Below are 72,089 nucleotides of genomic sequence, written 5' to 3'. Positions count from 1 at the left end.
CGAACCTGCCGAGTCAGCAGGTAAATAAACTGGCCCGGCCCGCCAGGGTGCTTACCCTGGCGAGCCGCATGCCGAACGTTGCCAACCCCTGGTCTAAAAAGATTCCATGAGAGGCAAAATGTCATAAATAGGCTGAAAGCATGAAGAACATCTCTGCTGAATAGGGTTCTTATTTCTTCTCATGTCAACATGAGTCTTTAATACAAATCTAATATTATATAATCTATCAATCTATCTATGAATAACAAAGATTGCCAACATAAAACTTTAAAATGTGTTTTTCCACGGTGGAAAAATTAATACATTATAAAAGCACTGAAAATGCTGTTCATATTAAAAATGGGATAAGTAGATATTTCTGAAATCATAATTTTCAGATTTTGAGCATTATATATTTTGTGCCAAGTTTTTCATTCAATTTTTTTCAGTAACCTCTCACCAAAATATCTGTCAAACCAAATTTGGCTCTCTTCAGTTTTGCAATTTAGGATTTAGGGTTTTTTTACAATTTTGGAGGCAGTATAATTGATGTAACCTCATAATTCCAGGTTTACATGCACTGATATAGTGACAACATGAAATGCTCATGCACAGGTCAGGAAGCCTGTGTGAATACTTCCTTCAACTCCTTAAAGGAATAGCATATGGCATTGTAGTATTGAATATCTGTTCTGTGTCTAAAGATTCATGTTACTTAGGTGTCCTTATATTGCTGAATATATTGTGTAGGTGTTAACAAATGTATCTGGAAAGCCTGTGTTGTTGTAATTTGTATTATAGCAGTACCTAGAGGCCACAACCAAAATTATGGCTCCATTGTGCTAGGCAGTCTTCATACACAAAGTAAAATACAGTCCCTGCCCCAAGGAGCTTCCAGTTGGAACATAGAAGACAAAGGAATGCACAGAGAGATGAAGTGACTTGCCTAATATCCACAAGAGAAGAATGGCTGAACCCAGATCTCCTGATTCCCAAGCTAGTGCCCTATCTACTAGATCACACTACCTCTTTGCATGTTCAATATGCTATTTTTTTTCTATACATATTATCTTAAACATGCCTGCCTCTACCCAACGGGTGTTTCCTTCTTGAACCACATACAGTATGGCTTTCTTCCCCATCATTATTAATTTATGGCCAGATTCTCAAATTTTAAGGTCCATTTTTTTTCATATAAAGCAGTACATTAATATATACACTACAATCAAGTGCATGCAAAGCAGGTAACTGCATGTGCAATTGGGTAGGGCAGTATGTCTTTAGCCTCTTGCACATACATTTACCTGATTTGTGCACACAAAACCAGGTATAGAATTCCCCAAGCAGCCTAAATAAATTCTAATATTTCCTAGAGCAAGTATTTGGGGTCGGGAAGGAATTTTCCTCCAGGGTAGATTGGCAGAGGCCCTGGAGGTTTTTCACCTTCCTCCGCAGCATGGGGCAGGGGTCGCTTGCTGGAGGATTCTCTGCGACTTGAAGTCTTTAAATCATGATTTGGGGACTTCAACAGCTGAGTCAAGGGAGAGAATTATTCCAGGAGTGGGTGGGTCAGATTTTGTGGCCTGCATCATGCGGGAGGTCAGACTAGATGATCATAATGGTCCCTTCTGACCTTAAAGTCTATGAGTCTATGAGTCTAAGTAGAAATCAGAGACACTCACTGTAAGCAATGTACCACATGAATAGACTCATACCCATGAATCTTTGAGGTGCTACTTTGTCTGCTGATATCTCCATCAGATAAACAAGTTGTATCATTTTTGAGGACGGCATAAGGTAACTTACACTGGAGGATGAGCTTCACATAGGTGATTTCCTTTTTCCCAATTTGGCACTTTGCTTTACTTAACTTGATATGGGGTTTTTATCATATTTGCTGCAACACCTGATGTAGCCTTTCACTGTTCTAAAAACCTTGGCTGACATCTAGAACTGATTTTTTTTTTTTTGCCTTGGGTATTCTGGAAATAATATCATCTATAGCTCTCACTGGGCACAGCTTACATCAGATTGCTCTGTTTGTGTCTTCAGGATACATTCCTTAGCATATATATGCCATCAGAGGGCTGTTAGATTCTATATAAATATGGTGAGATCCCTTTTATATAACCTGGTCTGTGAAAAACAACTCCATATTCACTGAGTATGTCAGATACATTACCTCACCCTCCCTGATGTCTTTTTTTCTTTTTTTGCATTCTTACACATGTGATGAGTCTTAGCACTTGAAAAAAACATTCAGGCCCATGACTCAAACTCTGCATACTTGTACTGTGCTTTATACTGACAGGCCAATGCACTTTTCCTGTACTGATTCATTTTATAATCCTCAGAAGCACACTTTTTTCCATTATCTGAATAGGGAAACCAATCACAGTTTTTAATGCAGCTTTTGAAATGATGCTAGACTATTTAAAAATGATACATGTGAGTTATTAATGATAAATAAGTCACAGTCCATGCTTTGATTGTCACCTTTTTATTTTGTCTGTCAGAGCACCAACAAAGAATTTTACATTGATCTGTGATCTACATCGTTGTCTTGTTCTAGTTAGTCCTTTTATGTACGCCGATATAATCTGCTGGCTGCAGTGCCCTGCACTTTTCACCCTTCGAATGACATAGTTTGCAAGATGATTAGGTTTTGCTTGCTCTATTTGTGCTGGACACTTGCTTTTTCTATGTCAGCTGCCAAGCCTAGTACAGATTACTGAATATATGCAGACTTTTGTGCTTTGTTTAACTTGTTTGTATCTGCTGCTTTGCATTGGATTTCATTGCATATCCTGTCAGCTCATTCCAGACCTTTGAGCTGTGCCATGCTTGCTGCTTTAGGTGTGCCAGTATCAACTTCTTGGGGTAGCATGTTCTCCAAGTAGCTTTGCACTTACTTTTTCAAATTAATTATCCTCCAATAATTCTGTCTCTAATTAAACTGTCTGCAAGCTGTTCACATTTAACTCCACTGCACAGGGATCAGTTGATCACCCATTTCCTTTCCATTAAATTTTCCCTGTGTGGAAAAATGTTACTGCAGTATTGCTGATACTTGTCAGTGACATTTATCATATCAATGTATATCTGAATTTATCTTGTTATCTCCCTGATCTTACTGCAAGGAATTAGGAAATTGTAGCACTGCTGAGGTATCTGATTTTTGAATGAGTCTACTAGGATAGAAAAAACTGTCAAAGCTTTGCAGTCCATACTTTCAAGTTTTCAGACACATTCCCTTCAATATTAAGCGTTCGGGGTGGCTTTAATTAATTGTAATTTGTTTACATTACTCATGAAAGAATTGTAACAACTCTTTTACTACTTAGACTTTACTGGGACAAACGGGGTTAGTTCAGAGCAAAATGTGACCTAGTGTTGGTTTGAACTTGTTAACTGGGATAAGGAATCTATGTTTTTGCTTCTAGCTGAAGGTTTCACACTTAGGCCCCAAATGTAAACTTTGATGCCTAGAGTGAGAGGCACCCTTATCCATGGGTCAGCAATTCGAACCCTGCCAATGCAGGCAGAGCTGTACTACTGCAGCTGTGCCCCTATCAGTTCTCCTGCGTAGCTGCTCTATGCCAGCGGGAGAGAGCTCTCCCATTGGCATAATTAAAGCACCACCAATGAGCCGCGGAAGCTATGTCAGTGGGAGAGTGTCTCCCGCCGACATAGCACTGTCCACATCGGCGCTTTTGTCGGTGAAACTTATGTCAGTCAGGAGTGTGTTTTTTCACACTCCTGAACGACAAAAGATTTGCCGACAAATGTGCTAGTGTAGACAAAGTCTAAGTCACCTGTAGACTAGACTACTGTAGACTTTGTGTCTGCACACAGTCTGAGGACTTGTCTTAACAAATACTTAGGGCGTGGCAAGCCAGGGTGTGAATGTACAGCACATTAGCCACATGAACACTAAATTAATGTAAGGACCCTGCTACTGAACACTAAAAGTTCTGTAGTGCAGTAGTTCTCAACCAGAGGTCTGGGGCCCCCTGGGGGGGGGGGGGGGGGCTGTGGACAGGTTTCAGGGGGTCCGCCAAGCATGGCCGGTGTTAGACTTGCTAGGGCCCTGGGCAGAAAGCCAAAGCCCCACTGTGCAGGACTACAACCTGGGTCCCCGAGCCCAATCATCCGGAGCGGAAGCTGAAGCCTGAGCAACTTAGCTTCACGATGCCCCCTGTGGCATGGGGCCAGAGGCATTGCCCTGCTTGCTAGCCCTTAATGCTGGCCCTGGCTTTTATATGCAGGAAAACACTTGTGGCATAGCTGGGCCATGGAGTTTTTATAGCATGTTGTGGGGGCATCAGAAAGAAAAAGGTTGAGAACCTGTGCTGTAGTGCACTTTGACATACAACTGTTTCAAACCGCAGTGTGGATGTACTTACTGAATCTGTAGACAAGCCCTCACACTGCTGCAGAATGTGGCTGCCGGCCTGGTAGGAAATGTATAACAGCAACAATCCAAGAGCGGAACTGTTTGCCAGTGAGTTTCTGGGTGGGGTTTCAGGTACTAGTTTAATCTATAAAGCCTTAAGTGTTTTGGGTCCTAGTTACCTGAGGACCCACCTGTCTCCCTGTGACACACTGCCACAGGTAAGATCAGAGGAGGTATTTAGAGCATAAAGGATCCTTGATTTGGGAATTTTCTTCTTTCCTTGCTCCATCAGAATCCAGATTTGTTAACCTTCTGAAGATGCTGCAAAGTCCACCATTTCTTTTTTTCTTCTCACTCAAGAATATAGTTAGGCTACTGGACTATACATGGAGATAAATGGGTGAGTTAGGTGAATTCATGAGCTATGGTTGTGCAGAACAGCTTTAGCACCTGTAGAAAAATAAATGGAAAATTTGTATGTGAAAAAAATGCTGAACTACAGTTGTATAGCGAAACATTGTGATTTCTTTATTGCCTTGTGGTATCTATTTTCAGAGGTATCTATTGCTCTGCATTGTCAAAAAGCTGAATTAATCCATGGACTAACTTTCAGAGGTCCTGAGGAAAAATAGCCCCCATTGACTTAAATTGACTTAAATCAGAAGGTAGTAAAAGAAGCTTTGTTTCTGGCACCATCACATATTTGGCTTTAAAATATGACCATGCCAAAATGGTGACATTAACTAGTCAGCTCAAACTAGCAGTACCATTTAATATGAGAATGGTGACATAAGCCTCATAAAGCAAAGAAATATTTATATATCATCACAATTACTTGACACATTTGCAGAAAGATTCTTGATTTAATACCAACTTGCACTATCCATGATTCTGGGGTATCTCAAGTTTCTTCTTCACAATATGCTGGATTACCTCTGATATTTCTTGTTCTATTAGCTTACTTTTTCCTCCAGCTCAGTTCCAAACTTTGGTTCTTGCCTAATATACTTATTTTTTTTCTTCCTTTCTCAGTGAATATACATAGTTTCACCATAGTTAATCCTTCTGAGGCCATCTTTTAGCTCTTTTCACTGCATTTATGTTTTATAATTCCACAATAATTTGACAGTTTAATTTTCCACATTCTGTAAATTGTCCTAGATATTTCCTTTTATTCTGACAGTAGGTGTGAAACTGATTTCAAGTCTAAAAACAAAAAGGTTTTGTGACGTTGTTTTAAACTTGAAATCAGTTTCACATCTTTTTCACACCTACTGTCAGAATACAGTATTCTGAATACAGAATATTGCTGGCTACAAAAGTCCCATGTGAATGCCTGTTTTCACTTTCTGGTGACATTGTGAATAAGAAGCGGGCAGCATTATCTCCCGTAAATGTAAACAGACTTGTTTGTCTTAATGATTGTACTTAATGAAGTAGGACTGAGGGGACTTGTAGACTCTAAAGTTTTGCATTGTTTTGTTTTTGAGTGCAGTTATGTAACAAAAAAAATCTACATTTGTAAATTGCACTTTCACGATGAAGAAATTGCACTACAGTACTTGTATGAGGTGAATAGAAAAATACTGAGTATTTTTGTTTATTATTATTACAGTGCAAATATTTGTAATAAAAAATAATAATATAAAGTGAACAGTGTTCACTTTGTATTCTGTGTTGTATTATCAATATATTTGAAAATGTAGAAAAAATATTTAACACATTTCAATTGATATTCTATTGTTTAACAGTGTGATTAAAACTGTGATTAATCATGATTAATTTTTTTAAAATTATGATTCATTTTTTGAGTTAATCGTGGGCACTAACTGTGATTAATTGGCAGCTCTTAATTTCATTAAGCAATTATTCTAGGTATAAATTAGTCCATTAGGAATCCTGGAACTTGCAGGTATAAGTGGGAGGGAAAAAATTGCTCTAGCTATTGCAGTAAGTGATCACAAACTTAAAATTAAAATTAAGATTCTTAAAATATACCATTAATTTTGCATGTAATTTCCATTAACTTTACCAAGCAGAATATATATATATAAATGTATAATTCAAAATAAAGAGAAAGCTCAGTTGTTTGATGGAATAAATAGACTGGGAAGTGGAAAGAGTAAATCTGGTCTTGAAAAACAGACCCAGATTAAAATTAGGTTATAAAGGGAATAATGTAACTGACTTCAAATATAGCATAGATTAGTCAATTAAAAAAAAATTAATCTACAAGTGCTAAGTTTATAAGTACAATATAAAACGTGGCAGAGAATATTCTTTTGTTACTTTGGTGGTAGCTCAAACTGTAATGCTTTGGAAAGGTAATGAGTTTAAGTATATTTTTGTTTGAAAACTCCATACTAAGAACATGTGAGATCAGATTTTGGCAAGCTTGGGAGGCTGGACAGCTTGTCACTAATGAGTAAGTTAAATAAAATCTTCCCTCAGCAGTAACAGCTTCTAATAACTATTTCACAGTAAATCCGAGTTTCACTCTAAAGTTATGTGATAAATCACTCAGTAAACCATTAAGTATGATAATAAATACTCCATAAAATCCTTAATATTACATGATACATCATTAAAATTCACAATAAAATAGCACAATAAGTTCCAATGTGTTGCCTAGTAAATCTAGGAGTTTCACGAGTTATATAATAAACTATGTTATATCTGCTGTTTTAATGGGGTACCTGTCAGTTCAGGATAACAACAAGTGAATGTCCCTCCTTCCCTCTCATAGATTCCACCATAGCAAGGAGTGATTACTGCTATTTCATGTTTCCTTTTGGAAAACATCAACACTTAGAAGATAATGTAATACACAGTTAATCAAATTGCACCTCTGTAGCATCATTCATGATACAAGTAATAGTGCTTTACACAAGATCAAACTAGTTACTTTTAAAAGTTAGCAAAAGGCAACCTAACTGAACTTCAAAGGCTGTGAGGAAAGCAAATTCCTGACAGGCCAAATAAGGAAAAAATTGCACTAGGTCCTCAGATCTGTCAGCTATGTTAGAACAGGTGAAGCAGCTCCCACACATTTTGTGGACTGAGGCAATGGGATATGAATATCTTTTGTACACACGGTAATCTTAAAATCAAAACTCAGCTTCCAGTAAAGCAGCGGCATTCTTTCAGAAGGAATAATGGACTCCGTGATCTCCCATGAGTAGTATGAAATTGTAGGGCTTCTTCCACAATTGTACATAATGAAAGAAAATAGTCAGGACTGAGCAGGTTAGATTACAGTTCGCTACCATAATATGGCAGGGTTGTAAAAGTTATTGCTACTAGGATGGCAGGATAATGTCTTGCCAGTATTGGTTATGACATTTTAAACAAAGCTTGGTTTGTTTAAATGAGCTGATGTTTGCAAGCAATAAACTAATACCAAGGGAAATATATGAGGACAGAGATTTCCAGACACTGGGGCTGGACGGAACTGTCTGTAAGGCTGGTCATCTAGTCCAGTCCTTGCACAATTTCATAAGTTCACTACATGTTCTATCTACACTGGTAATGAAAAAAATCTATTGATGCTACCTCAGTGACTCTTCTACTTAACTGCCATTTACAGTTAATTCTTTGCTAATACCTAATAAGTTTTTCCTAGTTCAGATTTCTAGTTTTAGACTGGCACACTTAAGATCGCATAAGACTATCCATATATTTTCCATATCACATCTCAGTCATTTATAGATCATTATCACATCTCCTCTTTGCTACCACTTTTCAAAGATGTGTATATTTAGTTCCTTCTGTTTTCTTTCAAATGATACACTTTTCATCTCTAAAAGTGCCCAGGGCATGGACACAGCGAATGCAACATTTGAGAATCACAACACTAGAGCTGAGATACTCCAGGTGCAGATTTGTCAGGGTTATCAGAAGACAAACTTAAGGAGGAATCCTATTGTATCTCAAGGAAAGAAAGAAAAGAAGGAAAGTTAATGTGAATAGTTCTAGGAACATCAAAGAAGGTCATCTTTGTCTTCAGAAGATGACAGTTTTCTTCCAAGCCAATTTTTGATATGACTTAAATCTATAATAATATCTATTAAACAGTGGAGAAATTCAATTTGGAAATAAAATTTTGTCCCACTTGATCAGAACAATTGATAAATCTATGCAAGGAGAAATTTTCACCTGAGTTTTACAAGAGATGGCCTAGTTTTAGTAACAGCATTTGTCTTATCAAGTTTCTTATTTGACTTTCAAACCATAATAAAAGAGAGGTAATCATGCACCCAGTGAGAGTAATTGCAGGGTGTAGAGAAACCAGCAGATATACTTTGGTGTCATCTGCCTCTACATGATACAGGAGAGTAAGTATTAATGTATATTAATGCAGGAGAGAATTAATCTCAAGTGAGCACCCTAGTATGCTAAAATTCCTAAACCTGGATTAGAAATATGGGAAACACAAAGACATGAATGGTTTAGTCTGAGAGATATTCAACATCTTTATTAATTATCTGGATGATGGGATGGATTACACCCTCAGCAAGTTCGCAGATGGCACTAAGCTGTGGGGGAGAGGTAGATATGGTGGAGGGTAGGGATAGGGTCCAGAGTGACCTAGACAAATTGGAGGATTGGGCCAAAAGAAATCCGATGAGGTTCAACAAGGAAAAGTGCAGAGTCCTGCACTTAGGACGGAAGAATCCCATGCACCGCTACAGGCTGGGGACTGACTGGCTAAGCAGCAGTTCTGCAGAAAAGAGGATTACAGTGGGGATTACAGTGGATGAGAAGCTGGATATGAGTCAGCAGTGTGCTCTTGTTGCCAAGAAGGCTAATGGTATATTGGGCTGCATTAGTAGGAGCATTGCCAGCAGATAGAGGGAAGTGATTATTCCCCTCTATTCGGCACTGGTGAGGCCACATCTGGAGTATTGCATCCAGTTTTGGATCCCCCACTACAGAAAGGATGTGGACAAATTGGACAGAGTCCAGCGGAGGATTACAAAAATGATCAGGGGGCTAGGGCACATGATTTATGAGGAGAGGCTGAGGGATCTGGGCTTGTTTAGTCTGCAGAAGAGAAGAGTGAGGGGGGATTTGATAGCAGCCTTCAACTACCTGAAGGGGGGTTCCAAAGAGGATGGAGCTCAGCTGTTCTCAGTGGTGTCAGATGACAGAACAAGGAGAAATGGTCTCAAGTTGCAGTGGGAGAGGTCTAGGTTGGATATTAGGAAACACCATTTCACTAGGAGGGTGGTGAAGCATTGGAATGGGTTACCTAGGGAGGTGGTGGAATCTCCATCCTTAGAGGTTTTTAAGGCCCGGCCTGACAAAGCCCTGGATGGGATGAATTATTTGGTGTTGGTCCTGCTTTGAGCAGGGCGTTGGACTAGATGACCTCCTGAGGTCTCTTCCAACCCTAATTGTCTATGATTCTATGATTTTGTTGTATTTGTAATGCCTAATTTGTCATGGTTTATAACTGAATTAAGTAAAACCTTTTTAACGTAGGAAAAAATGGTTTTAGTATTTTATTCAAAAAGTTATAGCATGTTGAATAATTCAGCAGAAATATAGGTATTTTATAGCACTGAAATATCTACAAATACATAAAAGGAGACATTTTCATATAGGACCCCATCTGTTAAATACTGTACCCTTAAGTTTAGTTTTGATTGTGAACTGAGATTTTGTGGTTTATAGACTTTTTTTCTTATTTTGTTGTCTATTTTTGGAAAAGCATGTTTTCCACTGTCTTGGATGATGCATCACATTACATTGTTCTGTCACATCCATTCAAACAATAGCCTATGACAGCTGCAACCTGATGTGACTTATAACAAAGCAGGGACTAAAAAGTTTAGAAAAAAATAGTTTTGTGTTAAACACAGTTTTGGGAAATAGTTTCACATGATTTAATGTCTTAGCAGTGCTAGTTGTGCTACAGACCAAGGGCTAAATTTTGTTTTCAATTACATTATAGTAAAAAAGAACAGAACCTTTTCCCAGAAGTGAGCTAACAGGTGTAAGGTGTAAAATCCTGCCCCTACTGAAGTCAATGGGAGTTTTCCTATTGAATTAATAGGACCAGGATTTTTGCCATGGAGTTTAAGAGTTCCAGAGATGAAGGCTCTCTGAAGATCTAGGAATAATCACTACAGGGACTCCAGCATGGTTAGAATTACCAAAAGGAAATGTAAAAGGAGTACTTGCAGGGCTTATTCAACTGCTACAGGGGTTCTTGAGGAAACTTTCCCTTTACTTAGAACTTCTAGCTTTCAAATTACTATAGGTAAGTTGTGATGGGCACGCTCACCTCTCGTGAGCACCTTCTGTCAGCTGTTGTTCTTGTTAGGTGGATCTTCTGTGGCTCAACCCGCCAGCCATGTCACACACAGTCAAACTCATAAAGGAACCCCTTCCAGGGTAACACAGTCCAACAAATGGTTGTCCCTCTTTGGAGTCTTCAGTCCTGTCTCTAAGCCTGTTTAAATTTTAGCTCTTTTCTTGGGCTTTTAGTAATGAGCCTTATTACCTTCTTGGGGCTTATGACATTTCCCCAGTGACCAGTGGGGGTACCCGGGCCTGCCCACCACTCTGGGACACTACAAATATCAGCCACATGCTGCTTTATTTAATAGTTACTGCTGCTGCATTCCCTGGGCTGCTTCCCACTCTGTCCCATCATCTTCTTGGATTCTCTGTCTGTTCCCTGTTTGAGCAGGGCATCTCCCATGCCTCCTTGTGTGGAGAGTTTCTCCATTTCTTTCCTGACTTCTCATGGTCTTCTCTTAGGCCTTTTTGCCACAAGAGTTTGTAACAGTCTCTGTCCACAATTCTCTCTCCCAGGCCTCTGTGCTTGGAGAACTTCCCAGTCCTATCCCTGCTTGAGCAGAGTTTCTCCCGAGTCTCTTTACCTATGGAGTTTCATAGAATCATAGAATCATAGAATATCAGGGTTGGAAGGGACCTCAGGAGGTCATCTAGTCCAACCCCCTGCTTAAAGCAGGACCAATTCCCAACTAAATCATCCCAGCCAGGGCTTTGTCAAGCCGGGCCTTAAAAACCTCCAAGGAAGGAGATTCCACCACCTCCCTAGGTAAAGCATTCCAGTGCTTCACCACCCTCCTAGTGAAATAGTGTTTCCTAATATACAACCTAGACCTCCCGCACGGCAACTTCAGACCATTGCTCCTTGTTCTGTCATCTGCCACCACTGAGAACAGCCGAGCTCCATCCTCTTTGGAACCCCCCCTCAGGTAGTTGAAAGCTGCTATCAAATCCCCCCTCATTCTTCTCTTCTGGAGACTAAACAATCCCAGTTCCCACAGCCTCTCCTCATAAGTTATGTGCTCCAGACCCCTAATCATTTTTGTTGCCCTCCGCTGGACTCTTTCCAATATTTCCACATCCTTCTTGTAGTGTGGGGCCCAAAACTGGACAAAGTACTCCAGATGAGGCCTCACCAATGTCGCATAAAGGGGAACGATCACGTCCCTAGATCTGCTGGCAATGCCCCTACTTATACAGCCCAAAATGCCATTAGCCTTCTTGGCAACAAGAGTACACTGTTGACTCATATCCAGCTTCTCATCCACTGTGACCCCTAGGTCCTTTTCTGCAGAACTGCTACCTAGCCATTCGGTCCCTAGTCTGTAGCAGTGCATAGGATTCTTCCGTCCTAAGTGCAGGACTCTGCACTTGTCCTTTTTGAACCTCATCAGGTTTCGTTTGGCCCAATCCTCCAATTTGTCTAGGTCCCTCTTTATCTGTTCCCTACCCTCCAGCATATCTACCACGCATCCCAGTTTAGTGTCATCTGCAAACTTGCTGAGAGTGCAGTCCACACCATCCTCCAGATCATTAATAAAGATATTAAACAAAACCGGCCCCAGGACTGACCCTTGGGGCACTCCGCTTGAAACCGGCTGCCAACTAGACATGGAGCCATTGATCACTACCCGTTGAGCCCGATGATCTAGCCAGCTTTCTATCCACCTTACAGTCCATTCATCCAGCCCATACTTCTTTAACTTGGCGGCAAGAATACTGTGGGAGACCGTATCAAAAGCTTTGCTAAAGTCAAGGAATAACACATCCACTGCTTTCCCCTCATCCACAGAGCCAGTTATCTCCTCATAGAAGGCAATTAGGTTAGTCAGGCACGAATTCCCCTTGGTGAATCCATGCTGACTGTTCCTGATCACTTTCCTCTCCTCTAAGTGTTTCATAATTGATTCCTTGAGGACCTGCTCCATGATTTTTCCAGGGACTGAGGTGAGGCTGACTGGCCTGTAATTCCCCGGATCCTCCTTCTTCCCTTTTTTAAAGATGGGCACTACATTAGCCTTTTTCCAGTCATTCGGGACCTCCCCCGATCGCCATGAGTTTTCAAAGATGATGGCCAATGGCTCCGCAATCACATCCGCCAACTCCTTTAGCACCCTTGGATGCAGCGCATCCGGCCCCATGGATTTGTGCTCATCCAGTTTTTCTAAATAGTCCCGAACCACTTTTTTCTCCACGGAGGGCTGGTCACCTCCTCCCCATACTGTGCTGCCCAGTCCAGCAGTCTGGAAGATGACCTTGTTTGTGAGGACAGAGGCAAAAAAAGCATTGAGTACATTAGCTTTTTCCACATCCTCAGTCACTAGCTTGCCTCCCTCATTCAGTAAGGGTCCCACACTTTCCTTGACTTTCTTCTTGTTGCTAACATACCTGAATAAACCCTTCTTGTTACTCTTAACATCTCTTGCTAGCTGCAACTCCAAGTGCGATTTGGCCTTCCTGATTTCACTCTGGCATGCCTGAGCAATATTTTTATAGTCCTCCCTGGTCATTTGTCCAATCTTCCACTTCTTGTAAGCTTCTTTTTTGCGTTTAAGGTCAGCAACGATTTCACTGTTAAGCCAAGCTGGTCGCCTGCCATATTTACTATTCTTTCTACACGTCGGGATGGTTTGTTCCTGCAACCACAATAAGGATTCTTTAAAATACAGCCAGCTCTCCTGGACCCCTTTGCCCTTCATGTTATTCTCCCAGGGGATCCTGCCCATCTGTTCCCTGAGGGAGTCAAAGTCTGCTTTTCTGAAGTCCAGGGTCCATATTCTGCTTCTCTCCTTTCTTCCTTGTGTCAGGATCCTGAACTCGACCATCTCATGGTCACTGCCTCCCAGGTTCCCATCCACTTTTGCTTCCCCTACTAATTCTTCCCTGTTTGTGAGCAGCAGGTCAAGAAAAGCTCTGCCCCTAGTTGGTTCCTCCAGCACTTGCATCAGGAAATTGTCCCCTACACTTTCCAAAAACATCCTGGATTTTCTGTGCACCGCTGTATTGCTCTCCCAGCAGATATCAGGGTGATTAAAGTCTCCCATGAGAACCAGGGCCTGCGATCTAGCAACTTCTGTTAGTTGCTGGAAGAACGCCTTGTCCACCTCATCCCCCTGGTCTGGTGGTCTATAGCAGACTCCGACCACGACATCACCCTTGTTGCTCACACTTCTCAACTTTATCCAGAGACTCTCAGGTTTTTCTGCAGTTTCATACCGGAGCTCTGAGCAGTCATACTCCTCTCTTACATACAATGCAACTCCCCCACCTTTTCTGCCCTGCCTGTCCTTCCTGAACAGTTTATATCCATCCATGACAGTACTCCAGTCATGTGAGTTATCCCACCAAGTCTCTGTTATTAACAGCCTTTTAGTCCTTCTTCACTCTTCTGGTCCCAGCCAGAAACTGAACAGTTCAGGCCCTGCAGATCCTTTTAACTGAGACTGCTGAGCTCTGATTGGCTGCTTAGCTGCAGCCTTTCTAGGCAAGCCTAAAGGACCCACATTGATTGTTGCTTTCCTTGGCTGGGGTGTGATAGGACTGCAGTGCCTCCAACAGGGTGCACCCCATCACATAGGTGTATATTACTTTGAATTTATCAGTCTTCACAAGGATGGCTTAACTTAACCAAATCTTTCTTCTGGATATCTAATATATATATAGACATTTCTATTTTATCTGTTCAAACTGACTAAAACTACCTGAAACCTGTGTAATATATCCTGGAACATCAGGGAGTAGTTACAAACACATCGGTCATCACATTGGACATAGAGCTACAGAGCTTTCAAAATTAATGAATAAATGGTGAACTTAGCACATACATCCCCTTTCAGAGAATTCTCTAAGTGTGATTTATAACACACATTTAAAATATAGAAAAGCATTATAAAACAGTGACTTTTTCTAAGCAATAGTTCCTCCTGTGTTAGAAATACACAGAGTTTGGTGTGCCGAAAGGCAAATGCAATATTTTTTCACTTAGATAATATTTTACTACTGTTGCTCTCAAAACCACCTGTCACAATGTGCAATATTTGCTATTTGTAGAGTTCAATGATAATTAAAATAAAGGACAAAGTAAATACAATAGGAAGAATGTGGCCTTTATGTTTCTTGGGGAATTGTATTACAAATTCCCACCATTACTCAAATCAGTTCAGATCCATCTGTGTTATGAACAGCAACTTTGAGAGCCCTAGTGTAAAAAAGGTCACCATTCTATCAATTAGACCAGCTCTGAGTCCCAGACTGACTGGTAGAATTTTATATACACAAACATAGATGTCAACACAATATATAAAGCAGTAAAGTATTCAATCTATTTAATCTTGGAGGCCTCCATTATCCACCTCCTCGTTAAGCTTTAACATAGTGATGTGTTAAAATGAATAAATAAAGATGAATATACTTGAAAAATCTAATGGTAGACCATAATAGCACAACTCAAAATATGCTAATATGAGTTCTTATCCAAAATAACTCAGTTTTTCAAACAGATTTTTTTTGAACACTTGTTTTAGAAATAAGTGCTGGTCTGCAAATACTTATGAGAAACTACTTATATAGGTCTGCAATACTGTTACTTGTGCTGAATTGATACTTACATTGCAACTAGTTCCATTTTGGTTAATGGGTGAAATCCTGGTCCCATTCAAGTTGACTGCACCTTGTCTGCTTACTTGTGGAGTAAGTTGCTAGTTAGTGTAGGCCAGGATTTCACAATCTGGCCCATAAGTAGTTCTATTGGTCTAGATTGTTCCCTTCCCATCCACCAACCACCTCCAATTCCATGCAGGAAGGGAATCAGGGTTGCATTATATCCTCTGCTGAAACCTAACCCACAGCCCTGGGGACAGACATAGCCAAGGGGAAGTCTCTGGTAGCACAGTTCCCTTGGAACTCACTCTGCCAGAAAGCTAAAATTGGGGAGGCACTGCAAGCCATTTTCAGCTTCTGTTGACTTACCAGCTTTCCAATAACTTTTGACTACTATCTGTGAGATGGTTAATCCTTGGAGGACTCTGCAGGTGAGGATGTTGGAGATGGGGGAATAGCACTTTGGGTTTGGTCCAAGAGAGAGATGCTGAGGAATATTTGTCACAAGCTATCCAAGATCCATGGTGACCTGTTTGGGTGGTGAGTTGGAGAGGGCACTCCAGTGCTAGAGTTGCTGTAGGACTGATTAGGGAGAGATTGTAGTCCCTTTCTAACTTTGCTGCTTTTTTGGTTAGGTAGAGTTTGCTATCTTCAGAGTAATTGTCACAAGCTTTTTTTAGAGAGACAAGGTGAGTGAGGTAAAGTATTTTATTGGACAAACTAATAAAAGATATTCCCTCATCCACCTTGTCTCTATAATATCCTGTGATCAACACGGCTACAACAACACTGCGTAAAACAAGCTTTTTTTGGCATGAGAATCTGAGTGAGCCATCCACTGATACCATGTACACAAGCAAACATCAATAAGAAAAATAACGTATCCTTATTCTACATTCCCCCCCACGAAGGGCAAAAGAATGTTATTCTTAAATTCAAAGTCTATTTCACCTACATCATTTCAATAAGAATAAATTGACATTTCCTGTAAAGTTTGATTTTTCTATAGCCAAACAAAAGAGGTGAAAGTATGGTTTCATTTATTTCAATTTGGCCAAGATTTCACCCTGGCTATGTTCTCCTTAGAAAAGCAGTAAAAATGAGTATCAAGACATACTCCCTTCCTTTTACCTACTTCATATTTTGAAAGATTCAAATCTTTACAAAAGTAAACATGACATCTCTGTTGTACTAGTTTTATCCGTTTGTTCATTCTCTCTGTTAGTAAGGACATCGTGGCATCTGTCTCAAAATTAATTTTAGGGATCCAACTCTTACTTTAATATAATTGTGTTTGTTTTCTAGGAGGCCAAAGGTGTGTTCCATAAACGTATTGTGTCTTTTCGGTAGTTATAAATGTAACTGGATTCTCTTTGAGTGGTTGGCACTAAATTGGGTTACTATAGATGCAATGATATAATAGGATGATTATGTTTTTCCATTTTGTTAAATGATAACTTATGGAATTTTAAAAACCTTTTCTTATTACTGTTAATGCTGTTTTCCATTTTTGTTACTGCAAATTCTAAGAACAAGAACCTTTCTGAAAATTCTAAAACTACAGGAGAATAGAAGAATAACACCTCTGAATTTTTGGAAACTTCCACTTGCTCTCCCATTGAAAGTGCAACTGTAAGAGTTATACATTGAACATGTGTTACGGAGAGCAGTTTGAGTGGTCAAGAAAAGTGAGACATTTATTTTACCCTAGATTAAATTTCTGGTCACCCCCTGCATCCTACAAGATGGGAAGGGGTGCCCAGAAACTCACTGGGAAGTTTTATCCCTGTTTCTAACTAGCACCCTTTTCAGATTATAACTTCTAAAAGGGAATATTAATTAGTTATAAAATAATTTTTAAATGGGTCCATTATGGAATTGAGCACTTTTTAAAATAGATTCACAGTGTTTAAGCTGTTCTACAGGATTACCAAGGGAATTTATGCTCAATCCTTTTCAAAGTAACTCTCTTCTAGGTTGCAGTCCCCCATTTTATGTGTGAGACTTGATTTCTTTGTTCCTAGATGTCTGACATTGGATTAGACTATGTTAAAATGCATAGTGTTCAAATTATCCCATATTACCAAGAAATCTAGGTCAGTCTGCAAAACTGATGCCTATTATTGTTTACCACTTCACTAATTTTCATTGACATCTTGGCTTCCCTTATCAATTGTTTGCATTTCCTAACTGCCACTTTGTACTTGTAACTATCATCACACCGACTTTTATGTATTGTTTATTGATGCCTACACTTCCCCTCTTAACCTGGATGTTTTTTAACCAAAGAATCCATCCCTCAATAACGTGAAATTGTGTATGGGGAGATTTCCAGTATTTAATAAAGAATCCTTAAACAATTCCGATTTTATCATTCACATGTTTACGTTGCTCCTCTCCATCTCAGAATGGGGGAAATTTGTTAAGACCTGCAGGAGGATGGTAAACTTTTGTGAGAGGGAAGGGCTTCTCTGCCTCCCAATTCCCACCTTGGCAAGGTCAAGGAAGCCAGTTGTCTCACATGATTTCATGCTCAATTAAAAAGTCTTCATAGGGACCCAGGGTACATCTTGACCTCCCTGCCTGTAGCTGAGGCATATTGAGCTGTGTTACCAGGATGCTCTGGGTCAGACCAATTAACTGTACATACTATTTCCACTTTACTCAGCACTGATAAGGCCTCAGCTGAAGTACTGTGTCCAGTTCTGGGCACCAAAACTCTGGGAAAGACAGTATAAATTTGAGAAAATCCAGAAGAGACCAACAAAAGTGACGAAAGGTCTAGAAATTGTGACCTATTGGGAAAGATTGGAAAAAATGGGTTTGTTTAGCCTGGAAAAGAGGACATTATAATAATCTTCAAATATATAAAAGGTATTTATAAAGAGGCAGGAGATACATTGTCATTCTTATGCACTGAGGACAGGGCAAGAAGTAATGGGCTTAAATTTCAACAAGGGAAATTCAGGTTAGAGATTAGGAAAAACTTCCTAACTCTAAAGATAGTTAAGCACTGGAATAAATTACCTAGGGAAGTGGTGGAATCTCATAACTGGAGATTTTTAAGAACAGGTTAGACAAATTCCTCTCGGCGATGGTCTTGATAATACATAGTCCTGCCTCAGTGCAAGGGACAGGACTAGATGACATATCAAGGTCCCTTCCAGTCCTACATTTCTGTGATTCTATGTGTCCATGCATACGGTTGTGTCATAATCTCCTATTGGCCATATCTAAAACCCAGAAGCACATGTCTGGTGGCAAGTAGAGGGCGAGTAAACTAGCACCTCTGAGGGGTGTGCGTAAGTACACATCTTAGATTGTGCCATGACCCTATACCCATGAAAGTTTGCAGTGTAGATGGGGATAATAGGTGTGTACCAGGTCTCGAGTTTCAGTAGTCCCCCACCCAGGTTCAGAAATATCCAAAGTCCCAAGGATACAAAAGAGGGATGGGGAAAGTGCAGTTACTGTTACATGCTTACAGAAAGCTCTAATAATTTTGAACACAACAAAACTCTAAATCACAGAAAAGTGGTAGATAAATGTGTTTATGGCTTAGTTCACATGCAGAAAATCAAAACACAATTGTAGTAACAACAGAGGCAGTGATATCATCCCACACTATCCTGGGTGTAGATGGCTCCTCCTTCCCTCCACGTCCCAAAAACCTTAACCGATTTCAACCATAGCAGTATTAGTAATCTATAACAGCTGCAAAGTGTCATTGACAATGGTTAAAAAAATATGAATACGTATCCCACACACACACAACACACAAACAAATCTTCATATGATTGTTAAAGATCAAGTGCTCCCTGTAACAGAATTTTGTGAGTAAGTGTGAATAGTGAAGACAAAAACATTGCTCAATGACTGCATTTCAATTTAGCCACCACCCTCCACAGTACAAACTCAACCCCAACGTGATAATCCCATTATAATTGTCTTTAATGTGTGCAATGTGACAGGAACAAATCACTAACGACCTTTGGCTATAGGGAACAACATCCTAACAAAGCTACCACAAAAGCATGTGCTACTGTGCCGTCATGTGTATTTCCAGTAGCTGCACAGGGTGTGAAAGTGTCTGTCATCCTCTACCCTCCTGCTGTGGCAAGATCTGTGAACATCTGGCATCTCTGATTTCCCTTGCCTGCTGGACAAGGACAAGTGTACATGTGGGTGGTATCTGGCTGCCTGTACAGAGGTTGTAAACCAGACTTGTCCTGAGCCCACTCGGGATGGAAGCACTCTCCTTTACCCTCACAAACATGATAAAGTGTGAAGAGTATACAAATGGCATTTGCCACATTGGCATCCACATGGGTGAGTAGGCAGTGGCAACAAGATTTCAGTCTACAAAAAGGCACACTCCACAACCATTCTGCAGATACTGGACTTGTAATTTAATTTCCTTTTTGTTAGGGTATGGTTTTAGTAACCCAGGAAGGAATGGACATGCGAGGTCCCCCAAAATACTAGTTGGCACAGATGTATTGTAATGACAACATCATTTCTGGGAAATAAAGTCACTTCATTCCTGTGATCTCAACACACTAGCATCATGAACCTTTCCAGTGTTTCCCATGTTTACATTAATGAATCTGCCTCCATGGTGCACCAAGACTTGCAGTGGGAAAAATATTGGGATATGGATTCCAGCAATGGCCCCTGCACAGTTTAGAAATTCCATCCTCTCTAATCCTGCTATTATTTCTGGAATTTTTCTTATGGCAAACACCATAGTGTTAAATGCCTCACAAATCTGCAAAACCATGACGTTGACCAAGACTTTCCAATCCCAAAGTGGTTTGTAATGGACCTAGAGCTATCTGGTGTAGCCAGCTTCCACAGGGCATTAGCCACCTGCTTCTCAACTGGTATAAGTTCTCTGAATCAAGTGTTCTAGCACTGAGGTTTGGTGCAAACTCCTCGCACAATTCCATGAACATCTGCTTCCTCATACAGAAGTTCTGAAGCCACTACTAGTTATCAAAAGTTTCCAAAAAAAATGTGATCCCACCGTACCATGCTGCTTCTCCTGCGCCAGTAGCAATGGTCCACCCAAAGCCATACCATGGCAATGTCGGCATTCACCATATCTGTACCATGATAGCAGAATGAATTGTCATTCTCCCTCAAGGTTAGCTGTCTTCAATGTGTCAGAAATTTCTGCCCAAATTCCATCCAGCATCTCACTAATCACCTGCTCCACTGCAAAAACATCAGACCTGAAATAAGGAGCTGGAGCAGAACCAGATCATCATCCAATTGCTGCATGTCTTCCACCTAGTTTGGCAGGGAATAATAATGAGGGGTGATGTGATCAGGTACTGCAATTTGCACATATATGGAGGTGGGAGACAGTATCAACAACACACAGCAAAACAGTTCCTAGAATGCCTCCCTGCCCTCACAGAACTCTGGGATACCATCCCAGAAGTGATAATGCTAACGTCACCTAACAACAGTGGCAGTGTGGATGCGAGTATACACATGTACACCGCATTATAGCCATGTCCAGCACAGCATAATGTGGACACACTGTGTGGGGTTAAGGGGGTGTCCAGTACTTGCATATGTGACAAGTATAGACGTAACCTTAACAAGTGTCTGTCATCTTGGTATGAAACATTTACACCACACTCTTCCAGGTATATAATGGAAAGACCGGTTACTTGTCAGTACTTTGCTTTTACCCTGTTCAAGCTGCACTAAGGATCACAAGAGCTTATAAAATGATTACCTTTGAAATCTTCATTACTTGTTTGTTCAAACTCTAAAGACCTGTTCTACATGTGCACCAATCTTCTTAGATTGAAAAACACCTCTACCCCAATATAACGCGACCTGATATAACACGAATTTGGATATAACGCGGTAAAGCAGTGCTCCGGGCGGGCAGGGCTGCACACTCCGGTGGATCAAAGCAAGTTCGATATAATACGGTTTCACCTATAAGATAAATTTTTTTGGCTTCCGAGGACAGCATTATATTGAAGTAGAGGTGTATATTTAGTCAGTTTATTCTTTTTTGGGGGGAGGGGGAACTTTAGATAGATAGATAGATAGATAGATAGATAGATAGATAGATAGATAGATAGATAGATAGATAGATAGATAGAAAGAAAGAAAGAACAGGGTAAAAGCAAAGCACTTATACTATATATATATATATATATATATATATATATATATATATATATATATATATATATATATATACACTTTACTATGAAAGTTAGGTAAGATCCATGCCTGAAAAAAATCCAAGGAACCAAATAGCCTTTATGGTCCTAGGCTTTATAAGCAATGTTAGCATTAGTATAACATGCAACATGAAGAGATGGAAAATATGGCATCTTTAGGATGATATAGGGAAGAATAATATATTAGAGAATAGAAATTTGGAAGCAATGGAACTATTAGTATGACAAATTGTGATACAATTTATACAAACTTTCATCCTCTGTATTTTGTGGCTTCTCATAAGAAAAGCTTCTCATAAGAAAAGCTTTTGAACTAAATATATATTGTGGCACATTGATACATATATCCATTTGAGCGTAGAAATCACTTTTATATCTAATAATTAGTTCTTTCTGACAGAATAATTATGATGTCACTAGCATTTCTATAGGTCAGAAATATTAATTCACAGCACATTTTAAGTTTTAGTAGTGAATGGAGAGTATAAAGTGTACAAAGCTGTGTATATTGTGTAGGTGGAATTCTAAGACATCCATAGCAGAGAAATGTATAACATGATCCAATAGCTGGAAGTTGAAACGAGACAAATTCAGACTGGAAACACGGCATTCAATTTTAGTGGTGAGAGTCATTAACTATTGGAACAATTTATCAAGGATCTTGGTGGATTCTTCCTTGCTAACAATTTTAAAATCAAGATTGGATGCTTTACTAAAATATATGCTCCAGGAATTATGTTGGGGAAGGTCTATGGCCTGTGCTATACAGGAGGTCAGACAAGTTCAAAATGGTCCATTCTGGCCTTTGAATCTATGTATTTAAGGCTTTTTAAGTTAATACTCACATTCTATGTCTGATTCTCACAAGCATAACTTGTAACTTAATATTGGTTCATGTGAATAAAAAGTGTTAAACATTAAATATGATTCCTGAACATACTTGTCAATAATTAGATTTATGTATAATCTATACAAATTACTTCAGTTTCCTGGTTTTCTTCACACTCTCCAGTGATCCACCAGAAAGGTACTTTTAGACAGCTATAAGTAAACACACAATACCAATCATAATTTAATAGGCAGCACAGGCTTAAGCGAGAGTCTCTCTAAATATTCCCATTTCAATTTCTAGTGGATGCTTTTCATTTTCCCCATATTCTTTGTGCTCTGTGGTGTCCTAAGGGTTTGTCTTTGTCTCCTGCTCCTCTTCCTCTATCTTCTGTCTTCTGGGGTATTTCATTGAAAGCTTTAACCTAGGCCAGCGGTCAGCAAACTTCCGCATGCGGCCCATCAGGGTAATAGCTGGCGGGTAGTGAGACATTTTGTTTACATTGACCATCCGCAGGCACTAGCCCCAGCGACTGACAGTGGCCAGGGTTCACCGTTCCTGGCCAATGGGAGTTGAGGGAAGCGACAGACCACAGGAACTTGCTGTCCACCGCTTCCCGCAGCTCCCATTGGCCAGGAACAGTGAACCGTGGCCACTGGGAGCTGCAGGGGGGCTGTGCCCGAGGACGGTCAACGTAAACAAAATGTCTCACGGCCCGCCAGCATATTACCCTGATGGGCCATGTCTGGAAGTTTGTCGACCCCTGCTCCTAGGCCATCAGTTATGTGGATGACACCTAACTCTGCACCTACTTTGACTCATTCTCTGATCCACAGATCTGCAACCTTTGGCACGCAGCTCGCCAGGGTAAGCACCCAGGCGGGCCGGGCCGGTTTGTTTACCTGCCACAGCCGCAGATTCAGCCGATCGCAGCTCCCACTGGCTGCGGTTCGCTGCTCCAGGCCAATGGGGTCTGCGGGAAGCAGTGGCCAGCACATCCCTTGGCACGTGCCACTTCCCGCAGCCCCCATTGGACTGGCGCGGCGAACTGCGGCCAGTGGGAGCCACAATTGGCCGAAACTGCAGCCGTGGCAGGTAAACAAACCATCCCGGCCCGCCAGAGTGCTTACCCTGGCGAGCCGCGTGCCAAAGGTTGCCGATCCCTGCTCTGATCCCTCTATCTACTTTATTTCACTTTGTCAGATTAACACTATATATTCTTTTAACTTAATGCTTTAAAGGAAGAAGTTCTCTTTCAAGAAAATGATGCCCACTTTATCCGTCTCTACCTCCAGGCTAATTTGTTCAAGATATTTTGGTCTTGATTCTCTTTTCACTTTCCCAAGATTCACACTTTTTTATTTCCTCCTCTTCAATAGAGTTATTCCTGCTTTAGATCAAGAAAATGGAACAGAGAATCTGTCCCTTTATTTGCTCTCAACATCAGAAATCTAGGAGTCATGATTGTTCTTTAATTTGCTTTAATATCTAATATTTCTTTAATAACTAATTTAATATATAATAAATTAATATATCCACTGTATCTAATATTTGATTTATATAATCTCCCTTGTGTGCTTCCCATACTCCCTAATGTGTCCATTGCACCAGGTCTGCTCTGGGGCCTGCAGCACTTCCCAGAATCTCCTCCTACCTCCAGCCCTGACCCTGGCACACTCCCTCCTACCCTTACATCAGGGCTTGTGAGGAATTCCTCAGATGATGCTTTCATTCTAAATTGGTGTAGCATACACATAAAGAAGAAGTTGAACCAACTTCGCAAATTACATTATTTTATACTGCCTCTAGGCCAATTTGAATTCTCTTTGATTCATGGCCACTGAAAAAACATAATTTCTAACGCATGACATATTATATATGAATATGATCCACTGACTCTGAGTGCAAAAGAGTCTGAAGTTGATTCAGTATATACACTGAAGGAGCAGAAATATAGTGTAGCAAGAAAGTCAGCTGGAAGGAGGATATAAGATAATGTAAGTTAATGTAAGCCAGTCACCTCTGCTTTAACTTTTTGCACTGAATTCTGGCTGTTGGCATATATGTTACATAAACTGAGGCTACGTCTTCACTACGGGGGGGGGGGGGGGTAGATTTAAGATACGCAAATTCAGCTACGTGAATAGCGTAGCTGAATTCGACGTATCCGAGCCGACTTACCTTGCTGTGAGGACAGCGGCAAATTGACCTCCGTGGTTCCTCCATAGACGGCGCTTACTCCTACCTGCACTGGTGGAGTACAAGCGTCGATTCGGGGATCGATTGTCGCGTCCCGATGAGACGCGATAATTCGATAACCGAGAGATCGATTTCTACCCGCCGATTCAGGCGGGTAGTGAAGACGTAGCCTTAGACAACTTTATATGCCCTTACACATGTCAGTAGTATGTAGATCTAAAGCAGAGGTCCCCAAATAGGGTGGTATGGAGGAACACTTAGGGGGGCACGGCGGGGGCTGGAAGGGAGGGCCACCCAGCCCTGCGCTGCTCCCAACTCTGCTTGGGCCCACCCCCAGCCACCGTCCTGCCTCCCAGCCCCACACTCGGTGTCTCCCCCACCCTTAGCCCCCAACCGTGGCCTGGCTGTGGCACTTCACCTGGCCCCGGCTCCATGGGGCAAGGGGGGGGCATGGACAGGGATAAGGGCAGGCACAACCCTCAAAAGTTTGGGACCCACTGGTCTCAAGGATTTCTCAAACACGAAATTGCACACTGGGGGGAGGGATAGCTCAGTGGTTTGAGCATTGGCCTGCTAAACCCAGGGTTGTGAGCTCAATCCTTGAGGGGGCCACTTAGGGATCTGGGGCAAAATTGGTCCTGCTAGTGAAGGCAGGGTGCTGGACTCAATGACCTTTCGGGGTCCCTTCCAGCTCTAAGAGATAGGTATATCTCTATATATTATCACTTCTGCATATAAGGACTATATCCACAAAGGGGATTCAGATTCAGTGTTGCAACACCTAACTTTTAGGTGTCCTGCAACCCAAAGAATCCACAGTCCCAAGGTAGGAGCCCTGGTTTCCTATACCATGGCCAGAGTTGGGTACTTAAGACAACAATTCACAAATGCCAGTGGGCTAAGCAGCTAGCTGCCTAAGTTAGTCAATAGGAAACACCGAGTAAGGTGACTATCTACACTTAGGATTCATAACAATGGATCATCTCCTGGAGTTAGGCATTTAAGCCAAGCTAATCCTTTCTCATAAAAAAAAAAGGTGATGGTGAAACCATCTCCTCCCATATATGGAATGGCCTAGTGTTTAAAACACTCACCCTGGCTGTAGGAGACCAGGATTCCAATTCCCACTCTGCCTGATTTAGAGGACGGACTTAAATCCAAGTGCACTATAGAAGGGCTTGTGGGTCTCTCTCGATCTTTTCTGTTAAAACCGTCCTACTTTATATAAAAAAAATAAATATTGGGCCATAAAAAGTAAGAATGCACTGATCACCAGATTGTAGTCACTCACTTGGGAGTCCCAGGTTTCAGTCACTGCTTCAGTGGCAATTGTATGCTTAAGTCTGATGTCTGATTTATTCAGGCCTATTTTGACTGTTTCATTACATGCCCAACATATGTCAACTGGATTATACTGGTGGGCAGTTACCTATCTGGTCTCATCCAATATCTTTAGCTCTGAAATAGCAGAGATGTTGTTCTTGCCTGCTGGTGAACTATATGGGGATAGGCTCATACCATGTAGTACTACTAAGACTTCACTGTGAGCTGTTTATGTCTGAAAATTTCTGTGGAGGCATTATATTTTTAAGCATTGTCAGTGGGGGGTCCAAGCTGTTTCTAGCTGACCTGATGTTATTGTGGTTTCCTGAGACATCAGTCCTCCTTGTGTTCCTGAAACGCCACACAGCATCCACACATCCTCCTGACCATTAGAGACAACCTGACCCTATGTACTTAATCATTTCTAATCAATTGTCTCAATATTTTTCAAGGAACTTATAATTTTTCGCCTGGCCTTTGAAAAAATAGTGTACTTGCAGTGGAGGAGGATGGGTATAAGAAAACAAATCTTAATTTCATACTTCAAAAAAAAAAAAAAAACCAACAACAACAACAACAAAAACAAAAACAACAACCCATAGATAACAGCTACTGTAGGTAAAACTTTTAATTCTATCCAAGGAACCTTGATTGTGTCATTTTTAATCATGTTAGGTTTCTAACACCAAATGGCAAAACACCGGAAATTCAAAGCAAAGGTCTTCAACCATACCTTATCCTATTGTGAAAAGGAAAGCAGGACTATTATATGACTGCAAGATAGTCCACAAAACAACCAAGCACGATAACGGTAATTAAAATGCTCACATTAAAAAAGAATCCATATTAACGTTACCTAACTGGGGGAAAAATGAGTCAGAGTTAAACAGAGTTATGAAATATGACATGCCTCAGGGATTTACTGCAATATACACAACTAACCAGATTTTAGTTGGCATATTGCACTACTGTCCATGTCTAACTTTTTTCTGCTTTTTCCAACAACATTCTCCGGCTATCGTCTGAAGTAGCAACTTTTAGTCCATCCTTTGCTAATTAAAAGATTGATGGTAATTTCATTCCTGATTCCTGGTTTTCTGATAACTCTGCTCCTGCACTACTTTATTTGATCTGGTATGTTTGTTCAAAATTCAGTTTTATGAGAGATTTACAATTTGTAAATAGCCTGCCCATTGAAAAAATGTGGCTGCACATTTTGTAATCTTATTAACATTGACAGGTTTCAGAGTAGCAGCCGTGTTAGTCTGTATCCGCAAAAAGAACAGGAGTACTTGTGGCACCTTAGAGACTAACAAATTTATTTGAGCATAAGCTTTAATGGGCTACAGCCCACTTCTTCGGATGCATAGAATGGAACATATATTGAGGAGATATATATATACACATACAGAGAGCATGAAAAGGTGGGAGTTGTCTTACCAACTCTGAGAGGCCAATTAAGTAAGAGAAAAAACGTTTGAAGTGATAATCAAGATAGCCCAGTACAGACAGTTTGATAAGAAGTGTGAGAATACTTACATGGGGAGATAGATTCAATGTTTGTAATGGCTCAGCCATTCCCAGTCTCTATTCAAGCCTAAATTGATTGTATCTAGTTTGCATATCAATTCAAGTTCAGCAGTTTCTCGTTGGAGTCTGTTTTTGAAGCTTTTCTGTTGCAAAATTGCCACCCTCAGGTCTGTTATTGAGTGACCAGACAGGTTAAAGTGTTCTCCTACTGGTTTTTGAATGTTTTGATTCCTGATGTCAGATTTGTGTCCATTTATTCTTTTGCGTAGAGACTGTCCGGTTTGGCCAATGTACATGGCAGAGGGGCATTGCTGGCACATGATGGCATATATCACATTGGTAGATATGCAGGTGAACGAGCCCCTGATTGTCTGGCTATGTGGACTCTCTCCTCAGGCCCTAAGCTACCAGCTATCTTCTGGACACCACTGACTTTCTGAGGAAACTACAATCCATCGGTGATCTTCCAGAAAACACCATCCTGGCCAGTATGGATGTAGAAGCCCTCTACACCAATATTCCACACAAAGATGGACTACAAGCTATCAGGAACAGTATTCCCAATAATATCACAGCTAACCTGGTGGCTGAACTTTGTGACTTTGTCCTCACCCACAACTATTTCACATTTGGGGACAATATATACCTTCAACTCAGCGGCACGGCTATGGGTACCCGCATGGCTTTTTAAGGTTTTTAAGGTCAGGCTTGACAAAGCCCTGGCTGGGATGATTTAGTTGGGAATTGGTCCTGCTTTGAGCAGGGGGTTGGACTAGATGACCTCCTGAGGTCCCTTCCAACCCTGATATTCTATGATTCTATGGCCCCACAGCATGCCAACATTTTTATGGCTGACTTAGAACAACGCTTCCTTAGCTCTCGTCCCCTAATGCCCCTACTCTATTCGTGTTACATTGATGACATCTTCATCATCTGGACCCATGGAAAAGAAGCCCTTGAGGAATTCCACCATGATTTCAATAATTTCCATTCCACCATCAACCTCAGCCTAGATCAATCCACACAAGCGGTCCATTTCCTGGACACTACTGTGCTAATAAGTGATGGTCACATAAATACCACCCTATACCGGAAACCTACTGACTGCTATACTTACCTTCATGCCTCCAGCTTCCATCCAGGACACACCACACGATCCATTGTCTACAGCCAAGCTCTAAGCTACAACCACATTTGCTCCAATCCCTCAGACAGAAACAAGAACCTACAAGATCTCTATCAAGCATTCTTAAAACTACAATACTCACCTGCTGAAGTGAAAAAACAGATTGACAGAGCCAGACGAGTACCCAGAAGTCACCTCCTACAAGACAGGCCCAACAAAGAAAATAACAGAACACCACTAGCTGTCACCTTCAGCCCCCAACTAAAACCTCTCCAGCACATCATCAAAGATCTACAACCTATCCTGAAAGATGATCCCTCACTCTCACAGATCTTGGGAGACAGACCTGTCCTCGCTTACAGACAACCCCCCAACCTGAAGCAAATACTCACCAGCAACCACACACCACTGAACAAAAACACTGACCCAGGAACCTATCCTTGCAACAAAGCCCGATGCCAACTCTGTCCACATATCTATTCAAGTGACATCATAATAGGACCTAATCACATCAGCCATGCCATCAGGGGCTCGTTCACCTGCACATCTACCAATGTGATATATGCCATCATGTGCCAGCAATGCCCCTCTGCCATGTACATTGGCCAAACTGGACAGTCTCTATGCAAAAGAATAAATGGACACAAATCTGACATCAGGAATCATAACATTCAAAAACCAGTAAGAGAACACATTAACCTGTCTGGTCACTCAATAACAGACCTGAGGGTGGCAATTTTGCAACAGAAAAGCTTCAAAAACAGACTCCAACGAGAAACTGCTGAACTTGAATTGATATGCAAACTAGATACAATCAATTTAGGCTTGAATAGAGACTGGGAATGGCTGAGCCATTACAAACATTGAATCTATCTCCCCATGTAAGTATTCTCACACTTCTTATCAAACTGTCTGTACTGGGCTATCTTGATTATCACTTCAAACGTTTTTTCTCTTACTTAATTGGCCTCTCAGAGTTAGTAAGACAACTCCCACCTTTTCATGCTCTCTGTATGTGTATATATATATCTCCTCAATATATGTTCCATTCTATGCATCCGAAGAAGTGGGCTGTAGCCCATTAAAGCTTATGCTCAAATAAATTTGTTAGTCTCTAAGGTGCCACAAGTACTCCTGTTCTTTTATTAACATTGAGTTACATTGCTGAATACTGTGTGTTTGAAATGTGCAAAACCAACTTAAACTGTTTTAGCCAGTTTTTGTTTTTTGTTTTTTGTTCTATCAGCTTCATTTCAAATTGACATACCAAGAAACAGGAACCCAAAATCATTCTGAGTCTGAAACAACTTTTTTATCCTGCATTATCTACAGATGAGTGAGAAGTGAATTTAATTTTTGCAAATGTTTTCATTTGAAGTGAACTTCCATTTAAATGTGTTCACTTTTAATGAACATGGCATGGTTCAAGCTTTTAGTGCAAATACTTGTGAAATGTGCATATTAAACTCAAATGCTTGAATATTCACCAAAAGCAAATTTCCATTGTATATGCCATAGCAATTCAAGCTAACCGACATGACACAAGTGATTAATTTTATCATATGTAAAATTTGTAACTTATGGTGTATTTGTAACTTATGAAAGTCATGTGACAATGGTAATGAAACACAGAAAGAATAAACCAGTCCTAAAATGGAAGAAGAAACTTTATTAGAATAAGGAGAACAGAATAATCCCCAAAGCTACTCTGTTTCTCTCTGATTTCTTGCAGAGCTCCTGCCTAGAACATCCCCTGTCTTTGTCTGGTTTCCTGATACAGTCTTAAAGAAATAGTGCACAAATATTGCTCACAGTATTACTTTTATTGAAAATTTGCACCACTGTTGCCCACGTTGAAACAACTATATTCATGCAATGTGGGTTTTAGTCTTGTGTACTTATTTAGGACAAAGAACACAGGCACAGAATGGAGATTATTAAATGAATGTAGAGTTAACTTAACATAGCAACTGCATTTACACAAATGGAGCTTTGTTTGCAATATGGTGTCTCAAAAAGAGCAAATGCTACTGTTTTAGAGATTACACTTAATATTAAGTATACATACAGAAGTATTTTTCAAAACAATGTTCTGTCAGTGTGTCACCTTTCATATCATGTGAACTAAACTAAATGGGTGTCAAGGAGCAGTTCCAGGCATACTGAATTCTGTTGATCAATATTTTATTAAAAACAAATCTCACTCATTTTGATACAGAGTTGTGTATGGTAACGTGAGAGGATGCACACCCAAATTCTCCTCACTCAGGATTCATTAATGCCTCCTTTGTCTCCCTAGACTGGCTTCCAATTAGCAAGGACCTTATAATATTTTCTTGAAGGAAGAGAGCCTGCTGAAGTCTAGCAGCAGCTTTTTCTTGAATCTTTAAGTTGCCAGTTGAACAACAATTTGAGCTTCTTCTTATGAAGAGTTTGTATATTATCTAGTTTCCATCTTATGAACTGCTGAGTTCCCTCAACTCCTACTGTAATTTTTCTAATTCTGTAATTTTTATGAGCATCCTCAGGACAGATGGAAAAATTTAGTATCAAGTAAAAATTTATTACAAAATAGGTGTTGCCAGCACAGGGTGCCCGAGGACAGCAACAGCGAGGTTCATGGCCCGGTGTGCTTTGCGTCAATCAACACACCAGGTGGAGAAGCAAACAAAGTTTATTTGAGATCTCAAAGCGGTGCTAGGAGACAGGCACGTCTCAAATCAAGCACACTAACAAAAACAGCTTTTCTTCTTATATACGTTTTGCAGTCAAGCCTCATACCCCTCCCTTCCTCCCCCCATTCCTCTCTCTCTACCCCTCCCATCCCTGGTAACAGTTACTAAGCAAATAGCAATTACATTTAAGCAGTTAGATTATGTTGGCAGCTATAAGTTCAGCTCGTTAGTAACACTTCTTGAACTACTATCTTGTCCCGTTCCTCTGATTTATTATCTTTCCTTCAGCCAGAGGTATGCAGGCCTCATTATTACCGCTTGGTACTGCAAAGGGGGGTTACCACTGATAGCAGGTTGCTTATACATTCCACTTGCACCTGGCTTTTGAGGTCGATTAGAGTTTAAACATGGAAGGAGTTTGGTTCAGGCCTAGTGCAGGAAGGCTTCATTGACACTTATGATTTTCCACCCTCCCGAGTTACCTAGGGTGATGGTGATGCCTAGTGACGTCAACAACTCCCTCCTTTGAGAATACTCAACAAGCTTTTGGCTGAGTTTTCTCATATTCTGTGGACAAGATATGATTGAGTGCTATGAAGCTGGGGTTTTCAATGAGAGGGTATGCCGGGACTTCTGGGGAACGGGGGGCACAGAGCTTACAGAGGAGCAATTTAAAATAAGCAATCAGGAGGAGGGTGACCAAGCACAGTACCACACCCGTGAGGAGGAGACGCACAAGGCCATTTCCCAGTCCTCCTAGGTTGGGCAACCAACTCCAAAGGGAATCGAAACCTGTGGGTTCCCTTTCCTGGGCCTTCCACTGCTCAAAAGCCTGTTCGGCTGACAGGATGTGCTTGTTAATGTCCTGTGAGTTTTCCGGGACATAAGTACAACATTCACTCCCAATAAGGGCACACACCCCACCCTGGGAGGCTAAAACATAATCTAAGGCCTGTCTATTTTGCAGGGACAGCAACCGGAGCTGGTAAAGCTCTGAGTTAAGGCTTTTCTCTATGGCCAAGGTTTCATTGGCGAACTTGGTGAGAAACACAGAGAGCCTGCGATAAAATTGGGTTAGTCGTCCTACCCCATAGGATGGGAGAAGGATCATACCCAACCTGTCTCCTTCTGTAATGGGCTCTGGGGTGGCATACAAAGATCTACGCTGCCTGGGGCGGCCAGGGGGCAGTTTAGGGAGGACACGAAGGGGAGGGGCAAGATATCCTACATAGCAGCTCCCATACCACCGATGCGGTAGCCACTTAAAGGCAGAAATTCCGCAAATATAAAAGGAGTGGCCATTTCCTACCAAGCCATTATAACCGCGGCACCACCTATTTGTTTCTTTGTCATTAAACATTGCTAGCCGGGCGGTAGAGTTGGATTTGCCATTAACATAGACAGGGACAGAAGCATCACTGTCAGGGGATAAATAATACTGACAGGTGCTATTCCCAGCGGACCAGGTGTGATTGCTGGACTTGAACTGTCGATAGCACACCAACCCGGGGACCACTGACTGCAGCCTAATGGGGGAAGGGATCTGCGTTGAGTTGGCCCGTGGCTCCCAAGGGTCGTCCCTTAATGCATACTGGGATTCAATGGTACAGTTTTGCGACAAGGGGGTACCCGAGGTATTTCTTCCCCTACTGAACCATCCCCAACAGATATCTGACCAATTTTGGGAACCGCCCTCCAGGGTAACCCTGCTGCGTGGTGTGGGACTTGGGAGCATACCCAGCAGTTAGAGAGGTTGAACTCTTGGGTAAAGCAAACCTTTAAGGATTCATATGTGTTTGTTTCCAAGTTAGTAGGGATTTCTTTCCATCCCGCATGGGGTCAGGGGGAAACGGGAGGTAACGAGAGGAGTGTCCCTATGGCAAAGAGTACCACGGTGGCAGACCCTGGACCTGAACTCATGCTGGGCAGGTGACCCTAGGGCCTGACAATTACAATTCCCCAAATACCCACAAAATAACAATTACCAATAACAGGCAGACTAAAAGCAAAAGGGACCAGGCCACCAGGTTAGGCCGGCCCTGTGAAAATAAACACAACCAATGCTCAGAGTTCTCGCGGGGAGTGCGCTGTGACTGACCAAAGAGATCACAGGGCATTCCCAGCAGGCCTTATTGTCTTTTGAATAACAGCTTAAGTCCCAGGTCGTCACTGGCAGTCTTCTCTGCAGGCTGGACGGTCCACCGTTCAGGAGCGGGCACTGCTTTTAGACGAGAGTGATGGATCCAGTTCTTGTGTCCTTCCATCTTTGCTGCTGTATGGGAGACCAGCAGGATGGTGTGGGGTTCCTTCCACTTCTCTTGGAGAGGCTCGTCCTTCCAGGTCCGAACGAGTACGGAGACACCTGGCTGCAAGGAGTGGATCGGGGCATCCAGCGGGAGAGGCTGCAAATCTTTGGTGTATCTGTGGAGAGAACAAAGAACAGCAGACAGAGAGCACATGTACTGAGATAAGAAACCACAGCCTACCTCCCATTCCCCTGCCAGAACCGGTGTACCGTTCATAGGCCATGCCCTTCCAAACATAATCTCGAAGGGGCTGAGCCCTAACCTGCCCTATGGGAGAGCGCGAATGCGGAGCAAAACAAGTGGTAGAGCATCAGGCCACTTAAGGGAAGCCTCTTGGCAGACCTTTGAGAGGTGCCGCTTAAGTGTCTGATTTGTGCGTTCCACTACCCCACTGGCCTGCGGTCGCCATGGAGTGTGGAGCTTCCAGGGGATTTGCAGGGCATCCGATATCTTCTGAACAACTTGGGATGTGAAGTGTGTTCCGTTGTCAGATTCCATCCACTGGGGGAGTCCGAAGCGGGGAATGATCTCCTTGACAAATTTAAGAGCCACCGTTTTGGCAGTGTTGTTACGACATGGGAAGGCTTCAGGCCAGCCACTGAATCGATCCACTAAGACGAGAAGGTATCTGAATCCTTGGGTCCGGGGGAACTCAGTAAAATCTATTTGCCAAACTAGTCCTGGGCCTGGGGTAGGTTCCAGAGTGGCTGGTGGCACTGACACTCCAGGTCGAGGGTTGTTCTTTTGGCAGACTAGACATTCAGCCTGTACCTGGGAGGCCAGAGGCCTAAGTCCAGAGGTGAGAAAATATTTATTCATAAGCTGGGATAGAGCTTCTCTACCTGCGTGGGTAGACTGATGTAGTTTTTGTAGTACTGGCCGTAGTAAATTCCTTGGCAGGAGGATTTTTCCTTCCGTGGAGTGGAGCCATCCCTCCTTTTCCCGGAGCCTAAGTGTGTTGGCTAGGTTCCTCTCTTCGTGAGAGTACTGAGGGGTCAGGAGCTCCCCCACTGATGGGATGAGGGCATGCATATGGGCATCTTCAGCTTTCTGTGGTTCCAGGGTAGCAGCTCGCTTGGCCTCTCTGTCCGCCCTGGCATTACCCTTAGCCACATCTTGATCTTCTCTTTGATGAGCCTTGCAGTGTACCACTGCTACCTCTGAGGGGAGCTGTACCGCTTCTAAAAGCTGGAGAATTTGAGGCCCATGTTTAACCGGAGAACCTTGGGCTGTCAACATTCCTCTTTCCTTCCACAGACCGGCATGGGCGTGTAGTATTCCAAAGGCATATCTGGAATCAGTAAAAATGTTCACTCTTTTTCCTTTTGACAGTTCAAGTGCACGGGTTAAGGCTACCAATTCAGCCAGCTGAGCTGATGTCCCAGCAGGCAAACCCTCTGCTTCCACGGTCTCATGGAGAGATACAACAGCATAGCCTGCCCTTCTCTGTCCGTCTACAACTGTACTGCTGCCGTCAGTATACCACTCATAATCAGCATTAGGGAGGGGTTGATCTTTTAAGTCTGGGCGGCTGGAGTATTGGACATCTATGATTTCCAGACAGTCATGTTCCTGCTTTTCTGTCTCCGGTAACAGGGTGGCTGGGTTAAGGGAGGGACAGGTTTGTAGGGTAACTTCAGGATTTTCTAACAGTTTTGCTTGATACCGAGCAACCCGAGCCTGTGTAAGCCAGAGACCACCCTTAGTATCCAGCAGGGCTTGAACCATATGGGGAGTATACACTTGCACAATTCCCGCCAGTGTCAATTTCTCAGCTTCCCCAAGCACTAGTGCAGTTGCTGTGACTGCCCGCAAGCATGCCGGCCACCCCTTTGCAACTTGATCCAGTTGTTTAGAGAAATATGCCACTGGACGTTTCCAGGTGCCTAATAACTGAGTAAGCACTCCCAGGGCCACCCCTTTCCGTTCATGCACATACAGTTGGAATGGCTTAGCTAGGTCCGGCAGGTCTAGAGCTGGAGTTTCCATCAGTTTCCTTTTTAAGATTTTAAATGCCCTGTCCGCTTCTGGGGACCAGTGAAAGGGGTGATGATCCGCTCCCTTAACGCATTCATACAAGGGTTTAGCCCACAGTCCAAACTCTGGGATCCATATTCTACAGAAGCCTGCCATGCCCAGAAGCGCCCTGAGTTGTTTACGATTGCTTGGAATAGGAATTTGACAGATAGCTTCCTTTCTTTCACTTGAAAGCTGACGTTCCCCCTGCCTGATGTAAAATCCTAAATACCGTACTTCTGGGAGAGCAATCTGAGCCTTACTCTGTGCTACTCGATATCCTCTGAGTCCAACAAAGTTCAGGAGGCTTACAGTGGCTTTAAGGCAAGGGATTAGACCCACAGCAGCAATCAACAAGTCATCCACATATTGCAGGAGGAGGACCCTGTCTTCATTGCCCCACTCCTCCAAGTCTCTGGCCAAAGCCTGGCCGAACAAAGTGGGGGAATTTTTAAATCCCTGGGCCAGCACTGTCCAGCAAAGCTGCTTTTTAACCCTTTTGTTTTCCTCCCACTCGAAGGAGAAAATCTCCTGAGATTGGGTGTCGACCGGGATCGTGAAGAAAGCATCCTTCAAATCTAGGACAGAAAAATGGGTGTACTGCCCCCCTATAGAGGCCAACAGTGTATACGGGTTTGGAACAAGGGGGTGCAGAGTCTTAGCCCGCTCATTAACCGCCCTCAGGTCCTGAACTAGCCGGTATGTGCCATTGGGCTTTCGCACGGGCAGAATGGGGGTGTTCCAAGCTGACTGGCATTCTCGTAGTACACCGCACTCTAGGAACCGATCTATAGTCTCTTGCAGTCCTTCTCTGGCTTCCCTCTTAATCGGATACTGTTTGATTCGCACTGGGCTTTTTCCTGGGAGAAGCTGAATATGAACAGGGGTCTGACGGGTTGCCTTCCCTGGGATCCCTGATGCCCAGACGAGGGAATGCACCTGGTCCTCCCACTCACTCCATTCTGGGGCTTGCATGGCTGATGGCTCAGTTGCAAGAGTCATTATCCAGGCATTCTCTGGGGGTAAGGTGAGGGTTATTTCATCTTGAGTGAAATGCAGGGTGGCACCTAAGCGACAAAGCGGGTCCCATCCCAATAGAGGCGTTGGACAATCGGGGAGGTAAACCAGTTTGTGAGATAGAGTTCTGTTTCCCAAAGCACATTCCGCTGGGGCATATACTGGGCACTTGGTTCCTTTCCCTGTGGCACCCACCACAGTGAGGGAATCTGCCACAGGCAGCTGCAGGGGTTGGTTTACAGCGGTTCGTGCAGCTCCAGAGTCTATTAAAAAGTCTATGTCCAAATCTCCCACCCACATGTTTACTCGGGGTTCCGGGGGCAGGATAGTCCGTCTCCCCTGACACCCCTATTCTTGATCCTCCGCTGTCATCATAGAGGTACCTTCCCTTTCGGGGCACTCACTTTTCCAATGTCCCTCCTTTCGGCATCTGGCACACTGGTTGTGACCCACATGCCTTTCCTGTGAGCCAGGGCGCCCACGTCCACGTCCTCTCATTCCCCGGCCCCTTCCACCTTCCTGGAATTTTCCCTTGCCACCGGCCGTACTGCTGCAACCATCATTTTCGCTTGCCTCTTTTCCTTTTCTCCCTCCCTAAGGCTGTAAGCCCTGTTTGCAGTTTCCAGAATCTGTGCTATGGTCATGCCCATCAAATCCTCCTTTTTCTGTAGTTTCCTTTTAATATCAGGGGCCGCACGGCTGGTAAAGATACCCTTTATGATTGCCTCAGTTTCCGGTTCATCAGGGTCTGCATTAGTAGTTTGCCTGATGGTATCCCGAATACGCTGCAGAAAAGCAACCGGACTCTCTTTTGGCTCCTGTACTAGCTCATAAGGCTTAGCCCAATTGTTATGTCGGACAGCTGAGTGTCGGAGACCATGTAATAGGAGCTCCTTGTAGGAGGTGAGATGGGTTTGGCCCACAGAGTCATTAGGGTTCCACCCGGGATCTGCTAGGGGGACCATTTCCGCGGGCACCGGGACGTGATGTGGATTCAGTTCATGTCTCTTCTGTGCCTCCTCCCTTGCTCTAGACACAACCTGATTATGCTCCACCTCAGACAGCAGGGTTCGCATAAAGACATTACAGTCATCCCAGTCAGGTTTACAGCTAGCCAGGCACCCTTCAAAGGCTGAGATAAACTTGCTTGGGTTCGTAGAGAATTCCCCTGCCTGTGCCTTAAAAGCTGCTAGATCCACTGGATTAAAAGGCACATGAGTGTAAACCTGCATTGTAGTGGCTGGGCCATTGTCTGATCCAGGACGGGCTATTCGAGTCTCAGTAATTAATGGATAGAATCCCACCGAGGGGGCAATCTCTGGGACCTGAGGGACCCTGTCTTTATATGGTGGGGGTGTTGGAGCCGAAGGGGTCACCGACTCTGCCATCACAACCGGAGGAGGGTTCTGGGGACTAACAGTAGTTACTACCGAACCTGTTGGAGTCAAATTACACCTTTGCAAAAGATCTGACCTATCTCTTAACAACATAAACAACTGTACATACATATGTTCATTCCATTTACCCGTACGCTGACAAAACAAAAGCAATTGAAGATCGTATTATAATTAAGTGATCCCTCCGGTGGCCACCTTTCCTGGTCCTCTAGCTGATATTGAGGCCAGTCTACTGTACAGAATCTTTTCAGTTTACTTTTAATCAACGGATCCGATCCAAACACTTTCCAGTTCACCAGAATGCATTCCAAAGGTGTACACCTTGCCCTGCCTGCCGTACTCTGTCCCTGCCCCATATTAGGGAGACACTGGGCGTCCCCAAGTCAAAACAGGTAGACACTGGGCGTCCCCAGGTCAAGACAGATAAAGTCCCCACTGGACCGTTCCTACCTTATCCACAGGACCGGTTCCCCACCGTCGCCCGCAGCTGCTTCTCCACTACTCAAGCGCGTTGCACCGTTGTGCCCTCCGGGGTCGACCAAACCACGTCTCCGCTGAGGCCCCCGATGAAGTCACCGGTGAGCTCTGGGCGTCGGTCGTCGCCGTAGTCCGTCGGCCGCCAGGAGGGATCCGGGCAAGGCTAAATTTCAGCCTCGAGCCCACCCAGGGACGCCAAAACTGTTGCCAGCACAGGGTGCCCGAGGACAGCAACAGCGAGGTTCGTGGCCCGGTGTGCTTCGCGTCAATCAACACACCAGGTGGAGAAGCAAACAAAGTTTATTTGAGATCTCAAAGCGGTGCTAGGAGACAGGCACGTCTCAAATCAAGCACACTAACAAAAACAGCTTTTCTTCTTATATACGTTTTGCAGTCAAGCCTCATACCCCTCCCTTCCTCCCCCCATTCCTCTCTCTCTACCCCTCCCATCCCTGGTAACAGTTACTAAGCAAATAGCAATTACATTTAAGCAGTTAGATTATGTTGGCAGCTATAAGTTCAGCTCGTTAGTAACACTTCTTGAACTACTATCTTGTCCCGTTCCTTTGATTTATTATCTTTCCTTCAGCCAGAGGTATGCAGGCCTCATTATTACCGCTTGGTACTGCAAAGGGGGGTTACCACTGATAGCAGGTTGCTTATACATTCCACTTGCACCTGGCTTTTGAGGTCGATTAGAGTTTAAACATGGAAGGAGTTTGGTTCAGGCCTAGTGCAGGAAGGCTTCATTGACACTTATGATTTTCCACCCTCCCGAGTTACCTAGGGTGATGGTGATGCCTAGTGACGTCAACATAGGCTAGAATAATACTTTGTTGCTGGCTAGCAAAATATAGGACAGTTAATTATGAAAATATTCTTATTTTTAAGAAAGTTACTGTTTGTTTCCTAAGTTTGTTTTTTCATTGCATTAGGCCAGTGGTTCTCAACCAGGGGTATGTATACCCCTGGGGGTACTCAGAGGTCTTCCACGGGGAGCATCAACTCATTTAGATATTTGCTTGGTTTTACAACAGGCTACATATAAAACACTAGCAAAGTCAGTACAAACTAAAATTTCATACAGACAATTTGTTTATACTGCTCTGTCTGCTATACGATGAAATGTAAGGACAATATTTATATTCCAATTAATTATTTTATAATTATATGGTGAAAATGAGAAAGTAAGCAATTTTTCAGTAATAGTGTGCTGTGACACTTTTGTATTTTTATGTCTGATTTTTGTAAGATTTTAAGTGAGGTGATACTTGGGGGTACACAAGACAAATCAGACTCTTGAAAGGGGTACAGTACTCTAGAAAGGTTGAGAGCCACTGCATTAGGCCACTTATACCACATTTCAGTCTCTCATAAATATGAAATAATTAAATACATTAGCTTGCTTTCTGCAGAAAATATTTTAATAAACATTTGAAAATCTCTTGTTGTTCCTCTTATTTAACTTTTTTGTTTTGGTTTGATTTATTTATTTTTTGTCATATTGTTACAATTTACCTTACTTCATCTGAAAGGTAATTGTATTTCTCAATATGGAATCTTTTATGTAGTGCCAGATATTCTTTCACTGCTAGAATAATTACATTTGCTATATTCCCTTAAATACTTGTCTGTGCTTATATACATTATTTGACTTTATCTCAGTATCAGAACTAGACATATGTTTCAGAATGAATTCAGTTTAAATGCAAATTCAATTTTCTAGCCCTGTATACATCTATTATTGTCAGATAACTTCAGGGACAAAATGTTCTCTATAAAATGTCTTTAGTTCTCTTCTCTCTCACACACACAAAACCAGTTATGTGTTCTAATCTTAGAGCATTAATTCAGTCATTACAGACCCTTCTGTGACTGATTTATTGTTACTGTTTTGATTAGAGATAAAGTTAAGCTTTTCTTTTTTGAGTAGAATTATATTTCTGAAAAGAGGTTACTTGAAATGTACACAGCTTGCAGTTAGCCTGATGTTAGCCAGATGCAACTTCAGTTAGTCTGTGGAAATTTTAACATTGATTCATTCATTCAAAGGGAACAGGATATGGGCTTTTGTAGAAAGTGTTGTAGAGGAACATAAACAGAAGACAAAATTATAACTCCCTTTAACATGAAGCAAAGAAATGCCACATATTAAATTCCTAATCTTGAAAACACTCACATAAATGAATAACTTTATCTGTATAGCTTTGTTGCATTCAGTGAGACTATAAAAGTGTTTGTGGAATCCAGGCCTAAGAGTGAACATAACTTGAATTTCACATCCTTACTTTGTGGATACATGAGGACGAACTGATACAAAGCAGGGATCTTTGTACTGTGCCCCTGTTTTTTGTGTGTTTTTTTGACAAACTACTGCAGCCTCTATCTTTTTTTTTTTTTAAGTGTTACTTATTTGGGAATGATGAGATATTCGGGGAGTAGTTTTCCTAACTTAATATTATATTTATGTTCTGAAGTCCCTGAATGAAACAGAATAAGTGTGACACTAAAGCTATACAAAAATAAATTACATAAATTAGAAAATGCTGATTTTCTGCCAAACTTGCAACATAACAACTAGCTTACTCTTTGCCCTATCCTGGTTTGTGAATTCTGTTGACAGAAAAAGCTGAGAGGGTGTTTTGTTTTGTTTTGTTTTGTTTTGTTTTTTTGTCAGAAAAACATTTTGCTTAGCAAACCTGAAAGTTACACTTTACAGTCCAGATAGGTCATCAGAAGGTCAAAGATTAAATTAAACTTGCTGAGTCATTTGCTCACAGTTTCAGTTTTACACACCAACATGGCAGCGCTGATTTGTTATGTCCTTGAGAAGTTAGGTTAGGAAAGAATTTGATGTGGAAAACCTAAATAGTGATCATTATTTGTATCTGATAGTTCCCGAAATGTGCTAGGTGCTGTACAAACAGCAGACAGCTACAGAATTTTGTTTTTTGTTTGCTGTAGCAGTTATGCAGAGAACCACAATATTAATTTACTTTTATAAAAATAACGAGGAGTACTTGTGGCACTTTAGAGACTAACACATTTATTTAAGCATAAGCTTTTGTGGGCTAAAACCCACTTCATTGGATGCATGCAGTGGAAAATACAGTAGGAAGATCTCTCTCTCTCTCTCTCTCTCTATATATATATACACACACACACACACACACTCGTTATAGCTGGTATGGCAACACCCATTTTTTTCATGTTCTCTGTGTGTATCTATATCTATAATCAGTAATCTATAATCAGTGTAATCAGTTAAGGTGGGCTATTGTCAGCAGGAGAAAAAAAAACGTTTGTAGTGATATTCAGGATGGCCCATTTCCAACAATTGACAAGAAGGTGTGAGTAACAGTGCGTAGAATAAATGGACACAAATCAGACATCAGGAATTATAACATTCAGCATTATAACATTAAAAAACCAGTCGGAGAACACTTCAATCTCCCTGGTCACTCAATTACAGACCTAAAAGTGGCAATACTACAACAAAAAAACTTCAAAAACAGACTTCAATGAGAAACTGCTGAATTGGAATTAATTTGCAAACTAGACACCATTAAATTAGGCTTGAATAAAGACTGGGAGTGGATGGGTCATTACACAAAGTAGATCTATTCCCCCTACTATTACTCACACCTTCTTGTCACTTGCTGGAAATGGGCTATCCTAATTATCACTACAAAAGTTTTTTTTTTCCTGCTGACAATAGCCCACCTTAACTGATTACTCTTGTTATAGTTGGTATGGTAACACCCATTTTTTCATGTCCTCTGTGTGTGTGTATATATATATATATCTTCCTACTGTATTTGCCACAGCATGAATCCGATGAAGTGGGTTTTAGCCCACAAAAGCTTATGCTTAAATAAATGTCTTAGTCTCTACGGTGCCACAAGTACTCCTTGCTCTTTTTGCTGATACAGACTAACATGGCTACCAGTCTGAAACCTATTATAAAAATGTTCTCCATATTTATGAAATGATTAAGTATCATAGTAATTGAATCCTATAAAGTCTCCTTTATTAATAATTTCAAATAGGTAGGAGACTTGATAGTTCAAACTATGGATTGAAGAAAAGTTATTCCACTTCCATAATAGCATCCATCAAATTTCAGTCAATAGAACTGTTCTGTGTAGCTATCACCATCATAATGGCAAATCCAAAAGGGAGTGTGGCCTTTAGATTGAGTGCCACCTGGATAGATTTCTGGCTAGGTCCTTCGGGTGGTGTCACTGAATATTAAATTTATGTTCATCACTGGCAATCTTATTCTGCTGCCAAAGCTTTTGGTGGCCACGTGATCACTAGCTCTGTAGCCTTAGTGCTCACGTTTCAGTTCCATGCAACAGAGTTGGTATAACTGTGTTTCTAAAGATTTGCAGGAAGCTTGACGTCAAACTTTTCCCACAGAAACTTATGAAGGACTCAAAACATGGGAGCAGCTGCTGCTATATGAGTTGTTCAGATATTCTGAGCATTTTTCAGCACTGTCTGAGATTTCCCAAATACTTGACAGTTGCCACCTGCTCAATGTCCTGTTCAGACAGGTTAATTCTGAGAAGGTTGTAATCAGGAGCTGGTGGCTGCTTGATGGAAATGACCAGGGACTTAATTTTATCTGGATTCAGACCAATGTGTGCTGCTTCCTGTCTGACCAGATTGGCCATCAGCTGCAGCAATTCTGAGTCAACAAGACTATGTCACTGGCATGAGATGTCTTAAGCAGAATGGTGTTCAGCTCAGCACCAGCAACAGTGGCCATCTCAAGTTTATTCATCAACCAATCTATGCCCATATTGCATGCTGTGTAGATAGTAACCTTGGTAATCCAGGCTGTTTCCAGCCAGTAACACAATCAAAGGGTTACTCATTGTGAGAGGTTTCCATATAATTTAGTGGATAAGATCATTCAAATGCAGTTTGAGCTGTCCACCTCTGTGGTAGCAGAACCAGTTCTGCAAGGGTCAAACAGAGGTTTCTTTACTTTACTATCGTCCTATGATAGCTGCTGAGGCTCTGGAGGTACTAGTGGGATGTGTGGATTATCACATATAAACTATGAGTTAGATCCACATCCCTCCTTGCAGCTAATACCTGCTTCCCTTATAAAGCAATCATTAGATTATTGCTCTAGAAACCATGTCTGGACCCCAACAGAAAATTTTTCCAATTATTATTCTATTTTGGATCTCCCATTTTTGAGGAAGTTTATTTGGGTAGATAGTGGCCAAATAACTCCAGCAATATCTACAGTCAAAGAGACTTGGATACGCCAATTTTTTTTTTTTTTTTCATTTTAGCCCTGGATATATATGGTGGAAAGGGTGCATTCATGCTATTGATGGATGACAATAAGCCATCTGTACATGATTCTTCCTTGCACTGAATGAAGATCAGTTGTCAATATATTGATGTTTATCAGCTGTTTTTGATGCCATTGCCTCTGAGGTGTTGTTGACATACCCTGTGGACCTTCACAGGCAAGAGCTGTTCCAGTGTGGCTCCACTCCACTCTTCTGACTGATCCTAGAGAGCAGTATTAGGCTTATTTTCCCTGAAGACTCTATTGTGGAACCCATGAGAGTTCTGTTGTACCAACTTCCCTTTTTGAGGGATCATTGAAAGGGTTACAAAAGAATTATGGGTTGCAGCACTGTCAGTATGCTAATACTCAGGTCTGTGGTGTCTTGGCCCAAGACTAAGGTTTCTAGGCACTACAGTAATACATATTAATAGCATTACAATATTGTCTGACGTTGCTGGTAAGGTTCAACAACTTACCTCGTATCTAAGACTGGAGCATGGGCAGTGGCTGAGGCTCAATTGGCTGAGAGTACTTACAGACTTTGGGGGGAAATGTAAGGAATGGTACATTTATTAGTACACCCAGTTGACGGGGCTTCATTTCCATTGCTTCCTAATTTTATAATCTGAGGTTCTGATGCAGTATCTGAATGTTTAGGCAACAGTGGTTGTGAAGAGTGCTTTTTATCATTCAAGCTTGGCAAGAAATTTGTCCTTTTTTCTTGGATGTGGACCTTGCAATGTTTATCCTTGCCTTTGTCACCTTGAGGCTGGATTACTGCAATGTGCTTTACCTGAGCTGCATTAGAAAACCTTCCGAAGCTGCAGCTAGTGCAGAAAAACAGTGAAGGTTAAACTTCAGTCTGGAGACCATCCCGCTAAACTACATGATGGTCTCCTTGTGGTTTTGGGGGTCATCTAAGGGTAGGAAGGTGGGTCAATGCCTGCAATATCCCTACATGCCACCCTAGGCTAGCAGGTGTCATAGTGAAGAGACACACAGACCAGTATGACTAGCCATCTGGTCTCCTTAGTAGCCAAAAGAGGTGGCTCAGGACTATAGTCTAGTCTTGTGTCCCTGTCCAGCACCTCTCAGGTTTTACCATTCATTACTACAACATTTGAGGTGGGTGCAGGGGTTCCTAGGAGCTGTCTATAGCATATGTGTAATAATCTTACAAACTGAGAGATGTATAACAGACAGAAAATATGTGGAGCTGGAATATCCTATAATTGTTGTGTTTGATTTCCAGTTGCTATGCTCCATTCAGGAGTTCTGCTGTCCGCCCATCCCCCGTTCTGTGTTCATATTATCAGAACTTCTAAGTCTGCAAGATGAGGGGGGAGTACTCTTTGGAGGGAGGGCCAATAAGCTCAGGGGATAGGGATACATGGCCCCTTAAACTTGATGTACTTGACTGGACATGAGAGTCACTCCTCCCATGCATTCCAAAAGTCAACCAATGGGGGAAAATAAAGATTAAACTGATGCCAACAAGCACAAAGAAAGATGTTGAGATGATATCTTTTGAACATTTTGCAAAAAGAAAAGCTGGTGACTACAAAACATGTTCATACACAACTAATGATTAAATTTCTGTGCATAATAAGACCCTGCATAGGACATTGACGGTAGGTGTCAGCCAATGAATAAAAGTAATTAAAAAACAAACACCCTGGACAATTGTAGGAATCCTCTTTATAACAGTTTCTCTATTAACATACACTGGAATAGTTCACAAAATATATTTCTTGTGACTTTAATTACAGCAATTCCAACCTCACCAATATCCTGGGTGAACTGAATAAACAGCTTCTGAAATTCTTCAAGCCAATGTAATTTCCCTTTAAAAGCATAGCTAATTTTATCAAGAGGATTGCCTCACTTTGTTAACACTGTTTTTCCAAAGGGGAGACTCCAATTTTCAGTTTTTAGTAATTTGTCATCTAGACACTACAAGAATAACACCTATAAATTTGCACTGAAACCTACTCAGGCTAGGCATTGAAAAGTCATTTAGCAATCATAATTTACGCTCATGGGAGCTGCTCTCACAAATTCTACAGATTACTCTCTACTAGATCCTGCTAATAACTCTCCAGACTGACTGCACAGCATGTGAACATAACTGCCCATACATATTCTACCTTTATAACAACATAATATTGCTGAAATTCACTTATACTATGTTCCCACCTTCCCCCCGTCCCCCATTTTCCACACATCCAAAAGCTCCAGGGAGCCGGCATCTTTCTCCAAGCAAAATAATAACAATTAGCCATGGCTATTTTATTATAAAGAAAGGAAAAGAAACATGAAATAAAACAAAACAAGTGACAGAACACAAAACATAAACTGGTTATTTACACTACAAACTCTTTTGTATGCCTCTGTGTGGAGAGTATCAGAGATTTCTCCTTTTGAGATTGAACTGCCTCGGGGGTGTTCAGCTCCTATCAAATCCCCCCTCACTCTTCTCTTCGGCAGTCTAAATAAGCCCAGTTCCCTCAGCTTCTCCTCGTAAGTCATGTGTCCCAGCCCCCTGATCATTTTTGTTGCCCTCCACTGGACTCTCTCCAGTTTGTCCACATCCTTTCTGTAGTGGGGGGGTCCAAAACTGGACACAATACTCAAGATGTAGCCTCACCAGTTCCTAATAGAGAGGAATAATCACTTCTCTATCTGCTGACAATGCTCCTACTAATGCAGCCCAATATGCTATTAGCCTTCTTGGCAACAAAGGCACACTGCTGACTCATATCCAGCTTCTCGTCCACTGTAATACCCAGGTCCTTTTCTGTCAAACTGCTGCCTAACCAGTCGGTCCCCAGCCTGTAGTGGTGCATGGGATTTTCCCGTCACAAGTTCAGGACTCTACACATGTCCTTGCTGAACCTCATCAGATTTCTTTTGGCCGAATCTTCCAATTTGTCTAGGTCACTCTGGACCCTATCCCTACCCTCCAGAGATCAACCTCTCCCCCCAGCTTAGTGTCATCCGCGAACTTGCTGAGGGTGCAATCCACCCCACCATCCAGATCATTAATGAAGATGTTGAACAAAACCGGTCCCAGGACAGACTTCTGGGGCACACCGACTGCCATCTAGACATCGAGCTGTTGATCACTACCTGTTGAGCCCGACGATCTAGCCAGCTTCCTATCCACCTTATAGTCCATTCATCCAAACTGTACTTTTTTAACTTGCTGGCACAAATACTTTGGGAGACCATATCAAAAGCTTTGCTAAAGTAAAGATATATCACATCCACCACTTTCCCCATATCCACACAGCCAGTTATCTAATCATAGAAGGCAATCAGGTTGGTCAGGCATGACTTGACCTTGGTGAATCCATGTTGACAGTTCCTGATCACCTTCCTCTCCTCCAAGTGCTTCAAAATGGATTCCTTGAGGACCTGCTCCATGATTTTTCTGGGGACAGAGCTGAGGCTGACCGGTCTGTATTTCCACGGATTCTCCTTCTTCTCTATGTTTGCCTTTTTCCGATCATCCGGGACTTCCCCAATTGTCACAAGTTTTCAAAGATAATGGCCAATGGCTCTGCAATCACATCAGCTAACTCCCTCAGCATCCTTGGATGAATTAGATCCGGATCCATGGACTTGTGCATGTCCAGCTTTTCTGAATAGTTCTTAATCTGTTCTTTCACCACTGAGGGCTGCTCACCTCCTCTGCATACTGTGCTGCCCAGTGCAGCAGTCTGGAAGATGACCTTGTCTGTGAAGATTGAGGCAAAAGAAGCATTGGATACTTCAGCTTTTTCCACATCATCTGTCACTAGGTTGCCTCCCCCATTCAGTAAGGGTCCCACACTTTCCCTGATCATCTTCTTGTTCCTAACATACCTGTAGAAACCCTTCTTGTTACGCTTCACATCCCTAGCTGCAACTCCAATTGTGGTTTGGCCTTCCTGATTACACCCCTGCATGCTCGAGCAATATTTTTATACTCCTCACTAGTCATCTGTCCAAGTTTCTACTTCTTGTAAGCTTTCTTTCTTTGTTTAAGCTCACTGAAGATTTCTCTGTTAAGCCAAGCTGGTTGCCTTCCATATTTGCTATTCTTTCTACACATTGGGATGGTTCGTTCCTGCGCCCTCAATAAGGCTTCTTTAAAATACAGCCAGCTCTCCTGGACTCCTTTCCCCCTCATATTAGCCTCCCAGGGGATCCTGCCCATCAGTTCCATGAGGGAGTCAAAGTCTGCTTTTCTGAAGTCCAGGGTCCATATTCTGCTGCTCTCCTTTCTTCCTTTTGTCAGGATCCTGAACTCGACTATCTCATAGTCACTGCTGCCCAGGTTGCCCCCCCCCCCTCCTTCCCCTACCAATTCTTCCCTATTTGTAAGCAGGAGGTCAAGAGAAGTACATCCTCTATGTTCCATTCTATGCATCCGATGAAGTGGGCTGTAGCCCATGAAAGCTTATGCTCAAATAAATTTGTTAGTCTCTAAGGTGCCACCAGTACTCCTGTTCTTTTTATTCTCTAGTTGGTTCCTCCAGCACTTTCACCAGGAAGTTGTCCCCAACACTCTCCAAAAACTTCCTGGATTGTCCATACTCTGCTGTATTTCTCTCCCAGCAGGTGATTGAAGTCCCCCATGGGAACCAGGGCCTGTGATCTGGAAACTTCTGTGAGTTGTACGAAGAAAGCCTCATCTACCTCATCCTCCTGTTCTGGTGGTCTATAGCAGACGCCCACCAGGACATCACCCTTGTTGGTCTCGCCTCTAAACTTAACCCAAAGACTCTCAACAGGATTTTCTCCATTTTCACAGTGGTGCTCTGAGCAATCATACTGCTCTCTTACATACAGTGCAACTCCTCCACCTTCTCTCCCCCTCCTGTCCTTCCTCAACAGTTTATATATATCCAAGACTATGCTCCAGTCATGTGAGTTACCCCACTATAGTTCCTTGACTGTGCCAGGACTTCCAATTCTTCCTGCTTGTTTCCCAGGCTTCTTGCATTCATGTCACCTAAAATAACTAGCCGATTGCCCTACTTTCTCAGTATGAATCTGGAGGCCTCCCCTGTTGCACCCTTGTGTTTCCTCTCGGTATCCTACTTCCCCACTTACCTCAGGGCTTAGGTCATCATCTCCCGGTGAACCTAGTTTAAAGCCCTCCTCACTAGGTTAGCAAGCCTGCCTGCGAAGATGCTCTTCCCTCTCTTTGTTAGGTGGATCCCATCTCTTCCTAGCAATCCTTCTTCCTGGAGCAACATCCCATGGTTAAAGAATACAAACCCCTCTCTCTGACACCACCTATGTAACCATGTATTTACCTCCACAATTATATGGTTCCTACCTAAGCCTTTTCCTTCAACAGGGAGGATGGACGAGAATATGACTTGTGCCTCAAACTCCTTTTTCCTTCTTCCCAGAGCCATGTAGTCTGCAGTGACCCGCTCAACGTCATTCTTGGCAGTATCATTGGTGCCCACGTGGAGAAGTAGGAAGGGGTAGTGGTCTGAGGGCTTGATCAGTCTCAGCAGACACTCCATCACATCCTGAATTCTAGCTCCAGGAAAGCAGAATACTTCTCGAGTTTACTGGTCTGGATGGCTGATGGATGATGTTGACCCCCTTAGGAAGGAGTCCCCAATCACCACCACACATCTCCTCCTCTTGGGAGTGGTGGTCGCAGAACCCCCATTCCTAGTACAATGCATCCCATGCCTTCTGGTCGATGGGGTCTCCTTTTGATCCCTTCCCTCAGATAATTCTTCCAAATCATTCTCTGCCATAGTACCTGTGCAGAGAGCCTGAAAATGGTTTCTTACCTTTATCTACATTGGGGGTACATGGGTTCTCCTCTTTCTTCTTCTGGAGATCGCATGCTGTCAATTTTCTTCCCCATATTGCACTGCCCTCTCTGATTCTTCAGCATGCTGTGCCTGCAGTACTAAACACTGTCTTCTATCCAGAAAGTCTTCATTTTTTCTAATGCAATGCAGGGTTGATACTTGTTTGTAGTCCTTTAAACTTCTCTTCCAATATGAAGACCAGCTTGCACTCCGTACACACAAAGTCAATTTTATCCTCTGGGATAAAGACAAACATGGCACATCCTGTGCAGGTCACAACAGCTGATCACTCACTATCCATAATGTCTTCCTTCTAAGAGCCTCTTCAGATGTTGTATTTAGTGCTCGCAGAAGCCTGAAAGGCAAAAAAAAACCCCAACACTCTGCGAGAACTCCTTTCCTATCCTCTATTCACCGCTCACTCGGTTCCCAACTGGCTGCTTTTTTATAAGGCTGCTGGCTTGAAGCAGTTGGCTTGGCTCATACCTTCCCTCCAATCAACCAGTCAAGGCCCACCTGGAACAAAGCACTCCCAATTCACACTTTTCAAACAAACAAACAAACAAACAAACAAACAAACAAACAAACAAACAAACAAACAAACAAACACATGGTCAAACAGTCCCTGCAACCAGCTCCAATCAAACAAATGGTCACAGCAGACAGCCACTTGGATATTCACCCCACCAGCACACAACACAGCCTCCCTAATGCAGCACTCTCCAAAGCGCTTCTCGGATGGTTCCCAGGCAAACTCCGTCTGTTTGCCTGTCCTCTGTTTGCCGCAATCAGAGACTAGTGACACCCAGAGCATGGGGTTGCATCCCTGACCATCTTGGCTAAAAGCCTTTGATAGACCTATTCTCCATGAATTTATCTAATTCTTTTTTGAACCCCGTTATAGTTTTGGCCTTCACAACATTCCCTCACAACAAGTTCCACAAGGTTACTGTGTGTTGTGTGAAGAAGTACTTCTTTTTGTTTGTTTTAAACCTGCTGCCTTTTAATTTAATTGGATGACCCCAGGTTTTTGTGTTATGTGAAGGGGTAAATAACACTTCCTTATTCACTTTATCCATACCATTCATAATTTTATAGATGTCTATCACATACCCTCTTTGTCATCTCTTTTCCAAGCTGAACATTTCCAGTCTTTTTAATCTCTCCTCATATGAAAGCTATTCCATCATCATTTTTGTTCCCTTCTCTGTACTTTTTCCAACTCTAATATCTTTTTTTAGATGGAGTGACCAGAACTGCGTACAATATTCAAACTGTGGGCATACCATGGATTTATACAGTGGCAATATGATATTTTCTGTCTTATTATCTATCCCTTTCCTACGGGTTCCTAACATTCCATTAGCTTTTTTGACTGCTGCTAGATATTTAGCAGATGTTTCCAGAGAACTATCTACAATAACTCCAAGATCTCTTTCTTGAGCAGTAACAGCTAATTTAGGTCCCATAATTTTGTATGTATAGTTGGGATTACGTTTTCCAATGTGCACTACTTTGCATTTATCAATATTCAATTTCATCTGCCATTTTGTTGACCCATCACCCAGTTAGTAAATTAAGACTTGGGCTCTCTGATGGCTCTCCACAATGACTGCACCAGCCTTGACCCACTTCTCCAGACTGAGCGGTTGTGGGCAGAGTTCTCCTATTTGTCAGTGAGAATGCTGAATTTCTTGAAACCTTGCTTGACCTTGTCGCTGTGTCAGAGATTTTGCCTTGATCTGTGTTGTGGGGAGTTTTTGAACTGATCCCAAGTGACTCCAAGGGTTCTTTCTGCTTGGAATATGTGACCCAGCTTTCAGAGCCATAAAAAGAGGGTACTGAGGAAAGAAGCCTGATAAACGGACACCTGTGTGTTCAGGGTTAAAAGCTTGTTGTTCCAGACGTGTGAGGTAAGTTTGCCAATCATTACAGAGACTATCAGAATACTCAGTAATAATGCAGAAAAGACAGAAGTGCTCAATAAATATTTTTGTTCTGCATTTGGGGGAAAAAAGATGATATAGTAATATCATATAAAATACTTTTTTACATTCAACTAGTATTTCAGGAGGATGTTAAACAGCAGCTACTAAATTTACACATTTTTAAATCAGCAGGTCCAGATAACTTGTATACAAGAGTTTTAAAAGAGCTGGCTGAGGAGCTCACTGGATCATTAATGTTGATTTTCAAAATGTCTCGGAACACTGGAGACATTCCAGAAGAGTGGAAGAAAGCTAATATTGTGCCAATATTTGAAAACTGTAAGTGGAATGACACAGGTAATTATAGGCCTGTCAGACTGATATATATCCTGGGGAAGATAATGGACTGGCTGATTCAGGACTGAATTGATAAAGAATGAAAAGAGGGCAATAAAATGTATGCCAATTGACATGGGTTTATGGAAACTAGACCCCGTCAAAATTACTTGATATCTTTTTCTCATTATATGTTTGTTTCATCAGGTAATAATGTTGATGTAATATATGTAGGCATTTGTGTGAGGCACTTGATTTGATATATTAATAGCATTTTGATTAAAAAAGATATAAAACTAACATGGCATGCATTAAATGGATTAAAATCTGGCTAACTGATGTGTATCAAAACTTAATTGTAAATGGGGAATCATAGAATGAGTGTATTTCTAGGCGAGTCCCATAGGAATCAGTTCTTAGTCCTATGTTTTTTATCAATGACTTGGAAGAAAATATAAAATTAGTGCTGATAAACTTTGCAGAAGACATAGAAATTGGGGGAATGGTAAATAGTAAAGAGGACAGGTAACATGTACTGCATAGTGTGGATAACTTGGTAAGATGGGTGCAAGTAAATAATATGTTTTAATATGGTTAAATGTAAATGAGTATATCTTGGAACAGAGAATGTAGGCCATACTTATAGGATGGGGGACTCTGTCCTGGGAAGCAGTGACTCTGAAAAAGATTGGGGTGGGGAGGGTGGAAAATCTGCTGAACATGAGCTCCTAGAGCAAAGCTGTGGCCAAAAGTGCTAATGCAATCCTTGGAAGCATAAACGGTAGGAGTAGAGAGGCTGTTTTACCTTTGCATTTGGCAGGGGTATGACTGCTGCTGGAATACTGTATCCAGTTCTGGTGATGACAATTCAAGACTCATGTTGATAAACTGTAGAGGATTCAGAGAAGAGCCACGAGAATGATTCAAAGATTTTAAAACATGTCTTATAGGATACATCTATACAGACAGTGATAGCCCTCCCAAGAGAATCTCCAAGCCCAGATCAACAGACTCAGGCTTGTAGGGCTCATGGAACCACACTAAAAATATCTGCATAGACAGTGCTTTTAAGTTGTGGCTTGGGCTGGAGCTCAGGTTCTTAAATCCACTCCTCTCCGTAGGCTTCATAGTCCAAGCTCAAGCCTGAACCTCAACATCTACATAGATATTTTTGGCATGATAGCATGAGCTCAAGTCTATCAACCTGGGCTTAGAGACTTGCTGTGGGCTATATAAATGTACTCACAGTGATAGACTCAAGGAGATCAAACTGTTTAGATTAACGAGCAGAAGATTAAGGGGTGACTTGATTACTGTCTATAACAGGGGTTCCCAAACTTGGTTCGAGGCTTGTTCAGGGTAAGCCCCTGGCAGGCCACGAGATGCTGAGCGTCCGCAGGTACAGCTGCTCGCAGCTCCCAGTGGCCGCGGTTTGCCATTCGCATTCCTAGCCAATGGGAGCTGTGGGAAGAGGCATGGGCCAGGCCACCGCTTCCTGCAGCTCCCATTGGCCGGGAACGGTGAACCGTGGCCACTGGGAGCTGCGAGTGACCATACCTGTGGACGCTCAGGCCTGGTCTACACTACGAGTTTAGGTCGAATTTAGCAGCGTTAAATCGAATTAAGCCTGGACACGTCCACACGACGAAGCCCTTTTTTTCGACTTAAAGGGCCCTTTAAACCAATTTCTTTACTCCACCTCCGACGAGGGGATTAGCGCTGAAATCGGCCTTTCCGGGTCAGATTTGGGGTAGTATGGATGGAATTCGACGGTATTGACCTCCGGGAGCTATCCCAGAGTGCTTCATTGTGACCGCTCTGGACAGCACTCTCAGCTCAGATGCACTGACCAGGTAGACAGGAAAAGCCCCGCAAACTTTTGAATTTCATTTCCTGTTTGCCCAGCGTGGAGAGCACAGGTGATGACCACGCAGAGCTCATCAGCACAGGTAACCATGATGGAGTCCCAGGATCGCAAAAGAGCTCCAGCATGGACCGAACAGATATTGTGGAGCGCAAGCAGCAATAACAATGGGTATATTGGTTTCGCTGAGGTCTATCCGAGTCAGTAAACTGCGTCAGCGTGCTTTTAAACATCCAAATGCACCTTCTACCACCATTCTGCACTTGCTCAGCCTATAGTTGAACAGTCCTGACTACTGTCCAGGCTGCCTGTGTACGGCTTCATGAGCCATGGCATTAAGGGGTAGGCTGGATCCCCAAGGATAACTATAGGCATTTCAACATCCCCAGTGGTTATTTTCTGGTCCGGGAAGAAAGTCCCTTCCTCCAGCTTTTGAAATAGACCAGAGTTCCTGAAGACGCGAGCATCATGTACCTTTCCCGGCCATCCCACGTTGATGTTAGTGAAACGTCCCTTGTGATCCACCAGGGCTCGCAGCAGCATTGAAAAGTACCCTTTTTGGTTTATGTACTTGCTGGCTTGGTGCTCCGATGACAAGATAGGGATATGGGTTCCGTCTATTGCCCCACCAAAGTTAGGGAATCCCATTGCAGCAAAGACATCCACTATGACCTGCACGTTTCCCACAGTCACTATCCTTGATATCAGCAGCTCTTTGATTGTGTTGGCTACTTGGATCACAGCAGCCCTCACAGTAGATTTGCCCACTCCAAATTGATTCCCAACTGACCGGTAGCTGTCTGGCGTTGCAAGCTTCCACAGGGCTATCACCACTCGCTTCTCAACTGTGAGGGCTGCTCTCATCCTGGTATTCTGGTGCTTCAGGGCAGGGGAAAGCAACTCACAAAGTTCCATGAAAGTGCCCTTAAGCATGCGAAAGTTTCGCAGCCACTGGAATCGTCGCACACCTGCAACACAATGCGGTCCCACCAGTCTGTGCTTGTTTCCTGGGCCCAGAATCGGCTTTCCACGGCATGAACCTGCCCCATTAACACCATGATTTGCACATTGCTGGGGCCCGTACTTTGTGAGAGGTTATGTCCATGTCTATTTCTTCATCACTCTTGTTGCCGCGCTGCAGTCGCCTCCTCGCCTGGTTTTGCCTTGGCAGGTTCTGGCTCTGCATATACTCCAGGATAATGCGCGTGGTGTTCATAGTGCTCATAATTGCTGCGGTGATCTGAGCGGGCTCCATGATCCCAGTGCTATGGCGTCTGGGCTCAAAAAAGCCGCGAAACGGAGGGAAGGAGGGAGGGGCGACTGACGACTGACGACATGGCTTACAGGGAATTAAAATCAACAAAGGTAGCTGTGCATCAGGGAGAAACACAAACACATACACAAACACAAACAACTGTCACACAGAATGCCCCCCCCCAAAGATTGAACTCAAAACCCTGGGTTTAGCAGGCCGTTGATTTCACGGAGGGAGGGGGAAGCAAATGAATACAGAACAAATCTGGTCCATCTATCTTTTACATCTTAGGCTGGCAGCAGACGGTGCAGCATGACTGATAGCCATCGGCATCTTCTGGGTGCTTGGCAGAAAATGCTGCATTACGATTGCTAGCCATCATCGTCAAGACAGTGCAATAGAACTGCCGGCAGGACTGAGTCTCCAGGAGACAAAACATGTCTGCCCAGGCGCCTCTGACCGAACTCACTGAGGAGTACGACAACGACGGATACCAATCGTAATACACCAGCTGCTGCCAAAAGGCAAGGAGCTGCTGCTATATAGCAATATAGTCCCACGTCTGCCAGCACCCAGATAGCCGATGACGGCTACCAGTCATACTGCACCGTCTACTGCCAAAAGGCAATTAGCTGCTGCTGTGTAGCAATGCAGTACCACGTTTGCCGGCACCCAGATGACATATGGTGACGGTGAGCTGAGCTGAGCGGGCTCCATGCTTGCCGTGGTATGTCGTCTGCACAGGTAACCCAGGAAAAAAGGTGCGAAACGATTGTCTGCCGTTGTTCTCACGGGGGGGGGGGGAGGCCCTTTCAACATGTTCTCAGAATCCTCAGGCATTGGGATCTCAACCCAGAATTCCAATGGGCAGTGGAGACTGCAGGAACTGTGGGATAGCTACCCACAGTGCAATGCTCCGGAAGTCGACACTAGCCTCGGTACTGTGGACGCAGTCCGCTGACTTAATGCACTTAGAGCATTTATGTGGGGACACACACAATCGACTGTATAAAAACGATTTCTATAAATTCGACCTAATTTCGTAGTGTAGACATACCCTCAGGTAAACAAAGCGTCTTGTGGCCTGCCAGGGGCTTACCCTGAACAAGCCTTGAACCAAGTTTGTGAACCCCTGGTCTATAAATACCTAAATGGGGAACAAACATTTAATAATGGGCTCTTCAGCCTAGCAGAGAAAGCTATAATAGGATCCAATGGCTGTAAGTTGTAGCTAGACAAAGTCAGACAGGAATTAAGGCATAAAGTTTTAACAGTTTAGAGTAATTAACTATTGGAACAACTCACCAAGGGTCGTGGTGAATTCTGCATCAGTAACAATTTTTGAATCATGACTGGATATCTTTCTATAAAATATTCTCTGAGAATTAAGTCTGTTTATTGAAAATATGCTCAACTGCCCCAAAATATTTAATGCCTTTTAAAACACTTGGATGAGCAAGGTTGTCCTGTACCTCACAAATCAATTCAATTACAGGATTATATCATTACAGGCCTTCAGTGGCTTGATCACTTTAGAATCACAGAGGATTAGCCTTCCTGGGATCCCAGCTGTAGTATTAAAATACTTTTATGAAGCTGATGAACCACAGATGGTTGATGTCTGTTCTTCAGTATGACTACCTCAAATCTCTCAAATTAAAGCAAAAAGTTTCTAGAAGCTGTCTGGAATTTCTAGTCAATCTATATCCTTACAATCACTTTCATGAATAACCATGGAAGGCATCTATTAGTATTCAGTGCAGGAAACTTATTACTTAGTTGAAGCACATGTCACACTCATGAAGACATTTATCTGTGTAATCACCTCACCAGGTGGAGTAAGCTGATTAATAATGTCTTTTAACTACACCCCCTCCTCCCCCAAAAAACCTTACAGGTCACCCATACATAAATAGAGTGGGTGCATCTTTGGACTTTTAATTAGCAAAGAAAAAATGCCAGTGATGATTATCAGAAAAGAACTTTTAGGAATTCTTGGGAATTCTTACTGTGACTCCCTGAAAGAAGAAAAAATGGAAACTATGAATGGATGGAGCTAAACATTTATACAGAAAAAAAAAACTACACAAGCTATGAAATTTGAAGTGCAATGAAAACCAGAAAAGAAAAATACAAAATCTTTCACCTCTAGATCTGCTGGTTCAAATCTAAATGTAACAGAATTACTCCTGATTTATAAGTGAAAGGAAAATCAGGATCCAGCGGCATGAACTATCCATGCTGCTGGAGTTGAGCCCTCTAGATTAGGCACAATGATGAGATAGTTTCTGTGTCATGAGTGGTCACAGAACTGGCCTGCAAGGTTCCTGGGAGCAATCACACTCTACCCATCCACCTGGCAGTCTACTGGCAGTGGTTTACCTGAGACCCACAAAACCCAGCCCCAGTGTGAGGCTCCACCTCTGAGGTCTGATTGGAGGAGTCCCAGAGCTGCTGATTGGCTTAATGGCCCTACTAAAACCAGCAGCAGAAGCAGAAAGTTGTCCAAACAATTGGGCTCCATCCCTCTCGGGACTGCATGCTTTGTGCTTCCTGCTAGCTGGTCCTGCTACCTGCTACCCACTACCTATTCCTGATTCCCTGCCTTGATCTCCCAGCATTCCAACCTGGCTTGCTTCCTGGCATCTGGCATGTGGTTCGTGACCTCTAGTTAGTCTGCTGCCTCTGATCTCCTTGTATCTTGATCCGGCCTGACTCTGGCACCTAATTTGTGGTTCTGTTAGCCAACTTTTGAGTCCTGTCTCATGACTGTGGACTCTGGCTCCAACTACTAGGTCTGGCCACCCATGACGCAGCCATGACAGCTTCTTCAGACTACAATATTTCTGTGGGACTGGGCCTGGTGTGAGAAAGATGAACTTAGCAGCACATGGCCATAAGAAGCTTTGACTCATCTGAATGGGCCTCCTGCCTCCAGACAGATAATCAAGTACTGCAGGCTCAAGTTGCACAGCTGACCTCAGGCAACCAGCAGCTGCAGTAGCTAGCAAGACAGCTCAGTGCTGGGAACATCCTGCTTCAAACACAGCCTGCAGAGCCTTGCCCTGAAGAGGGGCCTGCTAGAATTATTGTAGTCTCGGGCATCTGATGCATCCCTAGATATATCTCTGAGCATGCAAAGGTTCCTTGGCAGTCAGCCCGCTGACAGGCGATAAGCTAGGCTGCGTTTCCCCCCAGCTGGAAGGCCATAGCCCAGTGTGGTCATACTGTGATGCCTTTCTCCAAGTGATGTTAACAATATTTGATGATCTGTACTAAGCTCAAATGGCTGAGGAAACTCTGAGGGGACTCCAGCAGGGTCAGGCACAGGCACCTATGCAGCGCACTTCCACAGCCTGACAGAGAATGTAGAGTGCAATGAAGAAACTGTACCACTTTGGGGTGAGGTTTGTGGGAAGAAATCACAGATAAACTGGCCCTCATAAAGACACCTAGGGGTCTACAGACCCTTGTGGACTGTACCATCCACATAAAAAATCAGCTGAGAGAACTAAGGGAGGAGATTAAAAGGTTCCTTGCAGCCCCCCTACCTGTGTAGCATGACCTCAGCTTCTGTATCACCTGCCTCACCCATGCGAGCAGATCTGGCTCATCAGTGACTCACACCCAAAGAAAAGGAACAGCGATTAGTACGACCTGTACTTCTACTGCAGTGAACCTGGGCATGCCATCTTGTCCTGCCTAATAAAAACACTGATGAGCTCAGGGAAACAAGCTGACCCAGGCATGGCAGGAGGAACAAGCCTGAACCTTGAGAGGAAAGAACTTCCCTGTACCATAGTCCTCACTGAGAAACACTCTGAGCCCCATCCAGGGGTTCTCATTTACAGGTGCCTACCCAGCTGCACTTTCCAGGGGATCCTTGACAGATTCCTCTACAACAGTCCCCCATTGATTCAGAGGCAGTGGACAATTTCATGGATGCAGCTACAGGTCAGGAATTACAGATTCCCCTGCTATTCAAGGCCATGCCCAAGACAATTGAAACTTTGACAGTTCCCCTCTGTCTTTGGTTCCAGTTATGAATGAGACTATTACAATGGAGGCCATTATTCAGGGACGCAGAGAAATAATACAATTTGACATGATCTATTCCTCGCCCCCCCCCCCCCCGTTTTCCCCTAATCCTTGGAATCTCCTAGCTGACACTTCATGATCACTCCCTTTTTTACTAGAGAGAAAAGGTCACTTTCCCATTGGAATTCTGCCAATAGCATGTCCAGGGACCAGTGAATATTGCATCCAGACACAAGAAGGTCCAAGTAGGTGGGGGTGAACTATGAAACTTCCACCCAATTATCATGAATACACCAACATCCTTGAGAAGAATAATTAAGAAAATCTATCCCACTTTGGGACAATGACTGCCCCATAAATTTCAGCTAGTGGTAAAGATAGCATTTGGATGTAATATGCAATGTCAGAGCCTGAATTGGTGGTGTTGCAAGAATATCTCCACGAGAACTTGACTCTTGGGTTCATCCACACATAAAGTTTGCAGGCTGGCATCCTAGTCCTTTTTTGTAAAAAAAGGATGGCAGCCTGCACCACTGTATCAGTTGCTGAGCTATAAATCAGATAACAATCTAAAACTATTATGTGCCCTGAACCCTGAGTTGTTGGACCATCTGTGGGCTGACTGCATATTAACTAACTGGATCTTTGGGGAGCTTACAACTTCATCCATATCCATATCCATATCTAAAGACCGCTTTCAGATCCGCTATGGCTATGGCCATTTTGAATATTTAGTTATGCCATTTGGACTGACTAATGCCCCAGAAAAGGTCCAGCACTTCATTAATGATCTGCTATAAAATCTACTGGACCACTTTGTGGTTATATACTTAGCTGATATATTGATCTTCTCTATCTGGATCAAAACAGCACTCACATCTGCACAATCCTGAAGAGACTACAAAAATGGTCTGTATGCTAAACTTGAGAAGTGAGCATTCAGTCAGAGCTCAACTGAGTGCCTGAGTTTCATCCTGTCCCCAGAAGGAATCAGGATGGATCCGCACAAGGTCCAGACAGTCTGTGACTGGGTAGCCCCCTGAAATGTATGACCTACAATGTTTTTTTTTCAGATTTGTGAAATTCTACCAGAGGTTCATTTGAATTTTTTCAAAACAAGCTAAGCCCCTCAGTGCCCTACTCAGGAAAACACTCAGTTCTATTGGTCTCCCAAGGCCCAGCATGCATTCGAGCAGTTAAAGGTAGCTTTCACCACTGCTCCAATATTGTACTATCCAGTTGAAATTCAAGCTTTCATTGAAGATGTTGATGCCTCTACTATGAGCATATACTGCATCCCATCACATACTAATTGAGGAAGCTCACCCCAGCTATGGAAAATGATGAAATCTTGGACAAAGGAGCTCCTCGCAATTAAAACCAAGTTCAAAGAGTGGCAACACTACTTGGAAGGGGATTACCATCCAGTCCAAGTGTTTACCAACCATTACCTGGATAATACCTGCTCAGGGTCAAACCTGTACATCAATGACAGGTCTGGTGAGCCCTATTCTTCTCCTGGTTCAATTTCACCTTGACCTACCTCTCTGGAATCAGAAACGGCAAAGCTGACACCTTGTCCCAACCGATGAGGTTCCAGTCTGGAATCAGTCCACTTTCTCATGTCCCATCATTTCCTTAATGTGACTTGCCACTAGGACCTGGTTGCACTCATCTGCTCTGCCTCTGGCTCCAAAAATCTGCTTGACAAGATGGCCATTATCAACTGAGAACCACATGACACCCAGGAGTGGCTTATGTTCATAAGGGACTACATCTATAGTCCCCTGGGACCCGGGAGAGTGGTGATTCTTCAACTGTACCACATCTCCACCTTGGCAGGATGCTTAGGGTGATATAAAACCTGACGATTAATGTCCCATTTCTTCTGGGGGCCCCAAATATGTCTGCACCAAAATTCTGAAATCTCCTCAAACCTCTGGATACCTCACCTCAGCCCTTAAAGGCCATTTTCTTGGACTTTGTGGCAGAACTACCAGAATCCAGTGGTTTTATGACCATAATGATGGTGATAGATTGCTTTTCTAAAATGGCCCATTTCATTTTCTGCATAGGTTTCTCCTCTGTGGAGGAAACCACCAGAATCTGGATAAAGAACACAGTCCATTTCAATGGCCTCACAGATCATGCAGTGGACTGGACTACATGACTTCTCAAGGTCCCTTCTAGTCCTATCATTCTATTCTATTCTATTCTGTTCTATTCTATTCTATGTCACCTCCGACCTGGGGCCAGAGTTTATTGTCTGCTTCTGTCACGAATCCACACATTTATTAGGAGTCCATGCACACCTTTTCTCTGCTTACTATTCTCAGCTGAATGGTCAAAGAGAAAGAGTCAGCCAGATCCTCAAACAATATTTACAATGCTACCTCAACCATCACCAGGATGACTGGTCTTCACTGTTACCCCATGCAGAGTTCTCATGTTCTCAATAATGTAGACCACACATCGACAGGCCACAGCCCCTTCTTTATCAACCCTCAGTTTCATTGACAACTGCCCACATCCTCCCCAAACCCATCTGCCTCAGATCTAGTACAAAATATCCATCACATCCAAGAGAAGGTGAAGGGACATCTTGAAAAGGTGAAGGAGGATTGTGATGGGCTTCTTTGGTATCATTCCCCCAAGAAGGAAATTAAATTTAATCACATTATGGTCACAATTACTGAGCAGTTTAGCTATATTCACCTCATGGACCAAATACTGTGCTCCACTTTAGACTAAATCAAGAATTGCCTCTCCTCTGTGAGTTCCAGGAGTAGCTGCTCCAAGAAGCAGTCATTAATGGTGTCTAGAAATTTTATCTCTACATCCCATCCTGAGATGACCCGTATCAGTCAGTATGGGAGTAGCTGAAATGCCCCATTACCACTGAATTTTCTATTGTGTAGCCTCTCTAATATCTCGGAGCATTTCACAATCACCATCACCATCTTGTTCCGTATATCTATCTATCTATCTATCTATCTATCTATCTATCTATCTATCTATATGTTACCATTTAAAAATTACAAGTAAAATTAATTACTAATGTTTGTTTTTATGGCAACAGTTTCTCAGCTATGATTTGAACTGCAAAATTTGGGCTAATCAAATTGAAGTGCCAGAAGCCTCTTTTCTTTTTCCAGTTAAATCTATGTTTTTGGATATTTCTGGACTCTATACACAACCACAAGCTACTTTGTATACATACATTATGAAATCCTGGCCCCACTGAAGTCAATGTCAAAACTCCCATTGACTTTAAATGGTCAGGATTTCACTCAGAATAACTTGTTCACAGTTTTGAGACTAGCTGTGCTACTCAAATTCAAATTGCATCTCAACTACCTGGAGTGCTCAGTATGTCCTAGAGGGCCAGGGAAAGGCATAAGGGGCTGGTGATAATAGATAAGGGAAAATATCTTCAGGAACAACATGTTATCATGGCGGCAAGATTAGCTAAGGAAACTGGCAGCTTTAAAGCTCATTAATTTTTTATTTTGATTAGATTGTTAGCCCAATTTTATTTCATAAGGCACCTTGAATTGATTTCTTTTCTGTTTTAAATTTAAAATTAAATTTATTTTTCTCCATATATAATATACAAAGGTTCTCAACAGGCAGCATGAGCCAGATAACACTGTTTGTCCTGAGCTTCTAACAGCTTACTGTGATGAAGTAAGATCTCTGCCAAACTTCTGCAATGAAGTATCCAACCAAAGGCTTGAGAAAATAAATTTGGCAATGGCAGAGGGAAGACAAGGTAACTTTGGGTGAGCTTTCATGGCATGCAAGTCAGTCAGTACTTTTAGTTTTTGTTCATGTTGTTCACAATAAAAATCTACATGCAGTTGCTGTTTAAAGTAGAGTCTATTGAAACCTGCATGCCATCAAATAAATCTCCATTGGGGTTGCAGCAATGTTCAGCAGACTTTATGGTACACTACAGGATTTTGGTAACTCTAAAAACAGATATTTTTTTAGATAAATAGAAATGCTCTGTAATTTTTAACCCAATCTACCTTACCTACACATTATTGTATCTAACTGTCATGATGACTGTGACCCAAATTTCTGTTGCCATGAAAGGAATTGGAATTTTTCACCAACCACAAACTTTTCAGTATAATACAGTAAAACTCATTATTGCTTCTGAAATGAACAGGTTGCCAATAGTATTTAATGGCATTACTATAGCCATTTAAAACAGATTTGGACTGGAGAATATATTGTAAGCAATGACGCTTCATTGGCCGAGGATGGGCAAAATTATTGATTATTACTAGAGTAAAATAAATTTACTTTGCTGTAGTACCCAGAACAAAGTCAATGTAGTAAAAAGAAGTATTTATTTATATTATTGTTATTAATTCATAGATTTTTAAGGCCAGAAGTGGACATTATGATTTAGTCTGACCTCCCGTGTAATTCAGGCCACGGAACCTTACCCAGTAATTAGTTATTATTTGTATTACAGTAGCACCCAGAGGGCAAAACCAAGATCAGTGTCCCAAGGAGCTTACAATTTTAATAAAGAACACAAAGGATGGAAGGGGAGATGTATTATTATCCCGTATTACAGATAAGAACTAAGGTACAGAGAGATTAAGTGACTTGCCCAAGGTCACACAGGAAGTCAGGGCAGAGCTGGGAACTGATTCCAGATCTCCTGTGTCCCAGGTCAGTCTATTAACCACAAAACTAACAGTGTATTATTAAACACACACACACACACACACACACACACAGAGTGATTATTTGTTTTACACTAATCCCATAATTTAAAAGACAAGTCAGCAGATATGTGGCATATGTCACTTTCTTACTCAACAGATCTGAACTCTGTCTCTTCGGTTCACATCTACTTGCCTTACCAACAAAAAAAAACCCCATAAATTGCACTGCTGTCAACACTGCAGAGCCGATACCATTGATTTCTATTTTGCCTCTTGCTTCATCAACAAAATTGTCAGCTAAATTCAGATTGTATAATTTTTATTGTTGGTGATGATGTGAAATGCACAGTAAAGTATGTCTTTTCTCTATACTCTCTGTTACATAGTTTTGTTTTGTTTTTTTCCCCTCTCATTCAGGTTGGACAGTTTCACAGTTATCTATTGTTCTATACTACCTTTAACTAATTGTACATCCCTTTAAATTACCAAACAAAGAATACTTTAAGTATTTATGGTTTGTTTTTTTAAACATTGATTTAAAGTAGAAAGGACAATTTTATGCTGACTTCAGAAACATATATACCCTCTAGATTTCTTACTCAACACTCCTAGGGATTTCAAGATCTTTGAGAATTTGTGATTTAATAACCATCATTTATAGTTTGTCATTGAGGACAGTCAATTAGTAACAGCAATAAAACATATATTCTGGAGAAAAGTAAACTTCGACTTTCCTAACATTGTATTAGACTATAAGATGGCTCCTTTAAGGGGAAAAAAAGTATTTGGACTTCTCTTTCTTTACCTTTTGTTTTGTGTTGATTATTTTGGTATATATGTGCAACTCAGTAAATAATATTTGTAACCTCCTTAAATAGTCTTGTGTTGCAGAATATGAAGAGATTTACCAGTGTACCTAAATAACAATTTAGGGACTAACAAGCAAATTGTACCCATGTTTCCATAAGCAGTGAAGTACCAATATACTTCTGCTTATTAAAATAAAAGTCTCCTTACCAGTCTAGGGGTATGTCTACACTACGAGAGTAGTTCGATTTTACTTAAATCGAATATGTGGAATCGATATTGCAAAGTCGAACGTGTGTGTCCACACTAAGGACGGTAATTCGACTTTGTGAGTCCACACTAACGGGGCAAGCGTCGACATTGGAAGCGGTGCACTGTGGGCAGCTATCCCACAGTTCCCGCAGTCCCCGCTGCCCATTGGAATTCTGGGTCTAGCCCCCAATGCCTTCTGGGGAAAAAATGTGTCGAGGGTGGTTTTGGGTAACTGTCGTCATCCAACCGTCACTCCCGCCCACCCTCCCTGAAAGTGCCGGCGGGAAATCAGTTCGCGCACTTTTCTGGTCAGTGACAGCGCGGACGCCACAGCACTGCGAGCATGGAGCACACTGTGACCATCGCTGCAGTTGTGGCTGTTGTCAACGCCTCGCAGCTTATCATCCACCTTTCCCAGAGGCAGATGCAGATAAATCAGGCGAGGAGGCTACGGCACCGCAGTGAGGGCCTGAAGTCTGAGAGTAGCACAGACCTGTCAGAAAGCACGGGACCCAGCGCCGAGGACATCACGGTGGCAATGGGTCATGTGGATGTTGTGGAACGGCGATTCTGGGCCCGGGAAACAAGCACGGACTGGTGGGACCGCATAGTGCTGCAGGTCTGGGATGAATCCCAGTGGCTGCGAAACTTTCGCATGCAGAAGGGGACTTTCCTTGAACTTTGTGAGTTGCTGTCCCCTGCCCTGAAGCGCAATGACACCCGGATGCGAGCAGCCCTGACTGTCCAGAAGCGAGTGGCCATAGCCCTCTGGAAGCTTGCAACGCCAGACAGCTACCGGTCAGTCGCAAACCACTTTGGCGTGGGCAAATCTACCGTGGGGGTTGTTGTGATGCAAGTAGCCAACGCAATCGTTGAGCTACTGCTCTCAAAGGTAGTGACCCTGGGAAACGCGCAGGCCATCATAGATGGCTTCGCCGCGATGGGATTCCCAAACTGCGGTGGGGCTATAGATGGAACTCACATGCCTATTCTGGGACCGGACCACCAGGCCAGCCAGTACATCAACCAAAAGGGCTACTTTTCAATGGTGCTGCAAGCACTGGTGGACCATAGGGGACGTTTTACCAACATCAACGTTGGCTGGCCGGGCAAGGTTCATGACGCTCGTGTTTTCAGGAACTCAGGTCTGTTTAGACGGCTGCAGGAAGGTATTTACTTCCCGGACCACAAAATAACTCTTGGGGATGTGGAGATGCCTATAGTCATCCTCGGGGACCCAGCCTACCCACTAATGCCCTGGCTCATGAAGCCCTATACTGGCGCCCTGGACACTGAAAAAGAACTCTTCAACTACCGGCTGAGCAAGTGCAGAATGGTGGTGGAGTGTGCTTTTGGCCATCTCAAGGGGAGATGGAGAAGCTTACTGACTTGCTGTGATCTCAGCGAAACCAATATCCCCATTGTTATTGCAGCTTGCTGTGTGCTCCACAATCTCTGTGAGAGCAAGGGGGAGACCTTTATGGCAGGGTGGGAGGTTGAGGCAAGTAGCCTGGCTTCTGATTACGCCCAGCCCAGCCAGACAGCCGGGCAATTAGAAGAGCCCAGCGTGACGCGCTGTGCATCCGGGAGGCTTTGAAAGCTAGGTTCCTGAGTGAGCAGGGTAACCAGTGACTTTTCAGTTTGTGTACAGAGAAGCTGAACCTGCCCCCGTTTCTTTACCCACTAAATGTTCAGTATCCTCTCCAGTTACATACCCCGTTCCCCCCCTTCCAACACACGTTTAAAAATAAAATCACTTGAATTTTGTTAATGAACACCGTTTTCTTTATTACTGTTTTCGTGGGAACCTGGGACGCAGACTATGGTGGGGAGCGGGTGTAGTGTAGTGATGCAAATGACGCTTCCAAACTCCAGGAATGACAGGCTCCACAGTGGTGGACTGGTGGTTTCAACGGACCCTGCCACCCCTCCTGTTCGGGACTCTGTGTGTGGGGGGGCTATGTGACTTTGTGGCAGGGGGAGGACGGTTACAGATCCCCTGCTGCGTGGCTCTGTGATCCAGGATAAGGACCGCTGCATAAGATCTGTAACTGCCCTCCCCCGCCACAAAGTCACAGAGCACCCCCCACCCCCCACAGAACACTAAAACCACCTCCCAGACTGACCAGGGTAACTAGTGACTGCAATGTGTGTGTGCCCTGCTGCTGAACCTGCCCCCGCCTCTGTACCCTGGTAAAGGTGACTGTCCTGTCCAATTACCAACCCCCTTCCCCCCCTTCAGACAGACTCTCCTCTAAAGAACATGATGGAAACAGTAATTAACAGAAACATATTTTTTATTAGCAACTACACATGAAACTGGGGGGTGAAACTTGGACGGGGGCTTGGGTGAGGCGGGAAGGAAAGGACTTGTCAAATTTGGGGGAATGAGAGCCTTCTAGTAGTAGAGCAGTCTGCAGGGGTGGAGTGAGAGTTTTCACGGACTCTGCTGCCCCTCCTTCTTGGGACTTTGGGTGAGGGGGGTATGGGACTTGGTGGCGGGGGAGGGCAGTTAGAGATAGACTGCAGCGGGGCTCTGTCCTCCTGCCTCCGGTCCTGCAGAACATCCACAAGGCGCCGGAGCGTGTCCGTTTGCTCCCTCATAAGTCCAAGCAGCGTTTGAGTCGCCTGCTGGTCTTTCTGCCGCCACCTCTCCTCCCGTTCCATGTGTGAACGGTGCATTTGGGACAAGTTCTCCCTCCACTGGGTCTGCTGTGCTGCCTGGGCTCGGGAGCAGCCCATAAGTTCCGAGAACATGTCCTCCCGTGTCCTCTTCTTCCTACGCCTAATCTGCGTTAGCCTCTGGGAGTGTGATGCCAGGCTACGTTGGGAGACAGTCGCAGCTGTGGGAATGGGAAAAAGGGAGTGAATTCCTCAGAAAGATAAATTTAGTTGTGAACAAAGAACATAGTCTTTCTCTGTGAACAAGACCATGCACAGCACCTATCACATGCGCACTCAGGACAAGGTCGAATTTTCGGCCTTCGCATTCAGTGCCTGGGGTCTTGCAGTGCAGATCTGACAAGCGGGGCAGGACAGCGGAATTTGGGTAGCAGGCTGACATGGTAAGCCGTAGACTTGTGGCTGCTTAAAACTTTAATAGTTGCACTGGCCTCCTTTCACATTGAAAGCAATGCCAGTCCCTGCTGCCAGCAATCCGGCAAGCATGAACTCTGCCCCGTCCCACCCCCTCGCGGCTGTCCCAGGGAAAGATCCCTGTATGCTGCCCCTCTCCCGCCTCCACCGCGTGGCTGTAAACCGCCGGTTACAGTTCTGTAAAGGAACGTGCAAGCAGTCCCAATACAAACATTCCCCTACCTAATTCAAAGCAGGTCACCATGAGCGACATCACCCTGATGAGGATCTCAGACACGGAAAAAGAAAGAATGCTTCGGGAAAGCCTGCAAAGACCAGGGCCGTATGCCGCCATGCTCTGCAGGGCAATGATCCCAGAGTACTTGCTTGTCTCCTGGCGCGGAAATGTCTGCTATTACAGAGGACCCAATAAGGCCGCTCTCCCCAGGAACCTGATGCAAAGGCTTTCCAATTACCTCCAGGAGAGCTTCGTGGAGATGTCCATTGAGGATTTCAGCTCTATCCCCGGACATATAGACCGCATTTTACTGTAGCTGCACTGGCAGGGACTAAACAGTAGAGCGGCTTGGGCAGAACAATCATGCTAAACCGGACATTGTTAGATTTTTTTTCAATAGTTGCACTGCCCAGGACTGAAACGTTAAGCGCCTAGGGCAAACTAATCATGAGAAACCCATTGTTGTTATTGTTAATATTCCTGTTCTTTTAAAAATAAATGTTTAGATGTTTAAAACACTTACTGGCTGATCCTTCCCCTGATTCTGTGTCCGGGTTAACAGCTGGGGATGGTTGGTAGGGGATCTCTGTAAGGGTGATGAAGAGATCCTGGCTGTCGGGGAAATCAGCGTTGTAAGCGCTGTCGACTGCCTCGTCCTCCTCATCTCCTTCCTCATCTTCCCCGTCCGCTAACATGTCCGAGGAACCGGCCGTTGACAATATCCCATCCTCAGAGTCCACGGTCAGTGGTGGGGTAGTGGTGGCGGCCGCACCTAGGATGGAATGCAGTGCCTCGTAGAAACGGGCTGTCTGGGGCTGGGATCCGGAGCATACGTTTGCCTCTTTGGTCTTCTGGTAGCCTTGTCTCAGCTCCTTGATTTTCACGCAGCACTGCGTTGCATCCCGGCTGTATCCTCTCTCTGCCATGGCTTTAGAGATCTTCTCGTAGATCTTTGCATTCCGTCTTTTGGAGCGCAGCTCGGAAAGCACGGACTCATCGCCCCACACAGCGATCAGATCCAAGACTTCCCGATCAGTCCATGCTGGGGCCCTCTTTCTATTCTGAGATTGCACGGCCATCTCTTCTGGAGAGCTCTGCATCGTTGCCAGTGCTGCTGAGCTCGCCACGATGTCCAAACAGGAAATGAGATTCAAACTGCCCAGACAGGAAAAGGAATTCAAATTTTCCCAGGGCTTTTCCTGTGTGGCTGGTCAGAGCATCCGAGCTCGGACTGCTGTCCAGAGCGTCAACAGAGTGGTGCACTGTGGGATAGCTCCCGGAGCTATTAGCGTCGATTTCCATCCACACCTAGCCTAATTCGACATGGCCATGTCAAATTTAGCGCTACTCCCCTCGTTGGGGAGGAGTACAGAAGTCGAATTTAAGAGACCTCTATGTCGAACTTAATAGCTTCGTGGTGTGGACGGGTGCAGAGTTAATTCGATGTAACGGTGCTAAATTCGACATAAACTCCTAGTGCTACAGGCATGATTTAATAAACCTACATCATTCAACTCTGGGACTTGGGACTATGTAACAAAAAGGTTCTAGATTCTATAATCAATTCTTTATGAATATTCAATAATGCACATAAAGAGAAAATAAAGTATAGAAAAGTCTAATATATAAAAATCAGAGTTTCTTGGAATGTTTCCACTTTGTGAATTAAAATATTGGTTACTTTCTACTGTAAGCTAAATATTTGATTTTGACTATGTAAACTGTCTTGCCTCGTAAAAAAATAATACATAGCCACAGGAACCCACTAGTTAAACAGAGGTGGCGCATATTTCATATTCAGGGGGCAGGGAGCACCTGTGAAGGTGAAAAAGAGAGAGTTGGTATTCTGGAGGTGAGGAGAAGCCAACATATTTTAGAGTGAAAAGATGGGAAGGTGCAGATTGGTAGTATTATTTTTATTAATTAAGACAGACAAATATATATTGCAGGAAAGTGTGTGCTCAGCTCAATGCTAGCAGCTTCTGTAGTTCAGTGTGCTTTACCTGTGAAGAATACAAGATACGTCTCAGCTTTTGAAATTATATGTAATGTTCAGTCAGTGTCCCGCAGGTGAGAAAATTCTCTCATCTACATTGTTAAGGGTACATTCTGCTGTTGTCCAGGTTAACAAATATTTCAAAATAAAAAGTGCCATTTTTGCTTAGTAAATCAAAACAGACTTACACTGAGAATCCTGAAAGATGAAGCATGACTATAATATAATCTCAGTGTCGCTAGAGTTTAGTTCTGTTCTCCATAATGACATTTTTCATCACTTTTTATGTACCACCAGTTTCTTTGTCCTGTACCCTTTTGCTCATGGAAGGCCACATTAGCTCTTAGTTACACTGGTATAAATGTAGAGCATCTACACTGAAAACGGTAGAATTATTCCTAATTTACAATTTACACAAATATAAAAGATCCTAATCTGAGGCCCAAATCCTTGGGTCTGGCTGAGTTGTACTCATTCCAGGACCCAAAGAGGAACAATGGTATCTTAAATCCACCTATGTGCTTTTCTGATCATGTGGACAGCTATGGTAATTGTGCACTAGGAAACAGCGGAGGAACTGAGCACCTCCCAGATCCTTCTACTGGGGCATAGTGGTGGGTTTTTCCTTGGCTGGTGGGAAGCCAGAGAAGAATCATAAAGGGCTTAAGCACCAGGCATTAATTCTCTACACAGCTACCAAAAGCATTAGAGAGATCAGCTGTGTTGAGATGATGGTCTTATTTTCCAGCCCCTTTTAGAGTCATTTCTAGAGGAGAGGACGCCAGCACTAGAGAGGGTTATCCTCAAACATTGAGCCTCCCCATAAGAAAATAAGACACAAGGTAATGAGGGAAAGGTTATATCCAAACTGCTTTCACAAAATATAAGCTGTTTTACCAGCTCCTGTATTCCTCTATGCTTTTGTCTATCTTTACTTCCCCTCTGCTCTGGTGATTACCCAACCTCTTTATGTTGTCCTTCTACTCTCATCTCTGGGTCATCTTCCACATGGTCTCACGTGACTGGAAACCCTTACCTTACCCAGTCCACCATGCCTACACCTTCATCCTCCAACTCCCTCCTCAAAAAACACCTCTTCCAAAAGACCTATCCTGATCAGTGAAGTGTTGACTAACAGAAGCATTAGCTACCTATTAATGACCAGCTGATTAAAAGTATTACACACACCAAAAAAAAAAAAAAAAAACCCTACAAAAATGTAGAATGCCTAGCTGAGGTGGTATCACACTACTTTGTATTGCACCCTAACCCAGATCTTATTTTCAGGGCCGTCCCTAGGAGGGGTGCAGGGCCCGGGGTGGAAGTGAGGGATTTGTCTCTTCCAGGACTGACCGTGCCAGGCCAATCGCATTGGCCCGTGGGGCCCCCCAAAGCACGGAGTCCAAAGCTGTTTCCCCATTTCACCCTACCCAAGGGATGGCTCTACTTATTTTGTATGTTGTCTATGTAGACTGTAAGCTCTTTGGGCCATTGATCTTGGACCCAATTCATTCTTGTGCCAGAAGTAAGCTCATAACAAGGCTTGCGAGTGCAGAAAAGGTGAATGTATACCACCTTTGCACCTTTCCTATTCTGGAAGCAGATGAAAGCCACTTCAGCCCCTGGTGCAGGTTAGAGCAGAAAGAGGACTGCCTCCGTTGAAATGCAAAAGATTTTTATGGCAGACATACATTGCTGGATTGCAACAGCCCTGTGATCATTCTCTGCTTTCCTCTGAAGGAACACCCCTGATTTTCCCCAAGAGCTAGAAGCTCCTGTGGTTAGTGGGTGACTGGCTAGCAGAGCAGAGAAGCCCCTTATGTCAGGGGAAATCTCTAGGGGCTACTGAGATGTCCTTTACTTTTCCAGCATAAAGGGGATGAGGCACAGTGATAAATCAGGTTTTTAATCTTCTTACTTCTCTAAAGGGTACAGCAGCACTATATGCTAATAAACAAGTATAATGGTGTGTCAGGATGTGTGGATTGTTTGAACTCCCCATTTCTTTTTGACAGTGGGATTGTTTATCTAAATATTTAATAATTTAGTGTACATTCTATGGTAGCTAGCTAGATAATCTCTGATT

The sequence above is a fragment of the Emys orbicularis genome, chromosome 1, assembly GCF_028017835.1.
Source record: "Emys orbicularis isolate rEmyOrb1 chromosome 1, rEmyOrb1.hap1, whole genome shotgun sequence".
Lineage (NCBI taxonomy): Eukaryota > Metazoa > Chordata > Testudines > Emydidae > Emys > Emys orbicularis.
Note: the sequence above shows the minus strand (reverse complement) of the source record.